The sequence below is a fragment of the Cyprinus carpio genome, unplaced genomic scaffold (assembly GCF_018340385.1).
Source record: "Cyprinus carpio isolate SPL01 unplaced genomic scaffold, ASM1834038v1 S000006759, whole genome shotgun sequence".
Taxonomy (NCBI): Eukaryota; Metazoa; Chordata; class Actinopteri; order Cypriniformes; family Cyprinidae; genus Cyprinus; species Cyprinus carpio.
Window position 1 is genome coordinate 878,865 of NW_024879356.1, and position 72,089 is coordinate 950,953.

The 72,089-nt window shown below is 35.9% G+C and overlaps 1 protein-coding gene across 1 annotated transcript; it reads left to right on the forward strand.

The window, feature by feature from the left end:
• Positions 1 to 7,275: 7,275 nt before the first annotated feature.
• On the forward strand, positions 7,276 to 55,779 carry LOC122144782 (mannosyl-oligosaccharide 1,2-alpha-mannosidase IA-like). The gene is made up of 7 exons (XM_042755940.1): positions 7,276 to 7,584; positions 14,367 to 14,447; positions 38,204 to 38,298; positions 51,839 to 51,965; positions 52,278 to 52,328; positions 52,407 to 52,500; positions 55,670 to 55,779. The coding sequence occupies exons 1-7, from the start codon at positions 7,507 to 7,509 to the stop codon at positions 55,777 to 55,779; spliced, it is 636 nt and encodes a 211-aa protein (XP_042611874.1). The 5' UTR covers positions 7,276 to 7,506.
• The last annotated feature ends 16,310 nt before the right edge of the window (positions 55,780 to 72,089 follow it).

A 72,089-nucleotide genomic window follows, 5' to 3' on the forward strand; every position in this document is an offset into this window, starting at 1 on the left:
GCCATGAAGGACAAAACAGATTACAATTCTGAAAACAAAATAACAAATTACAAACGCAAATGCAAATCTAAAAAATAAAATGACAATTCAGAAAACACAACAACAATTCAGAAAACATTAAAACAAGTCAGAAAACACAATGACAAATTTGAAAACAAAATAAGTCAGAAGAGGAAGAGGTAGGTATAGTTTGAGACCGCGCCATTGGTTTGGGATTACTCCAGCGCTGACTGGACGAGAAATCTGTCAATCAAAGTATACAGAAAGAACCAGCCAAAAACAGCAGAGTCCTGGTAGAAAGTTCAGAGATGGTTTTAAAGTAGCTTGGTTTAAATGTATTTTATGAATTGCGCTTACTATGGAATAAAACATACGGAGTGTCTATTTATACTTTGTCCAAATAACCTGCCTTATTAGCATTTTGGTAGTGGTGCTTTGTCAGCTCTGGTGGCGCAGGTGGTCAAGTGTGTGATCTTAGCTTTTTGATGCGATCGAGCCGGGTTCGATCCCATCTTTTGCCAAATTTTTTTTTTTTTCTCCCTTTTCAAATCTCGTACTAGCAATCAATTCTATTTACACTTAGTCAAAATCGCAGTATTTTTAGCAATGTGCTATTTACAATAAGTGCAAATTCCTATTTACACTGTTAAAATAGCAGGATTTTTCTGCTATGTATACTACTTGTTGCAAATAGTGGCAATTATCTGTTCTTCAGTATTGTAGTACATTATAAAACAGTATGAAATAATAATGTATTGAGTGTAAATCATAATTTTAATTCAAATTATTAAATGGATGTACAATAAAACCCTCCCTACACCTACCCTAACCCTACCCTATACTTTATTTTCCCCTTTTTGATTATTTCCTTCAATTTTATTGAAAATAAATGCCTTTACGATGTGATACAAGATTTGAAAAGGGAGAAAAAAAAAGTTCGGCAAAAGGTGGGATCGAACCCGGGTCGATAGCGTTAAAAAAAATCAAGGACACACACTTAATCACCTGCGCCACTGGAGCTGACAAAATACCAGTGCCAAAGTGCCAATAAGGCAGGTTATTTGGACAAAGTATAAATAGACACTGTATGTTTTATTCAATAAGCGCAATTTATATAATACATTTAAACGGAGCTATTTTAAGACCATCTCCAAACTTTCTACCAGGACTCTGCTGTTTTTCAACTGGTTCTTTCTGTATACGTTGATTGACCGATGTCTCGTCCAGTCAGCGCTGAGTAATCCCAAACCAATGGCGCTATCTCAAACTATACCTACCTCTTCCGGTTTGTCTGATTTGTCTTTGTGTTTTCTGACTAGTTATTTTGTTTTCTGAATTGTTCTTGTGTTTTCTGAATTGTTTTGTTTTTTAGATTTGCATTTGCGTTTGTAATTTCTTATTTTGTTTTCAGAATTGTAATCTGTTTTGCCCTCATGGCCACCGTAGCATAAAGAAGATCTGTAAAGTTGCAAAGACTAAAGTCTCAAATCCAAATAAATATTCTTTATCAAAGTTAAGACTCTGCCATGCCCCCTAAAATGGCTCGTTCTAACTCGCCACCAAATCTCTACGTCACTATGTGGAAATATTTGGGTAATGCCGCCCAAATGTTCACGTAAAGAAAGAAGGTGTGGTTTCAGTAACCGCAGTTAGTGTTGAAGCTGCCATGTCAGGGAGATGCTGTGTGTTTCTAGGCGTAAGCTTTATTTGGCCTTCTGAAACTAGATGCATTTAGGAAGCTTTAAGATTCAGTTGGCCAATCAGAGCAGCCTGCGCTTGTCAGAAGGAGGGAGTTTGTAGAAAACGACACGTTTGAGAAAGGCGGGGCATAGAGGACCTACAATAATGGACAGTATGTGAAAAATAATGTGTTTTTGAACATTAAAGCATGTCAACATATTCTGTTACACCAAAATACATAAAGTAATGATCTTGAAAAAAAAAAAAAGCTTCATATGACCCCTTTAAATACTAATTCAGTGCTGTTTGAGTTTTATGGAGTAGGTGTGTTATTAAATTAGCTTTAAACTTTCTTAGACTTTAGTTTGTATCCCATGTTTGATTGTTTGTAGACGTGCACCATGGGGTCAAAAGGTCATTTCTTTAAAAAAAAAAAATGTCCTGCCAGATAATGTTCTTTGAATCACTGTCCAGTATCTGTCAGCCCAGAATAAACATGCAGGATTGTACCACCTTGCAGATGCTGCCAATGTCAATTCCCTGCCAAATAGCTCTGGAGGTCAACTTTCATTTCGATAATACCGCTTCCAGGAGGTTCTCTCGTCGTAATGGCTTTCTTTCAGATCCCAAATGAGTGGCCATCTGTTATACAGGCCTTGCTGAGATGAGCTCCAGCATGTGATGTTACGGTCAAACATTAGTGCTCGTTTCTTGTTTGTTTCGGTTGTTTTCATCGATTAATCCATAACGTGCACTGAGATGGAAGATGGTTCAATAGTTGAAGGGGTACAACTGGTCATAAGATCGAGTCTTTGTATTTGATAGACAAGCAGGCTGGTATCTCATCACCTCTAACCTGAGGTCACAACATGCTCTCAGCAAGGGATTCATGACTCTGAATAGCTTTATCAGGTCATTAAGTGCTGGTTTGTAATTTACCAGTGTAATTGAAATAGATAAGATCTGTTTATAGTGTCTAAGAGTCTCTGTTAAACCTGTGCAGTGGGCATCTCAGAGGATAAGATTGTATAGTTCTGATTTGGGTCATCATTCAGAGGGTAAAACCAGTCATGTAGGGGGAAAGCTTTTGGGACGTGAATGTCTAACCGAGGGCTGTGTGTCAGAATGCTTCGTAGTGAAGTGATTTATGACCTTCTCACACTTCCTCACTGGGGATTGAGTCCTCGAGGGCCTGTGAAAAGACACAACAGTGCACAAATATGCTCTCCTTTCACCTTTTGATTTGCATCGTCTTCGTGTAGAACAGCTTTATTTGCTTACTGTTTGCATCTACTATCTGTGTATTGAGTGTTGTGTTTAAGGTTTATGAAAATGTTGGGCTTCAGCAGAATGCGAGCTGCAAAGACTGTGGTTACATGAATGTGGTCATAGCCATGCTGATTCTAAGAAATGTTCTTATGTATCAGAAATAAATGTTACCGAGCATTGTAATACAGTGAAATATGTATGTGTGATGTATGTATACACTATATAATTGTGTGTGTATATATATATATATATATATATATATATATATATATATATATATATATATATATATATATATATAATATATATATATATATATATATATATTCTTGTATACTTGTTTGTTTATATACACAGCTAAATAAAGGTAAATAAAATGCAGTACATATCAACAAAAAAAATCTATAACGTGCACAAAATAAAAAATCGAACAAATAAAAAAACTGAAATATAATAAATTGTATGTAATTTTTGTATTTTATGTAATTGTGTACTTTTTAAAATATGTATGTATAGACACTATATGTGTGTGTAAGTGTGTGTGTGTGTATATATATTAGGGCTGGGCGATAATTTGATAACAATAATTATTGTTCTATAATTTTCCTCGATAAAATGATATGAAGAGTTCGATATAATGTTTATGCACCAAAAGTAGAACGAAACGGAGTGACTCATTTGAATCGCGCCACACGGACCATTTATCCACTCAGATCAAAGTCCAAACTGCCGTGCGGTGCGAGCTCACTAGAGCAGATGCATTTTCTTGCTCAAGCAAGCACTAAACAGTGCTGTGAGATCCAGGTGTGAAGCGCTTGAATTCAGCAATAAACACAAATGACTGAAAACAGGGGAAACACTGTGTGTAACGAGACAGTCAGAAGGTTTTTCAATCTACACATCGCCATCATTTACCATGGATTTACTGTAGTAACACTCACTGCACCATAGTATTGTGGCAGAAATTTGGGATATTCACACTGAATTTTATTAAAGGAGTAATAGTATAATTGTAGTATATATTTGTGATTAAGATATAGCATGTGTGCATTTATACTGAATGTTTTTAGACTATTGTTTTTCATACAAATAGGCTACCTAAAAACCATATAGTTATATTTTTAACATGGTTTTGAGGTCCTATATGTGTATGTTTAACTTTGTTTATCATGATTTAAATGTATGTTACTATGGGAGACCAATGCTTAATTTAAAAATAAATAAATAAAAACTTGGTCCAAATAAATTTAACCCTATAAAACTGAGGTTGCTGCAATTTTTAGAGATCTTAACTAATTTTGATAATGAACAATTGGTTTAAATATGTTGAATATTTAATGATACTATTTTGATAATGAACAAAAACCTCTGCATCCTAACCAAGATACTATCAAATGTGCATTAACCTTGATTTGAAATAATATCACTCATTAAAACATGCTAAGAAACTAAGATTTTTATTTTCTATTTAGATATTTATTTTGTTATGGAAAATTAATGCTCTGGTTTCTACAACTCTCACTTTGGAGCAAAAATCTGGCTTTAAACTTGAAAGAAATAAAGAGTTGACATTTGTCATGATAATTATCAATATCGACTAATTATTCACTCGATAGCACTGATTTTTGACTGAGCAACCTTTATAAGGATTAATCTATATTTAATCTATACAGTGAAGACCATGCAGTGTTACTTTACATTTGATTATTACATTTCTATACCTGAAAAATTATTTAAGATCTACCTGAAAAATCTTAAAAGCACTTTGGGAAGTCGTGGTCTAATAGTTAGAGAGTTTGACTCCTAACCCTAAGGTTGTGGGTTCGAGCAAAGCACCGAACACCCAATTGCTCCCCGGGCGCCGCAGCATAAATGGCTGCCCACTGCTCCGGGTGTGTGTTCACGGTGTGTGTGCACTTTGGATGGGTTAAATGCAGAGCATGAATTCTGAGTATGGGTCACCATACTGGTTGCATTTGTGAGTTAATAAAAATGTAGATGGATGTTTAAAATAAGTATATAATAATATCAATATATCAATTGATATTCTCCTGTGTTGAATCGTATCGAAAAAGTATCGCAAATATCGTATCGCTGGGTATGAGAATCGTTATCGTATCCGTATCGTGACGAACCATCCGATTTAACACCCCTAATAAATACACACATTAAAATGCATTAAATATAATATAATATTGTTTTAACTTATTGCATTTAAAACGTTATAAAATTTTCTAACAAACCTCCTCAAGATATTTGAGTTCTGTTGTTATTTGCCAGTAAAAACTTTTACTCATGGCATTTCTAAAAGCCAGTCCGCTAGGACCTAATGAACATCTATGAAACCTGCACGTCAACCATATTAATAAGCTCATAGGCTTATTCTCTCGGTTCACCTTTGCTGCTTGAATTTGCCAAGCTCATGTCAATGTACTCCAGTATTGTAGGTTAGTATGACACTCTCATCTTTGTCCGTTTCCCTGGCTTTTACAAAGCATAGCCTACAGTAACCTATGATTTTGGTTTAGGGAGCAGGGTTGTAATGTAGAATAATGACTTTAGACCAAAGTAGTCAGAGTTGAAAAGGCCACGTCAAAACGTAAAACTTTTATGACGGGGCGATTTTGCAGCATGGAGACTGTTCTGTCTAAAGAGCAGTGTAGCTGCAGGAGGGAGTGTGCTTTGCACATTTTTATGATGATTTGTTTGATTTGCACATCCGGTTTCCTTTTCCTGTTTCTCTTAACACCTCATTGTATTCCTCTTTCACTCATGGAAATGAAGGGGCATTGCATGCTTGCATCTCCCACATGTTTTTCTCCTGACAGATTCTTGGAAGTGAGATCCGTGTTTTTTTTTAGAAGGATGTTATAAGGAAGAATATATATGAGATTTTTGTTTTTTTCGTTCAAAAACCTCTAACACTTGCAGTAACTTACTCTCTTGGGGATTTTCCATCACTTCATTGGCTCTCGCTAAGCGAAAGGCGTGTGAATGCTCTGCTGGAGGTGTTTGAGATGTTCCATGCAAATATTGCACACAGTAATTCTGTCATGTTGTGTCTTCAACATCAATAAACAAAGCCAGGACTGCTAAATGAGGTGCACAGCTGGTTGGCAGCTTTGCATTTCTTGAAGAGGGTCGCATGCAGTGCCAGACTTTAATTATTGAAGCACAAAAAGCAGTGTCACCGAACCTGCTGCGTTCATAATCAGTACAAATGCAAAAACTGCTAGCGAGCATCTTTCGTGTTGTTGAAGAGTTATGCCAGCTACCATATGCTATTGGTTTCTTCACCGAATTCGTTTCATAACATCATCACCTTAATTGGCTGTGTTAATTTTTCCTTTTGTCATGTTGTTGGAGAATCTTGCTGGGTAATGATGCCTAAAATGTTTGTGTGAATTGACCTGAAATAGGACAGATAGGTAGATATGATTGTTTTTCTTTGCATTTTGGGGACAAAATAAAATCTGCAGTTTTCAATTAAAAACAGAAGAAGAAAAAAAACAGATAAATTATTGCTGTCTCTCTCTTTTTTTTGTACTTAATAAAATGTATTTAAATTATATAAATCTAAAATAAATAATTATTAGTTATTTAAAACAAATTATTAAAATATTTTAATTAAATGGTAAAATATAATAATAATAATAAATAATAATCAAATTGTTCTAATTTTAATTTTTTTTTGTACATTTGTCAAATAAAATAATACAAAATGAAAATGCTATTTTGAAGTAATAATAATAATAATAATAATAATAATAATAATAATAATAATAATAGAAATAACAATCAAATAGTTTTAAATTTTTTTTTTGTAAATTAACAAAATAATAAACAATAAAAATACTATTATTGAAGAAATAATAACAATAATAATAGAAATATCAATCAAATTGTTTTAAATTCAAACTTTTTTGTAAATTAACAAAACAATAAAAATACTATTTTTGAAGAAATAATAATAATAATAATAATAATGTATTTTAATAATATTAATATTTTATTTGATAATAATATTATTATTATTATTATTACACATTGTATTAACAAGCTACATTTTATTGCACAAACATGTTTCATATTTGAGTTATCATTGTCCCAATGTTTAGTGAATCAGAATTTTTGTTCACAGTAAATAGATTCAGTATATAACTGATTCATATAGAACTAAAGAGCCCAGATCTTTGACAACACCAGAGAGTTATTGAACGTCTTCCTTTCTTTTATCCACTTTGTTGTTGTCTACTAAAATACTGAAGTAATCTGACAAGATCTGTTCATCTTAACCTTGGTTTCCCTTTGAGGGTGTTAACTCCCAAGGTTTGTATTTGTTGTAGCCATGGTTTGTTTGCTCTCTTCACAGGATTTCCCCTTAGGCAGGGCATTAGGGTCCATATCTCAAAGGCTCTGAGGTCTTTATCATAAAGCTATCGGTTTATTTCAGCTCTGATCCTAGAGGTAACCCCACAGGAAGCCTTCTCAAATGGTTTGTTGTCATATTTATCCACAGGTAGTCTCAAAGGAGCCACCATTGTGGATGCTCTGGACATGCTCTACATTATGGAGATGTATGATGAGTTTGAGGCTGCTACCGAGTGGGTGGAAAGTAACCTAGACTTTAACATGGTAAGACTCAAGCCTTTTATACTCCTTTTTGTTGAGCCGGTTGATTTTTATCCTTACAAATATTTCTTTGCTATAAATTTGACCCTCAATGATGGAACAGAATGACTTTTTTGATGAAGCTTTGAGAACTTGTCTATGTCGTCTTCAATGTTGACGTAATCAACCTTTGCACTTTTTGGGAGCTTTCAGCATCGCCGCTTGTAAATCATCCATAAGACTCTGACTCAGTGGCTGGTGCTAATATTTGAGGAGAGTTTCCACTATCTTGTCTCATGCTTTTTGCCATTTTTCAGCACTAAATTTTGATTCCAGACTCCATAAATTACAATACAGTCCAGATGTTTTTTTTTTTTTTTTTTTTTTTTTTTTTTTTTTTTTCAGTAATGAACCTGTTAACTTGACTTAAATGAGTCAAATTATGAGGAATCATTTTCCGTGTAACTTTCAGATTTCAGATGTTTGGAGGATCTTTGTGCAAATCTGACTTTTTTTTAAAATTTTATTTAATAAAATACAAAATAAAATATTATTATTGAAAGAAATGATAATAGAAATAGCAATCAAATTATTTTAAATTCAACTAATTTTTTGTAAATTTGTTATACTATTATTGAAGTAATGCTATTATTAATTAGTAATACTATTGCAATACTGTTTTATATATACTAAAAATACTATTATTGAAGAAATTGTTGTAGTAGTAGTAGTAGTAGTAGTAGTAATAATAATAGGTAATAGTAATAATTGAAATAGCAAACAAATTGTTTTAAATGCAACAAATTTTTTGTAAATTTGTTATACTATTATTGAAGTAATGCTATTATTAATTAGTAATACTATTGCAATACTGTTATCAGAGAAATAATAATAATAATAATAATAATAATAATAATAATAATAATAATAATGTTTGTTAACTCCACGAATGACAGTTCAGTCCAGATGTTGTTTTTTTTTTTTTTTTTTCAATAATGAATTAAATGAGTCATATTATGAGGAATCACTTAGTATAAAAGATAGCAGGAAACAAAAAGGCAGTCAATACATTTATAATATGATTTATAATATGATAAAATATTTATTTAAAATAAATTCTGTTCTTTGAACTTTATCCAAAAATGCTTAGTGTATAATTCCCACAAAAATATTAAGCAGCGCAACAGTTTTCAACATTGATAATGACAAACATTATTTGAGCAGCAAATTTAAAAATGTTTTATCAAAATAGAAAAAGTTATTTTTTACTTTTTAATAATATTTCACAATATTGAAGTTTATACTGTATTTTTGATTAAGAAAAATGCAGCTTTGGTGAGCAGAGACTTTCAAAAGCATTAAAAGATTCTTAAAGGAGCCATGTGTAATGTCTGGCAAAAAAATCAAGTCATACTCCACATTCCATACCAGATGGGGGCAGTATGCCTCAATAAAGTGAATTGGTCTACTCTAGAGTAACAAACGAGAAACGGCATAGTCTCTATGCTCCGCCCCTACCTCAACAACAACCCTAGAGCCATAGCCGAAGCCTAAAGGACGTTTTGCCTCCAGAGGAACGTTGGGTGATGTCAAGTGATTTTGAAACATGACATCTTCAAGCTACTCCCCTTCACCTTTACCAGTGAATATGTTCATATTACATTTTGAGTTGTATATAAACATTATTTGAATTAAATTAATTTGACAGACAGCATTCTGTCAACATCATTGGTCAACATCAGACAGCTGATGTTGACCAAGCTAGCGCCAACCAACGTAACCAGAGCTGCCAACTCTCAAGCATTCACCGTGAGACACACGCAATTGACTCTTTTCACACGCTTTCAAAAACTTGACCGCTCTGAATATAGTGAGTGAGTGCGCGCGCGGCCGGGGGCGCGCTCTCTCTCTCTCTCTCTCTCTCTCTCTCTCTCGGGTTCATTATCATCGAAGGCTTTTTATGTTTCTTAGGTAATGTTACATTTTAGCATCAGCTTGGTAGAGACGGGCTTTGGTAGATAACAGGTGAAAACCGGATCGGATCTGTGGGTAAGTTATAGCTAGGTAATTATCAAACGCAGCTACGGTTAGCCAGCGCTAACATTAGCACGTTTATCGAACAGCCTTCGATACATTTCTATGTTATAACTTCCCGAAAAAAATACGCAAACATATAAAACAAACTTCTAGCGAAATACTAACAGCATCTTACTTAACAATCCAAAAGAAATGTTGCAAGTTCGGAGTCGAAGCTCATTTCTTTCAAGTCCATCAGTTGTCTCCAGCGATGGAAAGCAGTGCCGATGTTTACTCTGTTTCGGCTCCTTTTCTTATCGGATTTGATTTGTGATTCCGAGCGCGGTTGCTTGACATCAGGTTCCAGTACGCCCACAAGCCGTGCGAGTTATTCGTGTATTACAGGTTGGCTGGTGGTTATGTTGCCTGCATACCGCCTCCCATGGCCGAAACTGGTATTACGACACCTGTCGGGCCGTGGCTAGTAATGCTAATGCTAATTAAGGTTGATATCTCTGCAGCACTATAACTTGACATTTTTTTAATGACATCATCGCCCTTATTTCTTCTCATTCTTTTGATGCGTGTAGGTCATTTTTTGGATATTTTTACCTCAATTTTTACACATGGCACCTTTAAACCACAAATTTTCAACAGTAGTATATTTATATTTGTAATATAATTTAGAAGTAGAACTCCACCTCTAGATTTTAGAGGTGGAATTATCTGGCTTTTATAAACGTCAATACCTCTTCAGTAATATGAGAAGTGCTGAACGGTTTCATCTTCAGAACTGCACCCAGTAGGGAAATAGAAGGACTGAGAGCAGCAAATGAAGGCAGAAATCTGATTAATCATGAAGAAAAGGAATCAATACTGCATGCAGATCACTCCAGAAATGACTAAACAAAGTTGATGAATGAATTAAAACGCAACATATGCAGAATAAACCAGACAAAAATAACGCTTTGTTTGATGTTCGATCGGTTCTCTGCGTCTTTATGGTGAGGTAATTTCATTAGATATTCTGCAGGGGTTTTCCGTTAGTTAAGCATCGAAGTCCTTCAGTACATCCTAGCGCCTCAATTCAAGGCAAGAGAGAAGACTGTATCTGGGTCCAATCCTTTAATGAAGAGTGTTAAACAACTTTTAATTGAAAGGCTTTTCTTTCTACCCTCAAGCAATTCCAACAAAGAAAGAGTCCACAAAAATCCCCTGTGAAGCAGTTATTAATATTCAGCTTGTCTCTGGAATACTGAGCAACCCATTTCTGATGCACAAAAGCCTCTTGTTTTAGCAGAATAATTGTAGCCATTCATGCGGCTTCATTTGACCTCCGCTATCATCTGGTTATCTTTGAGAAGCTAAAAGGTGTTTAGCTGTGTAAGTAAAGGCTATCTGTGAATCACGCTTTTATTATCATCGGTTTCAATGTTTTTTTCCAAAGCGGTTCAGTCTCTTTGGGAACTCATTGATTATTTTGGGAGATATGATTAATCTTTGTTTATCCTCAGTATTTTAGTAGTCCAGCGTTTTTGATTTATCGGGTCATTCCTGAACCCTCATTACCACATTGCGTTGTTTTACAAGTTCTGATCAGATTGCTTGACGGAGAAATCCGAGCCTGGAGCAGAACGGAGGAGGAGAGTCACTTCACTGTATCAACAGTCCTGATCTCTCATCTTTTATTTTATTCCTGTAAGATCCAGCATCATCGAAGGTCAGATTCACACACTGCTGTAAAAGACCGCTATGTTGCAGTGACCACAAATCCCAACTGAACTCGAACCCGAGTGAGATAACCTTTCAGACAGAGACACTATACCACTGCTGGATCGAAAAACCTCATCAAAAGCATAAAAATAGAAACCCCTTCCCTTTTTATGAGTCCTAACAATCAGAGACACGCCATTAGATACAGAACCCAAGCACAGTGTGCTTCATTGTGTCCATCTGTTTCCATTCTCTCTAGTGCAGACTCATCTGAAGTTTGCATTAGAGATATTCCGATAATAAAAAGTTATTTATTTAAGGCAAAGAGGCCTATTTTATTGCATGACTGCTATTTATAGTCTTAAGGCACCTGAACAGGCTTAGGTAAACTATATGTATGTATGTAAAAGGTGTTTTATTTATTTGGGATTTTGATTCATTTTAATTGCAAATTTACTTTGCATAAATGTAATGGAATTCTAAAAAGATAGTACTATTTCAATTATACTTATGGAATGTACTATTATTATTATTATTATTATTATTATTATTATTATTATTATTATTATTATTATTTCAGTAATAGTAATTTTATTTTACAAATATACAGAAATTAGTTGAATCTAAAACTATTATTATTGTATTGTGTATTATATCATTATTTGTTGCATCATTATGCATATTCTTGTATTATCATAGTTTATTTGCTTGTTTATATATTTATTTTCTATTCACCTGTAATAAATAATTTCTTCCTTACCATTTAACTAAACACAAAAATCTAAATCTGAATTAGTATTTGTCATAAGCAAAACAATTTTGGTTGACTGTATCTACAGTATGATTATATAGATGACAGTTTTAGTTGTCTGCTCCAGTCCTTCCAGTCTGTTGCAGATAAGTCCTTTTTTTTTTTTTTTTTTTTAAGCCACGCTGTTCTCTCCTAAGAGTTTTTCCTTTCCTCATCAATATCTGTGATTTAGTTCACTTTATTTTTTTCTTAGCATAGCTAAGGCTCAGCAGCTCTTTAATAATTGCAGAGTTTGTGGAGTCAGTGGAGGTTTTGCTTTGCTGCTTTTGCCTCTTCTATCTTCTGCTGATTCCCCATTGACTTTGTACATATTCCTGTGTGCAAGGAGACAATTTCACAAGACTCAGAAGTGAACTTTTGAAGTGTCTTGTGGAGGGTTTTGTCTGTATTTTTGCTCCACTTTTTTGTTTAACACATGTCAGTCCAATTGATGGCTGAGCAAAAGGATATTTTCAGGCTTTACCATTCACACCAGTGGTTCTGACCGGTTTAACCAAGGAGCATTCAATTAAGTTTTTTCCTAGTTTTTCTTCTCATTTTATTTTTAACTTGACATGCACAAGAAAGTATTTGTCATGGTCTTTTTTTGCCAGTTTCTGACAGATCCCTCTGTGAACCACAAAAGGCTTGAGTCATCATCTGGAAACATCTGGTGCACCGTTGTCACTGGAACAGTTTAAGCATTTGAGAGGAGGCTATCCATAACACACCCAATCACCCCAAGACATCAGCCATTTGTTTTGCACTGAACCGGATATTTACCAATGTGATGCAAGATATTTCTCTGCTGCACTACCTGTGCGCCGTTATGAAATTGTTTTAATGGTGCATGAAACCTATGCTAAGCAATAAGTGGGTCATTATTGTTTGGTTGCCCAGAGACAGTGCAGAAACACAAATATTTCACCTCATAAACCATCAGGCGAGTCTACAGACGTCTTGCTGTGGTCAGACTGTATAACGCTAAATGAGACTTGCGGTTTCATGCCACAGGTTGCACAGTGCCAGATTGGAGTATCTGAAATATAAATGCAATATAATGCAAACTCTCCTAACTACAATTGCTGCTCTAAGGTACTTAGTTGAGTTTAGGTTGTCCAAACACCTAGAATCTCTTTCTTTTTTCTAGTTTTAAATAATTTAAAACTGTGGTTCTGAAACTTTTTAGGCCTAATACCATTTTCTAATTTAATTAGCACTCTGCACCAACAAGAAAACATAAAAAAGAAAATTTTATCATTTTGTTGGAATGTACTTCTTTAAATGCCACTAGGCAATGTTTTTACTCAAATGGATGTTTAAAAAAAAGAAATCACCATGTTTTTTTTTTTTTGTCAGATTTCCGTTACTACATTACTACTATTTGTTTATTTTAAAATGCATTGATCTTGCCATAGATGCTGCTTTGTCAATTAAAAATAAATAAAGTAGAATAAAATATATAAAATTTACACTGTAAATATTGGCTGTGGATGATGAGTCTTAAATATATGAATCTATATTAAAATTGGAGTGAGACATGAGGTAGACAGAGAAATATGTGAGTATACAATTAAGATTTGTTAAAATAACTAATTAAATATATAATTTGTACGTTAATAATAATATAATTATTTTATTTTATATTTAAAGATTATATATTAAGAATATGCTATATTTAATATACTGTACAGGTAAAAATATTTTATTACTATTATAATTATTAATTTTTTTTGTTTGTTTGTTTGTTTATAATTCCTAAAAAGCACCAGTATAAAACTATGTATTTGAAATCATATTGTCAGATGTAATAGTGCTGTAAGTATTCTCAAGTTCAGATAAATATAAGATGAAAGTATAACATCAAAGAAGTTTTCTGTTGAAATATTAGATTTTGTTATTATTATTTGAAGATACTCCCAGTAGCATCCTCTCTTTATACCTCTGTTTCCTGTGAGTTATGTTTTTGTTCATGTGACATGTGCCATAGGATACGCCTTTCCCCAGCAGCCATGGTTTTCCAGATCCGCAGAAAATATCCGCACTCAGATTTCACCCTCCTATGAGATCTTGTTTGTATCTGTGCTCAATCCCCGCAGAGCTTTATCAGCTCGGTTGTATTGTTTTCTTTCTTTGTATTTGGTGTGTGCGTGCGAAGTGTGTTTGTAGTACTCACACATTTTCCCCTGCTATTGTTACAGTCTGCAGTTCAAGGTGAGCCAGTCGCAGTGTTTTTATGAGCTTAAATATTCACCTCTTTTTGTTTTCCTTTGTTTTATTTCCTCAGAATGCCGAAATCTCCGTCTTTGAAGTGAACATCCGTTTTGTTGGAGGCCTGCTGTCCGCCTATTATCTCTCAGGCAAAGAGGTATGTAAACCTGGGGTGTACAGATGTTTTTTCATGTTTTACCAGACTGAATATGTGCTTATGGCCAAAGCATATTATATGCAAGCAGGCTATAATTGACACGCTGCCTGAAGGAAGCTGGAAGCTTCGGTGCATTTAAAGACCGTGTCCTTGAATCTCTGTGTGAAACTGTTGGAAGTCAGTGACATTTATAGTTGGCAGGACACAATAGGCCTCTCAGGAGAGCCATAGGGGCCTCAAGTCTGTCTTATCCCGGTGGTCCGGCTGTTGAGCCAAGTCAAACAAACACACACACACACACACACACACACACACGTCATCCCACTTAGAGCTCGTTTTTAGATCCCGGCACATCCAGGAAGCTCTGTGCCCACTCTGCTAAATTGAAAGCCTTTTTGAAACCAAAAAAAGATGTTGGACTCTCAAGCGTGACCTGAAGCACACACACAAAGCCCATTTCCAAGGCTTCATTGAATCAGGCTAATGCAGAACTTTGCTCATATTTCCGATCTCCCCTCCTGTAAATTAGATTTTCCCAGCAGCATCTGGCAGAACGTGAAGGATCTGATTCAAATCAAGAGAGTGACGTTTTCCGCTGACACTCAGGGCTTTCTTGTTGTGTACTGCGGCAAATGTGCTCTTGGTGATAGTGTAAGTTTTCATTTTTGCGGTGCGGAACAGAGCGTTGTCCAGAGAGGGAACGGCTCACTGTGTGAGCTTCATCGAGCCTGTGCTTGTGTGGTTGTGTTGATGTAATGCAGACCCTTCAGCAGAACAGACATCTCTCATCTCCACTGTGACTCTACCTCCTGCTAGCACAGAATAGCTATAGTAGTGCTGCAGAAGAAAGATGAGTTCCTATGGGTAACGTGTTATTGTTCCTGGAGGAATGACTCAACAAGCTTCAGCTTGTACGATGTTAAACATTTGTTCTTGTATTTCATGTTTTATTAATGCTCTTGAATATAGGAGAATATATGAGTAAGATATATATTTTTCTGTCTTTCTTTCTTTGGTTGAAAATCTTTTATTCAGCAAAGATGCATTAAATTGATCAAAAGTGACTGTGAAGACATTTATTATGTTACATAAGAGTTCTGTTTTTTACTGATACTCTTCTTTAGAACCTTCTATTCACTAAAGAAGTTTGAAAAAAAAAGATAAATAAATAAAATGATGGTTTCCGCAAAAAATATTAAGCAGCACAAGTTTTCAATATTTATAATAAGTAATGTTTCTTAAGCACCAAATCAGCATATTAGAATGATTCCTGAAGGATCATGTGAAACAGAAGACTTTTTATATTATATATTAAATAATATATTTAAGAGCGACAAGAGCGGAATCCAAATCTTCAATAATTATCTTGCTTGATCTATCTGCTGCTTTTGACACGGTTAATCACCAGATCCTCCTGTCAACCCTACTGACAAAGGGCATCTCAGGAAACCGCACTCCAGTGGTTTGAGTCTTACCTATCAGATAGGTCCTTCAAAGTATCTTGGAGAGGTGAGGTGTCCAAGTCGCAACATCTAACTACTGGGGTGCCTCAGGGCTCAGTTCTTGGACCACTTCTCTTCTCTGTCTACATGGCATCATTAGGTTCTGTCATTCAGAAACATGGCTTTTCATACCATTGCTATGCTGATGACACTCAACTCTACCTCTCATTCCATCCTGATGATCCATCGGTGGCTGCTCGCATCTCAGCTTGTCTAACAGACATTTCTTGCTGGATGAAGGACCATCACCTTCAACTCAACCTTGCCAAGACATAACTGCTTGTGGTTCCAGCAAACCCATCGTTTCATCACAATTTCACCATCAAGTTAGGCACATCAACCATAAAACTTCTTCCAAACAGCCAGAAACCTTGGAGTTATGATTGATGATCAGCTAACTTTCTCAGACCACATTGCTAAAACTGTCCATTCCTGCAGATTTGCTTTATTCAACATTAAGAAGATCAGGCCCTTTCTTTCTGAACATGCTGCACAACAACTTGTTCAAGCTCTTGTTCTGTCCAGGCTAGACTATTGCAACGCTCTCTTGGCAGGTCTTTCAGCCAGTTCTATCAAGCCTTTACAATTAATCCAGAACGCGGAAGCAAGATTAATTTTTAATGAGCCGAAAAGAATACACGTCACACCTCTATTTATCAATTTGCACTGGCTACCAATAGCTGCTCGCATAAAATTCAAGGCATTGATGTTTGCATACAAAACCACCACTGGCTCTGCACCCCTTTACCTAAATTCATTACTTCAGACTTATGTGCCCTCTAGAAGCTTGCGTTCTGCAAGTGAACATCGCTTGATTGTGCCATCCCAAAGAAGCACAAAGTCACTTTTACGGACTTTTAAATTAAATGTTCCCTCCTGGTGGAATGACCTGCCCAACTCAATCCGAGCAGCTGAGTCCTTAGCCATCTTTAAGAATCGGCTTAAAACACATCTCTTCCATCTTTATTTGACCCTCTAACTATTTCACTCACTTTTTTATTTTTTTTATAAAAAATTATAATCTAACTACCTTTTTAATTTTTTTGTATTCTATTTTCTTTTTTTATTTATTATACAGTTATAAAAAAAGACCTCTAACACTAGCTTGCTCTATTCTTTTTCTATTCTATCTGTTTTCTTTTTATTTATTATATTATTTAAAAGCCCTTGCTATATATACTGTGTTTAAGCTAACTGAGACTTGTTATAGCACTTATATATCATTGCTCTTTTGTTGTTTTTGATTGCTTCCATTGTCCTCATTTGTAAGTCGCTTTGGATAAAAGCGTCTGCTAAATGACTAAATGTAATGTAATGTAATGTAATATTAAATAAGCATGCAGTAGTTCATATTGCTGAATAATTAAATGAATGGATTTGGGAAATTAATGGAAATTTTTTTAGGCTACGTTTAGAATTTCATTAAATTTGTATTAAAATAAATTTCATAATTTTTAAATTCCTTACTATTATAATAACAATAAATAATACATAATTACATGCGAGTGACCCTAAGACGAACCCTAATCCTAACCCTAACCATATAGTAAGTACATGTAATTAATTAATGTTACTTAGTACATAAATGTATAATTACACTGTAGCAAGGACACTTAAAATAAAGTTTAGCCAAAAATTTTATAACAAATGAATATGTCTAGAATAATGTATTTCACTAATGCTCTCACATAAAGCATTCATGCCTACTGAACGCCATACAAACCCTATAGCACAATCTCTACAGTTGACACATTATAGCATCATACCGCCCTGCCCAATCCAAAGCTTTTAATGAAACATGATGACCTCTATGTCATCCCACACTGAGATTCTATATGATGGGTGTGTGACGAAATGAAACACTGTCTGTTGAAGTGAATGGTTGGTTGTCAAACACCGTTTCAGATAACAGTGGAGGTCTCCGCTATCTCCCTTTTTGAGAATAGACTAACACTGATATAAATCTTTGAACACTACATTATTGTTCTCTCAGCAAGACGCAAGCTCGTTTCATCACCGTGTATTGACGGGGGAGGCACAACATGGTTGAATACAAAGTGGGCAGCACAGAGTCCAGGACTCAAGCACAGCACTGATGAAAGTCCTTCAGTGTAGTAATCTCACACACTCAGGATAATGAGACGCCCTCCTGTCTACCTTCATAATAATGTGTGCCCTGAACTGAGAAATGTTGATTACAGGAGATAGCCTTCAAGTAGCCGCTCACATTGTTAAACCACAGCGAGAGATCTCGGTAAATGTGTCTGGCTTTAAATTCTAACTGGGCTTTGAAAATGTAATCTTTTGGAGACCAAACCTATTATAGGATTCCTCGAACACTGCATGACTAAATCATCACTGGAGGATGGTGGCCATGTCATCTGCATAGAGAAGACATGTTTAGGTTTTCTTGGGAGGCTTCAGATCAATATAGTTTCTACTTCTGCCAGGCAATGTGGCCGTTTCTCATTACCCTTTCACATATGCACATGCATATAATATAAAGCGTCTGGATGTGTTGAGGTGGTGCTAAAATTGAAAAGAGGTGTGATTTCTTCTCTAGCTGCTGACGGCTCTGGCGCCTTGGCTAGCACTCAAAGCAGGACCGGGCTCTTTGATGAATCTTTCATCGTCTTGAGAGACAGCCTTCATGCAAAATGCTGCACATGCTACTCAGCATAGGCAAAGCAGACAGCTGCAATCATAGACAGCTTCAGAAGCTGATGTTGTTTGCTGTGATTTAGTCCAGCGCTGGGTTTCCGCTCCTGAACGATGAGAGGATTAATCTCTGGCTGATTTATTCCTACATTATTTACGCCCGGACGGTTTTCCATCATTGACGTGAGCAGCCTGGGACAGAGCCACCTGTCAGAACACAGCACTTAACTCCTTAATGGATCACATATCGATTTCCATCTTTTTTTTTTTTCTTGCTCTATAATTCATTTTACATAACCCCTAGCAAGTCCCATATGTTGTGTAGATTTTTCTATACCTTGACAGAGATCAATGGCTGCACAAATACTTAATTTCAGTCCAGCTTTATTATAGCTCATGCTTTTTGTCATGGATGATGTGAACATTTATGTCCTGACTGCTATGTATTTTTTTTTTTTTGTATACAATGTGCATATCTCACTAGATTTGCAATATAAATCATCTGTAAACCTTTGAAAACACAGGAGAATACATCAACCTATTTCTAAATATGCCATTTATTGTACATCATGATTTCAAAATAAAAGTTTCTGAGTTTTCATGTGTCCAAATATTAAAATTTAATTTCAAGCATTGTTTAATCACGTTGTAAAGTGAAACGTCACCAGGTCGTTGGCGTCCTCTGCAGGTCTTTGTTAATACATAATGTACTTAACTTGGTTATGTTCATATTTAAGTGTTGTTCAATAAAATCATGTAATTACTTGGTTTTTATATTTTATTTGAGCCAATTATTGCATTAGTTTATATATAAATAGTCATACTTAAGCCTGGTTTTCACTTTGGTTTTCTATTTGTTACACAAAAAATATCAGATTACTAAACTATCAAAATAATCAGTAGATTACTTGATTACCAAAATAGTCATTAGTTACAGCCCTAGATTAGTTAAAGTATTTCAAAATACAACTGCATTTTTTTACTTTTTGTAATTACAAGACATATTTTGTCATTTAAAATAGTATTAAAATATTGTCTTGTTCTAGTGAACCAAGTAACTGTATTTTGTCTCATCTTGTGAGCTAAGTGTATTGTCACACCCCTCGTGTCTGTAAGCTCATAATTTTCCAAGTGTATGATACAGCTTTCATTCTTCAGGTCAACCATATGTTCATGAAAAAAAAAATCAGTTTGAATAAGGAAAGCAATAACTTTGCCATAGTATCCTTTCAAATGTTAAAGTTGCCACAGTCATTGCATGCTTTGCATGTGTGTGTATTATTTATTATTATGTATTATTTTTAAGTTGCATACAACTGAATTTATCCCACTTTAGTGGTTTAACATACACAACACACTGTTCTGAGGGATAATAATGACACAAGCATAGGTGCTTTATTGGGTGCGTGTTTACACTAAAACCATGTGACTAAACCCTGCTACCTCATTTTAGTTGCCTAGCAAATCCCAAACAATGGCAATCTGATAAAAGCCGCTTAAGCAACATAATTACATGAACTGTGAAGCATTCGCTCGAGCTCCGCAGGCAGGGCAGAGCAGGATAAATGATGCCGTCAGTGCTAATGATCATAACATCTGTTTCATCATAACTGCTGCCCAGACCTTCCTTTAGTCTCAGTTTTTCTACAGTCGTCTCTATATATTCTTTTGGGAGAGATCTGGGATGGGAAACACGGGTATTCCTCAGTGTCTGGAAGACTCAAACATATCGCAGCTCATTAGCAGTCCGTGGGTCGATGGCTCGTTATTACCGTTATTTTTCTGGAATGATTAAAAATGCATTTGACTTGTTTACAGTAGGCAGAGGAAATTAATCATCCTCACTCGGTCCACAATCATATGTTTCTGTCAGGAGACATCTTTACTGTAAATACACACGGCATTCTTTTGTCATTCTCTAAACAATACTGAAACTGTCGCATGCATCTTTAATGGCGGAATGCTGCGCTGAGTGACACCGCTATTGTGTACCGTTCACATAATGCAAACGCCATTCCTCCCGACAACAAAGAGCTCTCTATGAGTTTTTAATGCGCCATTTTCAATTACACTAATTTGCCTATTTCTTGCTTTTAGATTGTTCTCACCACCATTTTTACCGTAATGGAAGTCATATGGCGATTAACATCACGCCTGTTGCCAGCTGTGCTGAGACACCGCAACAATTTAAATGCAACGAGCAGAGAAATGAAGCTTTAGAGAGCATCCCATAAAGCAGCATTACTTAGCCGCAAATGCATAATTTTTCTCTTGCTCTGAGGTAAATGAGTTGTTTTCCGCTCGTTCCCGCAAATACCCCAGACGCTCGGCGCACCTGCTATTAGCAAGAGATCTTCCCTCCTCTGATAGAGCATGACAAGCAATTTCCTTTGTACAATATGGGGCCCTACAACACGGGGCCTCATGTTGGCTTACAAAACATCAAGTTTACTTTATTTCCAGCTTCCAGCCGGAATCAGTCGGCGTAAACTGCGACACAGTTACTTTGCATATTTTAGGCCAGGAATAAACACTGCGAAAAATCTCTGAAGCCGTTCGTTTCAAACTTCCAAGCTTGTGAAGTCTTCAGATGGCAGCACGTGGCCCCAAAATGCCTCTCGCATTAACCTTAGAAACCTTTTAACAGGGTACATTAGATGTAGAAGTGCAAAAAGCTCCAGCTGTCACTTATTTATCTCTCGGTTTCAGCACTTCCGTCTCAGCTGTAGCTCCACTAGATATCTCACCGCCCCGTCATGCACCGCTTTTCTTTTTAGTACATCCAGATGGAATAAGACGTAGTTTAAAGTAAAATACTAGTCTCAAATGTTCTTTGTACTTTCTGGAAGCCGTACATGCACCCAACTTGCACCTAGATTTGATTGACATGGAGGATAAATGGTTTATTGTGTTGTGTTGAGATTCACAAGCCTGTTTTTCCAGTCATGTGTATTCAGGGACAGCTTTCATACCATTTTGACCTGCACCCTCCAGCATGGCAAGAATTCACTCAGGTGGAGGTGATTTACAAATGTCATTTGTAATATGCTGACATGTTCAACAGACTTGCACACAAAAGAAATTCATAACTTTATTTTATTTTAAAGTATTGATGTATTACTTTTTGTTTTGTTTTGGCATCTTTGACTTTTGTTTATTTATTTGTTTAGGTTGTATTAGGTCTTTTGTGAGAATTTCAGACAGGCAGGTCCAATAGTGTTTTTATTTATTAATTTGTTCACACCTTCATAATAGACCTTACACATTCCTGTCTGTTCGTCACAGCTTCCTCTGGTGTGTCAGCACTGCTTATATCTTCAGCGCCGCACTCCCTGCATCTTCATATCCCGTCACACGGCATCAGCGTGTGTATGTTGATTTGTAATTGTGGCAGAAGAGTGTGAATTGTTAAGGAGAGCAGAGCACCACTTGAGACTTGAGGTTTAATCAGGTAATGACCAGGTACGTCGGAGTGTTTCACCCACATAATGGCCTGTTTGTGTTGTTAATGTTGTGAGCTTGGTTGAGCAGTTAATCAGTGTTATAGCAGATGCTGATGTTCTTTAGCATACCCAGCCAATTAAATTTATTTTTTTGTACGTTTGCACGGATGACTCACAGCTCCCTCTTCTCTCATGGCCTTCTTGTTCCCAGTGGACCAGCTTTCCCTACTATTAAAAGCAAGGCCAATTTATCTCCTGTCCCTTGAGTTACTTCCTTCAAATTCAACTCTGTGTTTTCACATTTCAGAAATGTAAAACGGCAACCATACATAAAGAATATGACGGTTCTTTCAACATACAGAGTGCTGTGAAAACATATTAGACCCCAAGAATGGTCTATTTTTTATGAATTATGCAGTTCAGAAGAGGCTTGGCAGAAAGAGAGAAGAAAGCAAGAGAAGAAAGAGCAGGCAGAGGTCTCAGGAGGAAGCTGCTCTCAGGCTTTGTGTTTCAATCCGTCTTTGGTACATTTGCAGGGCTATCAGCACTGAGAGACGAGCTCTAGAACACAGGATGAAGAAAAGCCTTCACTGGCCTCCCTGGACTTCATCAAATTGCAGTCTCATCGTGTTTCCATAGGCTACAGTATGTCAGCCATGGGAATTCCTAATTAGGTTTCCTGTCATTGTTAATTAGCATTTATTTGGAATAGTTTTTTTTTTTCCTTCTTGAATTTTAACTAGCTAGCCTAATATCGAAGCTATGCAGATTGATTTGTTACACCATTGGCATAATTTTTCATCCACAGATTTCAAAACAACAATCCACAGCTGTTTCAATGCCTAAGTTAGAGAATTCAGCGCTTATATTATGACTAATTAGGGAGCGTTTAGAAAATGTGCCAAAAACACTACCATTCAAAAATTTGAGCTCAGTATTTTTTTTTTTTTTCAGACTAATACTTTTTTCAGACAGAATGCATTAAATTGATCAAAAGTGAAAGTAAAGACATTGATGTTGTTATGTTACAAAAGTACAAATATAACAATAAAAAAATTTCTTGAGCACCAAATCAGCATATTAAAATCAATATTGATTTTTAAATCCCAAAATAGATCTTTTAGTCTACACAGTTTCTATTTTTCCGTGAATAAAACATTATTAGACCTTATATATAGCATGCCAACTCCCGGCCAACTTTTTGTTTTTTGCTTTTAACAAGAAACAATTTATTATCTTTCAAATTTTATCAAGTTTTATCATGGAATTCAATCAATAAATGACATTTTGATGCTGGCATGACACTGTATAGGTGCCTCAATTAAAAAAGCAGCGTGAAACCAAGTGTGGCCTGTAAATTGATTATATTTTCATAAACCTGTTAGTGATGGCTTAATTATTTAATGTTTAATTAAATCTGTCATGGAACCAACTTATGACATCTGCTGTGTAAATGATTGTATTTCAACAACTGGAAGATAATTTTTTTTTTTCATAATTACCTTTAGAAGTTACTGTAAAAGCTGTCTTATGTGCAATTTACATTTTATATAGCCTATGTATACACAGAGCTCCAGACTGTGACCAAATATTCACAATATTCACATTTTGCAACCTTTTTTTTTGATTGTGAGATTTTAATATATTTATATTTATATTTTTTGAATTGGTGATTTTGTTAATTTTGTTTATGGTGAGTTTATGTTTTTTATGAGAAACATCAAATAACAAACGAAACTGAAAAAGAACGGGTTGAATGTTGACCACTTTCATTTCCATATAACTATAAACTATGATAAAAGTTCCTCAGCATGCATTGATTAATCGCATGTTGTAGTGCACAAAAAAAAAAAAAAAAAAATGAATACAAAAAAATAAAAATTGCGACCAAACCGTGTGCTCTTGTGACCAATTTAGAAAGTTAGTAGCAAAAGAGAATGAGTCTGGAGCCCTGTATACACATTATATACATTTTATAATTATATCTATTTTTTTTTTAATAGTCTATGTGGTTAATTGTAACCTTAAATAAAAAGTAATAGCTAATAGTAATAGTAAAAAAGCTCCTGTATAATTTATAGCATTAGCCGAGATAGGTTTTTAAAAAAATCTTTAAATAAATTATAATACAATTAAACACAGCTGACGAAGAAAACTGTTAACATAATATTTCACATTATTACTGTTTTTACTGTATTTTTTTAAACAAATAAATGCAGCTTAGGAGAGCAGAAAAGATTGCTTTCAAAACCATGAAAAGACAGAAATAGGCTGAAAGTCGAAGTGCTGTTAGGAAACCTTCCGTAGCGGAGATCTCAATTTAGACAAGACCTGTTGTTCTGATGTTCAAATCACACCCAGACAATTCAGGGCTGATTAGGCTGTTAATGTAAAATCTGCTAAATGTAAGCTTGCCACAGGGAAAAGCATTTCATATTACTCCGTAATCACAGGAAAACTTTATTGACTGATACTACAGGAAGAAAAACGCCGCAGCTCTCTAAATAACTATGAGAAACATCATGAACGCTGCGTGTGTCTGGGTCTGAAAACCAAAAATCCATTATCATGACAAATGGAGCTAGTTTCGATGAGGGCAAATGAAGGCCCGCTTCATCTGGATGCTCTAATTATTCCAAGCGGTTTATATGAAATTACAGTCCTTCGTTTACCCTTTCCACAAATGGCTTGTCCGTCAAGCCGTTCGACCTGAGTCTTCACGTTGATAAGGGCAAAATTTGCATTCACAAATCTGCTCTCACATCTGGCCCCTTCAGTTTTTGTACGAGAAACGGCCCGGCTTAGACTAGTAAACAACTTATTCCCATTGAGTCAGAACTTCAGGTTTATTTAGTTATAGCTTTTAGTGGTGATATTTCTAATTTTCTCTACTCTTCTATTTTCTCAGTGCTCCATGTGACGTATTGTTGCGTAACGTATTTTATCTCTACCGGTGGCAGCTATGGGGTTTAAGGTCAGGCCCAGCTGCTGAGACGGATGGTTGGAGGAATCAGACTCATTTCAGCCCTCACAGCCAAGCTGGACGGAGCTCAAACAAGCTTTACTAAGCTGCGATTTCACACTGTATCGCCAACAACACAAACGCAATCAGAAATAAGTGGCCACTTGCTGCTTTTATTGAATTCTTTTCCATCATTTTGTTGGTTTTCAGGATGTTTTGTTCTCCGACTCTTCCAACCTGTTGCCGTCCGAGTTGCTTGCAAATGCGCGGCTCTGCAGGTGGCCGTCTGAGGAGGTTGTAAGGTGAAGAGGTTTGCATTCAGAGCATTTGGCCTGACTCTCCTCACTCAGCAGGTGTCTGATTGGACATGAGCCGGCGCTCACTGAGGCGGAGAAGTGGACCGTTCGCAGTCGGCCAAATCTCTAATTCGAACATGCCGAATCCGGTCCTCCTGCTTTATTATTTTTATCTGCCTCTTATCGAATTTTAGTCATGATTTACTGCTTAGATTTGCCCCCTCAGGCTTGGGACTGATGTCAGCGTGTTTGTTTTGGCGAGGGCGACTAAAATGTATTCCAGAGTTTCATCAGAGCACCTCCTAGACGTGTTCAACAAGGCAAGTCTTAACAGCCATCTGTATCCGACCATTACTGTCATGCCTCACCATGTCAACTCTTCATCTCTCAATAACAAAACCTAATATTTACGTCAAAAATTCAGCCTACGAAGGTGCTAAACACTTCCAGCTCCGCTTCCTGTCTCCATTCAGGCGTTGTCTGCTGCTTTAGCACCGGCCATTTAGTCCTGAACTCACATAATTGGATTAGCGAGCCTAGGCCATTTAGAAGCCACTAGCATAATCTCCAGTGTTAATAGGCCGTGGTATTTTCAGATGCACCATGCATGATTACTGTTGCAGTCTGTTTGTTACAAGCACTTAAAGCCCAAACCTCGGTCTGTCTGTGGAATTTTCCACATTACTTTGCATTCCTTCCGTTTGCCGGAAGGCAACTCCCTGTGTTTGTGTCTCACTCGACTTTTCGCACCATGGGATACCCTGACGGGGCGAAAATTGGTTTATGCGAAAGTGGTCACACATTGGTGGAAGTTTTGAAAGGATTATCACAGCTTGATCAGGTTTAAGAACAGATCTTCATAGGTTTGTTGGCAGATCCTGTAGCTCGGGTACCACTAGGGAGTCTTGACACCTTTGCAGGCTGCAGACTTCAGACTGTGTATTTTGATCATTTATGTAATTCTTTATTTTAACGTTAACTTTTGTTTATTCCAGGCCCATTCTTCCCATCAGCATTTGCATTATTTTTTGTTTGTTACTGTTCATTGACTGTTGTAGTTTTAGACGCATGTCACCTGAGCAAATAAATGACACTCCAGCCATCGAGTCACAGCTCAGATTTCTTGTTTTGGGGTTTGTTTACACAGTTCAGCAGCAGCGTAAAAGCATGGTTCTTTATTTTTTATGAGTGCACTCTGTAAAAAATTTATAGCCTGAATGCACTGTAAGTCGCTTTGGATGAAAGTGTCTGCTAAATGCATAAATTTAATTTAATTTAGTTTTAATTTAATTTTAAAGTTTTAATTTTGAAACGAATTTATATTTTTATTCAGCAAGGATGCAATAAATTGATTGAAAGTCACAGTAAAGACACAATAATAATGGTACAACAGATTTCTGTTTTAAATAAGTGTATTCTTTGGAACTTTCTATCTCTATAAAATATTAAGCAGCAACTGTTTTTGACATTGATGATGAGAAATTTCAGCACCAAATCAACATACTGGATTGATTTCTGAAGGTTCAATAGCTTGAGTTTAAATATAACCTTTAATATAATTCTGTTTTAAAGTATAATTTATTCCTGTGATGACAGCTGAATTTTCAGCATCCTTTACTTGAGTCTTAAGTGTTTGTTTATTTATTGTTTCTTGTATACATCATTAAAAATATTTATTTTCAATATTTTTTTGTTCAACATTAGAAATGTATTTACTGTCAATATTGATCAATTTAATGCATTCTTGCTGAATAAAATTATTAATATTTTTTCAAAATATTTTTGTGACTAAACTTTTGTTGTACATTTCCCTTTAGTTCCTAATTTCATGTTTACCTTTTATTAAAAACCTCATAAAAACAAAACAAATTCTGGTTGCTTTTTATATGTCAGTTAGGGGAGATTGAGATTGTCTACTTTTCTTAACCAGAAAAGGTTGCAGATTGGACAGGCTCTGTGGGACTGTGCTGAACCATGGGGGAAATCCTGTGGAAAAGTTTCACGCTCTTGTTTTGCAGTGAAATGACTTACTGTATTGTTTGTCAGGTTCATGTATTTATGTATTTGAGAGTGGCTCAAAGGCCTGTATGTTTTAGTGCACAAAAAATAATGTGCTGCTTTACACCTTACAATAAAATCTTGATGTATTATTATTATTTATTTATTTTCAGGAAGTGGCTGAACTTGAAGTGTATCCACTAGGGCACGGCAACACAAAGGCAGCCTGCATGATATTTCATCGGCTGATATGTTTGATAGAATCACTCTGCTCCAGCTCCCTCATTTCCTTTGGCTGATGTGGGTTCTTTAAAGGTTAAAGTCTCCACTGAAACACGCTCTTCTGTCCATTGTCTGCCTCTCCAAAAAGGTCACCAACTTGCATCATCAGATTTAGCATGGCTCCCGAGTTCATTTTGAATGCAACGTAGTCTATTATATGTCAAGAAATCAGAGAGCATTTCAATTTGGGAATTTTTTTTTTTTTTTGGTGTGTGTGTGGTTGTTTTTCTTCTCTGTGTAGGTTCATTATATTTATTCATAGTCCAGAGTTGTTTTGCTCAGCCACATATATATATATATGCATCACGTAAATTACAGTGGTATATATGTGAAATGTGAGAATGATAACTTACAGAGCAGAAATCCTGATGTATATACGAGCTTGTTCCATTTCATCAGCCTGCTTTGGCAAAGACGTGGCGTCACAACAGACGCTTGTGAAACACAGCAAAACAAATCCTTTTTTTTTTAAGCTATAACTGGAGTTTAATGGTCTCTGTAGTGTGAAATCAAGCAAAGCCCACTCATCTTTCTATAGTTTTGTGTTCAATAGCTGCATGCAAGAAACACACAAACAGCATGACCGGTGTTGTATGATTCAAAAACAAATGACTCTTTTGAGCCAGTCAAACAGAGTCTGGAGCTCCAGTTATCTGTTTCAGTCAAACCTTCTTCCACACACTTATCTTGTCCAGACAGAAGAAATATAGAGAGGAAAAGGAAAATGTTATCGTTGATGTCGTTTCACGGAGTGTTTTGACGGCTGTGCGTAAAGCAGTCCTTCCTTTCTTCTTGTCTCCTCCTATCTGATCTTGGTGCTTTCGGACCACTTTATCGTCTTGTGAGAGTGATCCAAGTGTGCCTTTTGTGAAAGCCTTTGGTTGAAGGTCAGCAAATGAAGTACTTAATGGTATCTTTTGCTCTGTTGTGATTGTGTGCTTTATCTTTAACAGGTAATACTTGATACAGGTGTGTTTATGGTAAGCTACCATTCAAAAGTTTGGGGTCGCCAAGATATCTTATTCTCACCAAGGCTACATTTATTTGATCAAAAATACAGTAAAACAGTAATATTAATGCGATTTGAAATTTTTCTATTGTAATATATTTTAAACTGTAACTTATTCCTGGGATGGCAAAGCTGAATCATTCTAATATGCTGATTTGATACTCAAGAAAATTTATTATCAATGTTGAAAACAGTCATGCTACTTAATAGTTTTTTTCTTGAATCTTTGATGAATAGAAAGTTCAAATGAACAGCATTTATTTGAAACCAATATAACTTTATATATGTCTTTACTGACACATTTGATCAACTTAATGCATCCTTGCTGAATAAAATTATAAATGATAAAATAATATTATTTTTTTACTTTCAAACGGAAGTGCATATGACTTTATTTATATATTTTGACCACAATAAGGTTGTCCCAATACCCGAGTTTTAGATGCCGAAACACATACGTGCATTTTTATAATTCGTGATATCACAAATATGCTTTTGTACACACAAATGTTAGATATTAGCAATTCAAAAAAAATAAACTGGTAAGTAGCTTTTAAGTATTGCACAATTAAGTAAATAACTTTTACAAGTAATCAAATTTTCTCAAGTTATTTATTTATGTAAACAGTAAGGAGAAATGGAGGGAAAATAAATTTCTAAGCAATAAAATAAGAACTTGTTTGGCTGCATCTAAAAATGCAGTTCCTCCGTCTAGATCTAATTGGCTTTGTTTACAGGAACGGATTGTAAAATCAAGTGTTTGTAAGCAGTCATCTTGTAGTCAGACCAGTATTGTTTTCGTATGGACTCTGTGTCAAGGTACTGCACTTGACAACCTCATTCTTTAGTTTGGCAGTGGTCTGTAAAATCACACCAGCGCTTCCTGTTCTTCCTTTGATATGGCGAGGAATGACGTTCAGGGTCAGCGTGGGACCACGTTCTCACTAGTTCTGCTTTATCAGTGAGCACAGGTGTGTCCCTGTGGCCTATTTCATCACAATGCTGAAAGCCTGTTCTCCATCTATCTCTCGTCTCTGTCATCTCATGCCATCCATCTCGTCTTTTCAACCAGCCCCTCATTTTCATCTGAATGGCTGCGGTATGACTACACTGTTTATCATTTCCAGACATGCCCTTGACAACTAAATGTCGGTGCCGATCATCACAGAATTGTGTTTTCTGGCACATTTTAGCTTACTGGTATTGTTAAGATTGTATTTTTTTATTTATTTTTGCAAGTAGAATTTCCCGCCTCTTCTTCTTTTGATATGATGTGTCACAATGTCAAGGCCGATTCAGTGTGTCTGAACACAGAGACTTCAGTGTCTTATTGAAAAGAGCTGCAACAGGATCCTCCGCTGATAAATTCTGCTTCCATTCCGCCTGGCCGCCTATTCATGCCTGTTGTATTATAAGCACAATGGCCCCATGTTACCGTATATCTGTCCTATTAAAAAGATGCCTGCTCAGCCTTTGAGGAATCAATTATTCCTCAGCTGTCTGTCACACCGCTGTACATGTCTGGCAGACAAACTCTGCCATTTATGCAGAATTAATTAATTACGGAGAAACGCACCAGCCAGCAGAAGCACAATTATGTCGGCAGATCTCTGTTTCGTTCTTTACTGCACTGAATACGTTGGAAAAATTTTGTGCCTGTTTTACATTATGCTAAATTAAAGAAACAATGTAAATGCAACAGCTGCTTTCAGACGTACTGCTTTAATACTGTGTAACGCAACTGCAGTCATGTTGGGAAAATAAAGTGAGGACTAGATTGCGATAACTTTTGCGATTGTCATGAAAGCTATACTACTTTTTTCAATTAAAGAAACTGATACTTTTATTTCACAAGGATGCATTTAAAATAAATTTAATGCCAATGAGGACATTTTAATATGTTAAGCAACGCATCTGTTTTCATGGGGGAATAAAATGTAATAACCAGCATTATAAATGTCTTTACTGTACTTTTTTCTCATGGTCTAATTTGCAGACATTTTCTTTCCGTATAGATAATCAGATCACATTATGTTAGATAATCAAGCTTTCCAAAAATGTTGAGCTTGTACATAAATGTTTCAACTACTTACGAAACAATTACAAAGAAATGTCAAGAAACATGTTGAACTAAACATGAAATTTTGAAGTAGAAAAAAGTAAAATAGTATTTTCGAGTTAAATGTATTCTAACAAACTTTGTTTGTAACTTCAAAAACAAAAAAAGGTTTTTACAGTGTGCATTTAGTCCTCTACACGGCAATAAATTCAACTTACCTTACCTTACCTTACCTTACCTTACCTTACCTTACCTTACCTTACCTTACCTTACCTTACCTTACCTTACCTTACCTTACCTTAAAATTAGTTCATTGAAATTTGAGTCAATTCAAAGACAGATTGGTTCAAATCAACAGAAACTCAAATTATGTTGAAACAACATGAATTATCTAAGCTGATTCGATAAAATGAAAAAATTTTGTGATAAATCATGTTTTTTTTTTTTTGTGTAAACTCTAAAATCAGCTGGTATTGTGCTAAGACAAATACACACTGCATCGTGTGGTATGAGAAACAGACTTTATACTCGTGGAAGCAGTTAGGTGTCTGGATTGTATGTCTACACACAACCAGATGTGAGCAGGCTCCGTTATTACAGCATGTCTTGTATTGTGGCCAAAGGGAAGCCGGCGCAGAGCAGCCGTTGACTGGAGCTCTGGGTGTAATTTACTGACTGCGTTTTATATGAGAGATCGCTCTCTCGCACTCAGGTTTCCCAATCCAACCTTGGGGAAATATCACAGGTTTCATTATTCATTTAGCACAGTCCTCTTCTCTCTGTACATATCTTGAATACATCATTTTTTACAGTGTTTTCCCTAAAGATACAAAAGATCTTGTGTGAAGAGAGAGGAGTTCCTTTCCATCATGCTCATAACGGCCGCTCTCAGAGTACACTGTTTTGATTAAACAGTTTTCCACAAGGTTTTGTTGCCTTTTTTACGAAATTGCCAAGCATTTCTAATTTGGAACAATTACAAATGCTGATGAATTGACTTGTGGTTGACAGTAGGGCTGTCATAAAGGTTGTTCATAAAAGCCGAAATATGCCCAGATGTTGGCTTTTAAAGTAGTTGAAGCATTTTTAATTACTCACACTGGTGTCTCGCATCCCTCCGCAATTAGGTGCGTTCGACTTGAAGTGGCCCTGTGCAGAATGATCAGTGTATGACATCATCCACAAGAGTGATTCAAAAACATAAGGATACATCTGCTCTCTTATCACTCTTGCGGTACTTGATGTCATACACTGATCATTCTGCGTGGCTGCACTTCAGACCGAACGTGCCTAATGTATGCTACCGCAACAAAGCACGTATGCAACAAATGATGGCAGAAAAGTGTCAGTATGTTCTAATCGGTTATTTTTTTATTACTGTACCATTACCGAATCATCCATATATATATAATATGTGTGTATATCTATATGTATATGTATATACTATATAGATAATAACAAGAATAGCGGCAACAACAACAAATATTCTACATACATTTTTGAGAACATAAAATTAATTTAAACAAATATATATATGATAATATAAATGTTTTTTAAATGTTTTAAAAGTATTTGTTTAAATTAATTTTATGTTCTCAAAAATGTATGTAGAATATTTGTTGTTGTTGCCGTTATTGTTGTTATTATCTATATAGTTGTTGGCTAATGCTCAAAATGTTCAAATATCAGACAATTTATAAATTTTGACCTGGCTAAAATACTAGTCAGTTACAAGAACGGACATACCTCATCTGTTTCTCATTAGCAGTATGACTCAAGACTAAACTTGAACTTGTAAGAGCATAAGTAGAAGCCTTGATGTCTCTCTTAAATGACACAGCATCTTTTGCCTGCACCGGGTTCAAGCTGTTCAAGCTGATGGTCGCTAATGTTCTAAAAATGACAGTGCCACAAGTTCCTGTGGGGTTAATAGTGTCCTTCACGTTGTCTCTAAACACTCTTTTCTCTGGTCATAGTTTCCGCTCATCTGTCTTGCTCTTGCATATACGCTGTTGGATCTAAAGGCTGAGCCTCGTGGGCTAGAGCTGTCCCACCCTGCTGACTTAAGATAAATATGCTGAAGTGTTCAGAGAAATTGCTTTCAGGTGCTGCTTTCAGAAGTGTCTCCTGCATGATCTACTGTACCAGACCCTAAGTGATGTCAAATGATGCTTTCTGCTGTATCAGAGGTGACAGCTATTTAGCACAGTACAGTGTTCAGCACCTTTTTTGCATCTGCTTGGATTCTTAGTCTGGTTTCAATTAATTAAGAGGTTTTAATTATTAACAGGTGACTATTCTGTCTCTCTACATGCTCTTAGACCAGAAAGATATCAAGTGTAGTTTTTCACTTCAGGCCTTGGTGAAAATCAATATTTCATGCCATGCAGTACAAGTTTGCAGAGGAGAAGAAGTCTTTATTCACTCATTGAATTCTTTCAGCTTAGTTTTATGCTTATGCTGTAAGAGAGAGAGAGAGAGAGTGTGTGTGTGTGTGTGTGTGTGTGTGTGTGTGTGTGTGTGTGTGTGTGTGTGTGTGTGTGTGTGTGTGTGTGTGTGTGTGTGTGTGTGTGTGTGTAGAACTGCAGTATCATTCCCATATTTAACCAAAAAAAAGTCAAAATGTATTTTGCAATTATCAAAATGTATTTTGCAATTTTAATGTTGGCCATTAGTTCATATAGGTAAAACTAAGTATGAGCAATTATAGTGATGCTTGCTTTGGTAAAAATTAGATTTGTGTGGGTGTTCGGTAATGCGATATATCGCGGTAATGAATATGTACGATATTGTTATGGTGGGCACTTCCAAATACCGAGAATAATATATATATTACAAATTATTCGGAATTTTAAATGCATTTTAAGAATACTTTAAGAATACTTTTCCCATCAACTGGTCAAAATGCACAACACCGTTGTATGCTGCTTTAAAGATGCGTGTGAGCTCTGATGTAAACAAGCACACACGAGAAGCACATGGAGGAACACGTGAGAGATGCGCTGAATGAAAGCACATTCACTCTCTGACAGCAGATGGCGCTTAACTGCAGAAAATGCAGCCCTTACCCTGGAAACCCCATAAATAAAAACAGCTGCTACTTTCTAAACATTTAAATAATATAAAATAATATTTATATATTTCCATAATTTTTTTTCCATTTTAATCTGGACTACAACATGTCCTAGATATTGTTTGAAAGTGTTTTGATTCTTTATTGTTCATTCACACTTTACATTAGGGCTTCATTAGTTACAAACTGCCAATGAAAAAATTCTTCTGAACATTCTTTAATCTTAGGTATTCCAATTTTTAATAACACATTGTTAAAATCGAAAGTTGCAACTTTGTTATTTAATGAGCTAACATGAGCTAAGACTTGTATTTTTTAACAAAGATTAGTAACTTCTGTAGCAAATGTAGCTATTGCTCGTTGTGAATGTTAATGCATTAACTAAGGTTAACTAATGAGGTCTTATTGTAAAGTGATACCTATGGGTCTTTAAAGTTCTTTTGCACTTTAATCGGTGTAAAATTTTTAACTTTAAATATATTTTTTGTATTGCTTTATTGTAATTTAAATGTTCAGTTATTTTTGTTATAAGAAAAAAGTTATTTAACCTGTTATACTGTATTATGACCACTTTTTTTAAAACTTAATTTCAATACCGTGATAATACCGCATACCGTGACAAAACATTATCAATTAATCGCAACAGGAAAATTTGATACCGGCATATCCCTAGTTTACACCACTTTTGTTTGTTATGATGGTAATAAAAATTCACGGCGTGTTTAAAAATGCATTAAAAGCACCTTTAATTTTGGTAAAAGGAGTTCATCTGGGGCTACGGCTTCTGGGATTTTCATTTGGTAATGTTGACCTTGTTTTGTCTGCCTGATTTACCTTGGACTGATCTGATAATAGATTCTCCCTCAAGCAAATTAAACTTTTAGATTTAAATCTGGGTTTCCAGAAGTATCTGTGAAAAATTCACTCTGTTTAATGAAATATCGAAGCATCACTTTCATTTTGTAATAATAAAGGTCACTGGAACGGTACACTTGTCTCAGACCAACAATGCGGTCCACTTTGTTTGTGCAGAGCTAAAGTTAATGATAGAATTCATTTGCATTCTTTAACAAACCTTCATTGGTGTGACCAGATTTGAAGTTGAAATTAAGTCTAATTTACATGCATCTCCTTTGCTGATAGTTTAGCTGTATTTTCATGTCTCCATACTACACTTTCTGTGCTCCCTCTGCATGAGCTTTGGTCCTCACGGTGGAGTAAATGTCAACCTTTGTCAAAGCTGTCTTGAGCTTTAGGGCTTTGCTTTCATAGCTTTTTCTTGAACCTTTCTGTCCCACTCGTCTCCATACCCGGATCTTACTGATCTCTGGGTGAGCGTAGCAGGTTTTGGAGGGCTTTGAAAGGGTCAGGTGGCTCACTGCAGCTGTGTCCATTCGCTGTAGTCCTAACAGTTATCCAGGTAAAAGCTCATGAGGTTCTCAAGTCACCATCCACTGACAAGGCAATTTATCTCTTTTAGTGGACGTCTAGCACTCGACCAGCAGTCGCTTTTTGTATTGAACACGCTCATACACACTTGCACTTACACCTTAAAGTGGCACATGACACTTGAGCAACCTTCAAGTTACAGAGTCTGCTTGACCTCCTTTTGCTTCTCTCTCCAGCGTTACTTTTCACACTTAATAATAAAATATTATTATTAGTAGTAGTAGTAGTAGTATATAAAATAACAAGTTTTATAGTCTGACATTATACTTATCTCTTATTTTATTAATGATAATTTATAGTTATTGCTAAACTGTTATGGTAAATAGTTTTACATGGGTGAGCATAACTTGATTATGCTTAATTTTTTTAATTTGTCAAAAATATACCTTGTTGTCTTTATTATTATTGTTGAAAAAATGCATGTGAAAGCTAATCCAAAGCTGCTATTATTACTATTATCATTTTATTTATTCAGCTAAATATATAAATATTAAACAGAATTTATTTTTTTATTATTTTTAGATGTAAAGTAGGATAATAAATGTGACCCTCAACCACAAAACCAGAATAAATTTAAATTTTTTTGTTTTGAGATTTATACATCACCTGAAAGCTGATTATTTATGATTGTAGGATAAAACAATATTTGGCCGAGATACAACTATTTGAAAATCTGGAATCTGAGGGTGCAGAAAAAAACGGCTTTAAAGTTGCTCAAATTAAGTTCTTAGCAATGCATATTACTAATCAAAAGTTACGTTTTGACATTTAGTGTAGGAAATTTACTACTAAATATCTTCATGGAACATGTTCTTTACTTTAATATCCTAATAATTTTGGCATAAAATAAAAATCTATAATTTTGACTCATACAATGTATTTGACCCATACAAATCTACCCGTGCTACTTAAGACTGGTTTTGTTCTCCACGGTCACAAATAACAGCACGAAGGTATAATGCTATGTATGTTTCTCGTTTCTTTTCTTTTTTTATAATAATTATTAGTTATTGCTAAAAAGCATCATGGTATAGAGTTTTGCATGGGAGAGCACAATCTTAATTTAATGCTCAATTTTGTAATTTGTCAAATTAACCTAATCAGACAGTACAAACTCTCTACTCCACTGATAAAATTAAAGTCAACCACATAAACATCTGCAGCATGCTGTGGTCATCAGTTCTCATTTATATTAAAGCCTGACTGTTTTTGATCTATTGAACATTGTTCATGACCTTATTTGAAAATGTCTAGCAGGGCTGATCTGTTTTGTTTTGTTTACTCTGAGGCGCAGGGGTTTTATTACAGGCATTGATCAAAGTGATGGCATTTTATCAGGTTGTGGTAATGTTTGTGTGATCGTATTTTCCATAATCCCCCCACAGGGTCAAATGTTCTTTTTTAAACCTGCCTACATGCAGTGCTGAAACGTGGCGAATGCTGGCGGGCATCCAACCAGACAACCTGCTAAGTGAATTCACATGGACGAGATAGTGGCTCACCTTGTGTTTGAAGAGCAAGGGCGAGCGCACAGACTTCATCTAGGCCATTGAGGCGCTGGGGAAAACTCTACAGAGTGATGTGCGTTTTAATGTGTTGACCTCATCATTGATGTGCATGCAGAATGACATACTTGAAGGAAAAGACGTCCTTGTTTATAGCCGTACAGCAGGAATTATGATCATTAGTGTGTTTAGATGATACTGGCTCTTTGCTGGATGCATCATGTCTCTTATTTCCCACGATTTAAACCCAGTTGTATGATTGTTGTTTTACTGCTTTTATTCCTTCGTAAATTTTGACAAGTTATTGCATTGCAGTTTGATTTCTGCCGGTGCCGTCTGCTTCTCTGGTGTTTAGAAAGGCTCTCACAGCAGCGATCTGGCCGTGTGCTCAGGGGACCTTTGCTTTGTGGGCTTTCTGACTCACAGGATGAATTACAAGAGGGATGAGTAAATCTGGCACTCTGACACAGATCTGCTCACCTCCTTCGCCAAAGTAACCCGTTCAAAGATGAAGAAGAGCTAAACCCAGCACAACAAATATTGTATATCTTCAATATTTGTTTAATTGGGACATAATGTAGAAAGCTGTCCATTTAAATATTAAAGACTAAAAGGTGAATGGGAAGTGTTTCCAAAATTTTGTATATACTGTACTATAATATAGCCTACACAAAGAATATCGGCCGATGTATCAGCCTTTTTTTTTTACTCTCTAGTATGCTCTAGTATGTATGTATAGGTATGTGGATGGATGGATGTATGTGTGTGTGTGTGTATATATATATATATATGTGTATATGTATATGTATATATGTGTGTGTGTGTGTGTGTGTGTGTGTGCATCTAAAAAGCAGCATGTATATGAAAAACATCATTTTTTGTAACATTATGAATGTTGTGTTACTTTTGATCAATTTAATGCATCCATGCTGAATAAAAGTATTAAATTCTTTCATAAACAATATTACTGCCCCAAAACTTTTGAGTGGTGGTGATAACAATGTATTTATTTTTATTTCAATAATTAAACACAAGTGTTGAACATGGCCCCTTAATGTATCACTTAAATAAAAATTCTGTTTTTTGAATAAAAGAGCTAAAGCCAGATTAGTCCGCTTCGGCTCAGTGCGATGTCATCTCAGCAGCCAGCAGATATGCAGCATATTTGCTGGTTGAGGGATTCGTAGCGCGGCTCCCTGATGGTTTGAAATGTCAGAGGAGTGGAATGAAGGGCCAGGTAGCAGACAGAAGATGACAGGCAGGCAGCAGGTTTACAGCGGGTTGCGTGCCCTCGTCTTATCTGCTGTTATCAGCCGTCTCCCGGATCCTGACCTCAGCAGAATATCAATGCCTCTCTTTCTGTCAGTCGACTCTGTGTATCATGCAAATATGACTTATAAAATAAATATGGTGAGTTTATGGGAATGCAGGGGCAGCCAGAGGTTACACGGCTCTGCCACTGCTGTGTACGGATGAGGTTAGACTAACCTCTGTGTGTCTCTGTCTTTCTTTTACTTCAGGTGTTCAGGAGAAAAGCTGTTGAACTAGGAGAGAAGCTTTTGCCGGCTTTTAAGACCCCGACTGGCATCCCTTGGGCTCTTCTCAACCTAAAGAGGTCAGTGACGCACAAACAAACACATTTCCGCATGAACTCCTTTCTTCAGCCAAGCAGGTCAGATCTCTCTACTGCATGTCTTATTGACTCGCAAGCGCTGTATCTGAATCCTCAAACCCAGCAGTGGCTCTCTGTCACCTGTGCACCCGGCACTCTGAGATATGATAATAATGAACAAACAGTTTGGTGGGATTATTTTGTTGCAGAAGCCATTTTCTGCAGCTCGATTCTTTGACTGCTTAAATGCTACTTGCTTTATTGTTATTTATACTGTTATACATTTATTTATATTTTTTGGTAATTTGACATTTCAGCTACCTTAGTCTCAGAAATATCGGGATTTTCAATTGCAACCATCGCTTTCTATTTTAAAATTGCTGTAAATTTACTCACCCTCAGGCCATCCAAGATGTAGGTGAAATTTATTTTCTTCAGTATAACAGTTTAGCAGAAACTGTAGTCCCTGGTGATTTATAAAATTCAAGTCAGTGGCTATTATCACTTAAGAGCATATAATAAAAGCATATACAGGCCGGACATATTTAAGAGCTGTGGCTAGGGCTGCATCGATTATGGGCAAAAATCATAAATCACAATTATTTTGGTCAATATTGTAATCACGATTATTCTAACTGGTCTCATGGCAAAAACATACCTGGGTGCACTTTTTCAAAAGACGTGAAACACATACCAATAAGTACATATCACTGCAGGTTTCCCGCAAAAATATGAACACTAAAACTAGACACAATTTATTCCTTTTTAACACAACTTTGCGTAGTTTCGATTAATAAAGCGTAGTTTTCGCACAATTACTTGAAGAGTATTATGTTATGACTTCAAAAACAATTTTAAAATTTGAAAACTGATGCTTTTTGAATGTTAGCATCGCACATATCCAGCTTCATATATCTATGGGTTTTCAAAGACGGTAGGTTTGTTCAGTAGCTCATGGAGTACACAGAGATGTACTTGAGAGGTGAGGAGCTTCGGTTTGAATCTGCTTAACTGTGGTTTCGACAAATCAGTTCAATTCTGCATATAATGAAGTTCAAATGGCACGGTTGCATCAACAAATGCATTTTATATCAGTGTTTGCATTTGTTAGCAAACACTATCCGGGTAGGTTTATGGGTTGGGGTTTGGTGTAGGGCTCATATTTCCAACACGATAGAGCATTAAATTTAGTTAGATAATCACTAAAAGTTAGGATATAAAGAGCACTAGTTTTGAGTGATTTGACTGTGTATACAGCATGTGACGGTCAGTGTCAATGAGTAAAGATTTTTTCTATGTTTATACTGCATCGTGGTAGATGCAGTAAGTCAAGATGTGGATTTTAAGTTGTTTGCAGCTGCCACATTAATATACGTGTGTCATATATTCAATAGATGTGCATCAGGTTGTGTGTATTTTGGCTGTTTTCTAGTGGCTTCGCTTCAAAACATAACTCATGGCAGTAAGAATAGAGTTTGGGCTGTCTGTTTTATAATGTTAGTTACAGAACATTAATCCCTGACATGAAATAATAGTCAGAAAAATCTTTTTTTTATTTTTTATTGAACCTTTAGAAAATCTTGAAAAAAATCTAATGTATCAAATATCATATTTGGTATGTCAGGGTTATGTTTCATATAGAATGATAAATGAGGGGGGGAAAAAAAAACCTTTTACAGGGCCCAAAGTAAATATGCAATTTTTGATATTGATATTTTATATTGTATATAGTAAAATGAAAATTTTGATACATTGTGGTGTACGTCAATGAGATGTTTATAATAATATATCAAATTACTGACATAAAATGCTTATAAATATCCAATGTCACTATATTTCTCATTAATATGTCTAAGTAAGATCGAATTTAAATGCTTAGTTATGATCAAAATTCTGTAGTTTCATATAATGCATTGCAATACAATAATGATAATATATTTATATTATTATTTATATAGAAAATAAATTTAAAGAAATAAATGTCCCTCAAAATTTATTATATTGGATATATTTTAACATGATTTTCTAAAAAATGATGTACAGATAATCAATTAACTTAAGTCCAGTAAATGTTCATCTTGACATATTACTATACATTTACTTTATAAAAAAAACTAAAAAATATTTTACAGCAAATCCACACCATGTACCATGACCTGAAGGTATTATAAAATAATGAGAAAAATTTGTGCACAACATGTTTTTCAGCAAGTATTAATCATGCTGATAATTTCGAGGTCTTAGAAATGTACGTATCAAATATCATACAGTAGGGTTTGTGCTAATGCCATACTTATCTCTCATTATAAATCTTAAATCTTTTCAATTGCAACCATCGCTTTCCGTTTAAAAATAGAAAATAATCAAGTAACATCAAATAGATTTCATTTGTGGAGTATTTGATTCACTCTGTTATCCAAAGTTGTTACTTTACAGCACAATATTGGGATAATAGACCATGACCATGATCTAAATTACATGTAGATTATGTGGTCACACAGCCCACTCGTGTTTCATACACTTCTAACAGAGTCAGAGATCCCAGATGTCCTGGTCAGTGATGGATGTCTGGCCACCCCAATTTCTTCAGTCGTAGGCAAATCAGGAAATCAGTGCAGAGATCCCATGAAAGACAAGCTGTCAGAGGATTTGATTGGATGAGTTATCCCTCGACTGACAGAATAGACAACACTTGTCTTTTTGCAGTCGAGAACAATGCCCAGAAGGAGTGGGCGGCACATGGCAGAGAGCAGAAACACACTTCAGTGTTTATCAAAGCTTTTCATATTAGCTTGAGTGTCCGAGGTGTGTTTCCTTGTTTAAACCGCAGTAGAACTGGAGTGAAGTGCTCTGATAAAGGACTCTAAATGGAGCGGGCCGAGCCTTTTATAACAAGGAGCGGCTAATAACACAGCTACAGGACAAATGGTCTTCACTTCCTGTCAGTAAATATAGCGTTTCACCATGATCTGCACTTAGCACGAGTGCTCCTATCACCTCTAGTGGAGGCGCTTTCCTCCCTCCATGTGGGTCACCTACATCGTTAATTCTATCCACATCGTTAATGCATGTTTGCTTCCACGCTATTGTTCGCTTTGGCTCGAGGCACCTGTGGTGCCGCCATCGTACGTCTGTAATTCATGGCACAGAACCTTCTTAGCCTGAATGTGGTTCTGTAAGTGTATTCACTTAGTGGGCAGGCCATCTTCATGAAACGTGCACTGTTGAAGGCATTTCGAAAAAGGACAATGTGTATTATTTCGTAAAAGGATTCTCTGGTTCTTATGGGCTTTTACATGGCTCGTATAGACAAAGCGGTGGAGATACACAGGAAATCATCAGGGAGAGTGAAAGGGGATGTGGGAGGAAACTAAACTCAATTTGAAGGTAATATTAAACTCAAACCTGTGTGCTAGATCTGATGAATTCACATGCATATCCCTTTGTATTTATCCCCTTAATTTAGAAAATATTTTCTTAAGTACACATAATAAATATAAAGTTTATTAAATATAAATATAAATTGTGTTAAATATAATGAATATAAAACATTAAATGTATATATAGAGAGATGAAGAGAGATATAACGCATATTATTTCTTCTTTTATATTGCATTCATTTTTGTTACATTTATAAATGAATGATAAATATTTATATTTTAATTTTGTATGATAGAAATATATGTAAGATAGTGTTTTTTTTTATTTATATAGAAGTTTCCATTTAATTATAACCATGTTATATGCATATTTTTGCATAGTTTTATAATCATGTTTGTACATGTTAATTGTCAGTTTTATATATATTATATATATATATATATTGTATATATAGTATGTATATATATATATATATATGTGTAAGTTATATATTAAATATTTTTATATACTATTTATACTTTTTTTCATTTTAAATGTAGCTAAATCTTTCCATTTTAATGTAATTACATTTAATTATGACAATTTTATGCTTTTTTTTAACAATTTTTTACATTTTTTACAGGTTTACAATTTCCATACTCTGTTTATGTTAGTAATTATATTCACAAATGATTAAATTGTCATTTATATTTTTATCATAAATAATAGAAATATATGTGAGTTTGTTTCTATTTAATCATTTTATTTATATTTATTTATTTATTTATTTATTTATTTATATATCACTTGTTCTCAGTTTCCATACTGATTTTTTTATGCAAATATTCCTAAAATAAAAAAAAAAAAAAAAAACACACACACAGAAATTCACAAATACAAAAATACAAAATTTCATAACATTCTGGACCCCAAACATTTACATGAGCTGTTTTGTTTTATACTACTATTTTTTTTTTAAAGCACACTTTGTGTTTGTGAGTGTTCAGTCGCCAGTATGGAAATGGTTAAAACTGACATTCTAGCATCTAGTCACTAATGATAACCCAATCCTAGATAATTGCCAAACCTCAGCCATAAAGAGGTGAAACATCGGGTAGCTGGGGCTCTTAAAACTCTCAGTGCCGAGCTGTTGTTTGTACTGAGGGGTCCTCGGTGGTGCCATCATCCTTGATTTAGCCTTGTGTTCTTGCAGGGGATGAAAGCTCTGGAGAGGAGAGCATAATCATATTCAGTGTCTGATGAGAGCATGAATCACAGCCATCTTCAGTTTCTGTGGTATGAATTCATATTCTCTTCTGAATCTGTTTAATTGTGCAGATCTAGAGAGGACGTCATCGAAGGCAGTTAAAATGCATGGGCAGCAGTTATGAAAACCCACTTATTAGATCAAAAAGATGGCAAACAGTTCGTAAATCCTAAATGAAAAACACTATGTTTGGACAGACGACAGTGTGAGTATTGACCCACTTGCAGTAGGCAACCAGCCTTAAGCCAAAAAGAAATTTGAATTTGTATTATTTATTATGCCTTCTTGTCTGCTGTGAGTCCCCAGTGTTCAGGCAGAAAGAAAAGGGTAAAGGCAATAACAGACAGAAGAGACCTAATTTTACAGACAACCTTGACCCAGATTTGGCTGGAGCAAGACTGAGGGGTCTCTGTGGGATGACTTTCCCTTCACACGTCGACTCCTGCAAGGAGCACATGTTTGTTTTTAACAGCAGTCTTGCTGCATGAGCATAACATTCACACAGTGTGAAACAGTCATAGTGTGTGGTCTCTAATTGTGGCATAAAAATCCCAATTTTAACCATTAAGTGCTGCTTAGAAATGCACAAAGCATTTGTTCGATAAACCTGCAAGACGACACGACTCCCGGCATGTTTGAAATTAAATCAGCAGTAAATGTGTCGTCACATGCTTCTGGTTCTTGATGCAGCTGTTTGCTTTTGTTCCATTTTTTTCTGCTTTTGAAGGATGGTTTACGATTGTTTCAATTGTTTAATGCTTGATTACTGCTTTTTTAAACACTTGCAGTTCAGTGTCGTGAAAAGATACATTTATGAACCAATCATTCCATGGTATTTGGAAGTGGAATTGAAAACATTGTTGTTTGTTGAAAGAGGAAGAATGGAAAGAAGAAGATTAATGGTAGGATTAATGGCCAGGTATTGAACATTTTCTCATCTCGAAGCACCACGTTCTATGTCTCTTTTTAGTTGATGGTCTGGCTGAATGTATTTGAAAAAGATTGACATTTCTTGGAGCTGCATTCACAAAACATTTTTAATGACAACAATTTCCCCAAGTACTATTTTCTTCTTATCTTCTAACTTAAGAAAAAAAAAATTCTGGAACAGAATGCTTCCTTCCTTCCTTAGTAAAAAATAGTCCTAATTTGTCCTAATAAATTTAGTTTTTTTTTTTTTTCCTTAAGAAGATGTTCATGAATCCTGCACCAAGACTCCAAGGATTGGACAATTTGATGGCATATGTTGCATTAAGATCTTCCCTCCGACTTCCTGCCAAGGACCTGGAGCTCTTTAAAACTCCTGAATTGTGTCAAACACTCGAGCCATCTTCCAGTTACCTGCCCTCTTATGCTTCCTCCTGCAGTCCTGAATTCCTGCAAATTCCACATTTGCTCCTTGTTAACTATTTCAAGAGGGAAAAGTTTCCCTTCATGCATAAAACATAAGTCCTTCGTTACATTTTTCCCACGTTCCCCTTGGTTAAAGTCAAGCAAGCAGGAAGACTTTTCTCTTTTTACTTACTTTTCCCTCCATCTCTAAGTGACTTCATACAGACACATTCGGTGGTATGAAGAGGAAGTTTGTCTGCACTGCCACATCGTCATCTTTTACCCTGTCTGTCGTCAGCACATCTCGGAGTCTCGCGTGTATGTGTGACTGTTAACCTCTGTTGCTGAAGAGTTTTTCAGTGTCCTCTGTTCAGTGAAATATGTTTCATGGTCATTTTTCCAAAAGCTTATCTCTCTTCTGCACTCTATCCTGTTTTTTTTTTTTTGAAAGCTTAAAAGGAGATTAAAGGATTACCAAAGCAAATTTACCGTGCTACCTGTCTGACATCACTTTAATTCTGTTTAACCTCCTTCGCTTTAAATAAACAAGAGTCCTGCATTGCTGCTTTGGCAAGAGAAGAGCGAAGTCTGTTAATAAAAGCTGGCTATTGTCCATGCTTTTATGCTTTTTTAACTTATAAGCATCTAATTCTAGAAATATTACCCTTTTTTTTAACATAACCAATACGTACTCATGTCAAAAGAGGTGGATTGAGTGGTACAAAATGGGTGGGGTGGTAAAATTAAAAAAGGTATATGATATATGGCACACACATAGTTGACAGATGTCATTCCTTTCTGGTACAGTGTCTGTAGGTGATGGAAGAAAGTTTCAGCAGATTATTTGCAGTTTTATGCAACACGATTTAAAATGGGGAAATTACCAATGGCAAGATTTTTTTTTTTTTATTCTTTTTGCTTACCTTGCCAACATTTTCACTGCATACCCCCATTACAATTTTTTTTTTTTTACTTTTATTATTTAAATATGTATTCTCTCTAAATATGTACTTCACCCTCATGTTTTTTCGAAAAACAGTGTGTGACTCCAATTGTGCAGTAAACACACAAGAAGATAATTTAAGTAGTTGTTTTATCCATAAAATAAAATAAGCATATTGGTTTTTACAAGAATTTTTATACAAACCTTTTTTTTTTATTTTATTAATTGTCCTCATAAATTTCATTAGTTTTTTCTTAAATGGATAGTTCACCACAAAAATAGAAATTCTGTCATTAATTTCTACACCCTCATGTCGTTCAAAACCCGTAAGACCTTCGTTCATATTTTAGTTTTTTTTGCACACAAAAATTTGTTTTGTAGGTTCATAAAAACTACAGTTGCAACCACTCAGAATCAGAATCAGAAAGAGCTTTTATTGGCCAAGTATGCTTGGCGCATCCTACAAGGAATTCTGTTTAGTGACATAAGCTTCCCAGTACACAGAGACAACAACATACAGACCAAAAAAAAAAAAAAAAAATTACCATTTGCTAATAAATAAGTGTAATAAGCAAATGTGCTATAAATGATAATGGAATAGGATTGAGTAAGATGCAGAGATGTACTTGGATGGAGACGGTAACAAATAAATAATAAGGATATTGCAAATTTTCTGTATTGCATAAGTGGGGAAACATTAACTGTTCATTGAGGTAGCCCTTTTCCTCACTCACTGATGTTGCATTGGCTATTTTGTCACCTGGTTCTTGGTACACCTTTCTTGACCGTGATCAGGGTAGTACCCCTTGCTGTCTATGGAGGGTCCAGAAAGCTCTCGATTTTCATCAAAAATATCTTAATTGGTATTCTAATGAAGGTCTTACAGGTTTTGGAAACGCCATTAGGGTGAGTAATTAATGACAATTTTTCCAATTTTTTTTTTGGTTGGACTATCCCTTTAAGATCTTCATGAATTCTGCCCCTAGACTCCAAGAATTGGAAATTATGTTAAGCTTTTAAAATATGTTATTTTAAAGTTATTTATAAAATATAAGTAGTCATTTGTGTTTTCTTTACAAAGACAAAATTTGCAATATAAAGCTGGTCTATCTTTGTTGATTATTGAGGCCAATGGTGAGTTTAATATATTTGTTATATCAGCTATTTGTTAGTCAGCCCACAATAAAATGCTCTGAGAAGCTTCATCTCTTAATTCATCTCGTTTAAAGATTCACCGTCAACAGTCATCGATGAGGCTATTTCTTGACTAGTATTCACCTCTGTATAATAATAAATAAATTTCAAGGCAATAGCTGTCGGACTATTCAATATCACCGTATGTTGAGAGCCAATTTTTCCCGGTATTTATGCAGAATCCATCAGGTTCATAGTTGAAAGATATGGTGAAAGAGATTAAAGGAAAGAGTTCTATTACAGGTTATTAAGGGTGGCACTCACTTTCAGAGGTGTGCAATGTTCACCCAGCGCATGATTGAAACGCATTCAGATGGGTTTCTTCCCGATTTAGACTGGTAATCAATCACCCAGAAGACCTAGCAACCACATAGAAAACAAAATTACAAATCTAGTTCCCTCAGTGACATCACATGTGTATTTAATACATGCGCGCAGTGAGTTCACGCCAATGGCATAAAGCATGCCATGCTTGAATAAGAAAACACTCACGAAAGTTATGGAGTGTGAATCAACACTAATTTTCTATTGAGGTGGGTAAATGCGCCTTTTCACATAATGTATTCATTTCATAAAAAGGCAAGACAGTAACTGCACATGACGGCTGCCACATCGCTGAGATGTTCAGTACTTGGTTGAGAACGTAAGCTTCATAACAGCGCTTTGGAATAGGACCCATGCTGTGTGCTTTTCTGCCCATAATTTTCCTCTCTAGATAATTGATGTACCTCTAAATGGTATTTTACAATTGTTCACATTTATTTTCCGTTTACTCATCTACATTACAGGTTATAATTATGTAGGGAGGGGGGTTTACATAACAGGCTTATTTATGCCTGATGGATGCTTTTGATGGTGATTGATGAGGACGTTTTTTTGTGGTCGTGCCAAAAAAAAAAAAGAACAACGGAAGGTGAAGGCGACGAGGTCAGCTAATAATGAGACATTACTCTTCCTTCTCCCTCCTCTGAGAGCCCACGGCTCCGTTTGCTCCATTTTTAGGACTCTCCTCTCGCCCCAGATGAAGTAAAATCGATAACAGAAATGACGGAAAAATTGTTCTACGGTTTAATTGAGCTTTAACATTAAGCAGATGTCATGGAGTGTAAAGAATGGTATATAAAACGTTTTTTTTTTGGCTAATCTCTGTTTTATTATGATGACTAACGGTCGAGTCACCAACCGTGCCCTGGGTGCTTAAACTCTAGCTGTGGTAAATCAATTCAGAAAGAAGACTTGGGCTGTTAGGAATATGTGTGTGATGCGATAGACTAATTTCAGAGGCATTTTTGCTGTTTGATTATTGCTGGAGCAGTCGTAAACGGTTATGATGTGACTCTGCTGCTTTTATTTGTCTGGCAGACGTTAATGAAAGTTAAACAACAAGCACACATCATTTCATTCTGTAGGATCAATATCTGTTGTTGTGGGGTACGACAGCTTTATAGATCTCTGTAATATAGAGCATGCATGCAGTATGTGCCTCTGGCCTACATAAATGAAATGTTAGGTGGGTGGACGAGAGAGATGGGAGAGAATGTCATTGTGAGACTCTGGTCTGATGTCAAACATAAAGGCTACAGTTCTGTATCGCAGCCTGAGGATACATGAGCTTCGGTTCATTTTTGGGTGGAGTTCGTATTTCACTCCAGCAATAGTCTATTTTAATTTTTCAGGTGGCTAATGGTATTTTCTGTCAGAAGTGCTCGGTGAACAGATAATAATGTGTTATGACTATCCCTTACTGCTCACTTATTAATGTGTGCGAGGGACACTAAGGTCTACATACGGAAGACAGCCTAAGTAGCGAAGTAGATTTTAGTAGCGGTGCCAACCCTAACACCTACAAAAATAAGGCAAAAAAAAATAATGTATGTAAATTTTTTTGTTGTTGATCATATTTATGATTGTATAGGGTATATAGTATATATATATATATAGGTAGTATATGTTAGGATATGTGATATATCATATTATTGTGTGTACTATATATATATAGATATAGTATCGATAATATAAGATAGAAATATATATGTGTGTATATATATATATGTATATATGATGTATTTAATGATAATGTAGGTATATATAGCAGTATATATATATATATATATATATCCGAATAGTATATAGTATCGATATATGTAATAGTAGAGTGTGGTGATGTATGTAATGTGTGTATTTATCTATCACAGAATATATATATATATAATTATATATATATATATATATATATATAGTATATATATATTATATCGTCTATATATATGATATATATGTTATATATAATAAATATATAGAGTATTCTAGATTCGAGCTATTATTATTAACTAGATTGCTCTTTTGTAATTTTTTGTGTGATTCATTTAGGAATGGAAACAATGGGTGTACATCCATGGTTGTGATCCATAATATATTATTTTCGGAAATGTAATTTAGGCATTTACTTCAGATATTTACTTAATATTATCATTTAAAAGCAATCTATATATACACGGTTATTATGTTCTTATATAAAAGTGTGTGTGTTTGTGAGGATGACAGTGCTGCAGCAAACTAAATTTGTGATTCTTTTTTTTTCCCCCCATACCAAAATTATTATTGCTCCAACTGTTCCCCCCCCCTCTTGATTTCTTCTGTCAGCCTTTTTTTGAAAGTTTTGAATATATAAAACAAATGCAAAACGCTGTGGACATTGTTTGCTTTAAAGGGGGATTTCGGGTGCCCATTTTTCACAAGTTGTTTTTTTTAGTGTCATCAGATTTTTTAGGGTCTTTATGAAATGTCTGTAGCACACTGGTTAAAATCCTCAGTGGTTGTGTAAAACTAACAACACCCTTTTTACCTTGTCAAAAAAAGCTCTGTGCACAGCAAGCCATTTTGGGTGCATGTATCTTTAAATGCTAATGAGCTCTGATTACCCTGCCCCTCTCTTCCATGGAAGAGAAAGGCGATTTAAAAAAAAAACGTCTGTAGGTGCAGCAGGAGTTACAAACAGTGGGTACCTATTCTTCTTTGAGTTTAAAACTTTTTACAGAACCTGCTTTGAATTGTCCCTTGTTCAGAAAGCAGTCTGGAGTGAAATGATGATTTGCGGAGACTTGAATGCAACTTGGGTGTACTCGGTGGCTCATTACCATCAAAAACAAAACTAATGCACTGTGTCCTCAGTGGCTCTCAATGAAGACTCTTATGTTCACTTTTACATCCAGCTACAAAACATCTGCATTGCTTACGAGACATTGTTATCACTACAGTTCGTCAGTGTTCATGGGCGGGCCTTAAGCAGTATGATGTCATATTTTTTGCGAGATTAAAAAAAAACTGTTATGGAACTGTAATAGGGAAGCATTGTGTTAAATATATTCTTGACCGCTGAATATTATAAACAGGAGTTGTCTATCACTATACATATGAAATATCATGAGAAGCAAACACATTCTGTAGTGTGTGAATCTCAGGAAAGAGTCTTTATTGTTCTTTTTGTTGTTTGACCTGCATCTCTTTTCCCTTCGTTTTCCTTAAATTTGTGTTTACATGCTTTAATCAGCTGTGTACTGAAAAACAAATTGGTTTGGCACAGCTCAGGGCTCTACACTAACACTGCTTGGGAGCGCTCGTGCCCTTAGGGGCTCAGTCCAGATTTCGTTTTGTTTTTTTTTTTTTTTTTTTTGAGACTTTAATAATAATGTGTTGACAATACACATATTCACAAGTTAATGCTGAAAACTGAAGTAGTACAGCAAAAAATTCAGAAACATAAGATTAATGTGGGATAGAGAACATACAGACACTTTCAAAAATTAACTTTCCTCAGATCTGAGTGAGGAACATTTGATGAAGAAAAATATATTGAATATCTTTAGAATAACTGGTTTTTAGACAGTAAAAAAAAAAAAAAAATTTACAAGAAATACAATTTCTGTCCTTTTACTTCACGTATGTTATTTAGTTAACATTTATTTAATTATTTTAAATTGTATTTACTTTTATTTGTTAGCACTTGTAAACTTGTAAAATTTTGGTTCTACATCATTTTTTTTAACATCTTTAACAAAACATTGTATATTGCATAACAGGTCACTGTTTCGTAAATCGCTATTAATCAAACTTTTTTTCAACATGCTTTAATGATTGGTCTGTTAAGTGTTATATATGTAATACTTTTTTTTTTTTAGAATTAAATTATTGAACCGTCACATTAGTATATGTGGTGTAATTAAAGTATCAGCTAAACACAAACACTGTAGACAAAGCAAAATAGTGGATATCCCTAAACCAGTGCATTGGGCTCTTTGTTAACTTTTGAAAGGCAGCCATTCGCAGTGTAATTAGAATGTAAGGTGTTTACATTCTGATAGTATTAATATGTTAGCAAGATTTGGTCAGGTGTCAGATGTCAAGAATGCATTTTCACATTCACACACACCAGTTTTCCACACACAAATACTTACGCTGTAGAGCCCTGCAGCGTGTGCAGTGCACAGAGGTCTGTAGTGCCAGAGGCAGATCAGCGCCGTGTAAAAAATGATGACATTGGTAAACACACTCCAGAGGTGTTTTGCACGCCTTTCCTGCTGAGGCCTTTACCTCATTTTTAGTTATTAAGAATTCACTACCAGAGGCTAGAAAATATCCTCTTGGAGTCAAAACAATTGTTCATTAATTATACACGACGTGCATGGACTACTTTGCCATCCAGTTGCATCACACATAGAAAAACATTCACATAAAACGCCTCCAAATTAAACCGTTAAGAGTACTTTAGCAGTACTCAGTTCCTTCTGGCCAGAGCTATTGTGTGTAATTTACTGTCTTAATGACATAAATATCTTACACGCTCTGTTGTGTAGAATTAGGCTTTAAAAATAAAGTGGAGAGTGCCGTTCTTTTAAAGCTGTTATCTTCGTGTCATTACTCGGCAGTAATTTATCTTTGTAATTGGTGCAGACACAGAGGGCCCGCACTGAGCGGATCTGCTGTTGCGGTAGTAACAGCTGGTCAGGAGCTGTAGCTTACTGGTGGCTTCCATTACCAGGCCAGAGTTAAGTTTGTCAACTTTTAGTTGGAACCGTGCCAGTGAAAGTCAATAAAGGCGGCTCTAATCACAGGAAGAAAACACCGGCAGCTCTGTAAAATAAGGCCATGAAATCAACCTGGCAACCATGATAGATAGTTATTAATGATGTTTGAGTACTGATAAGAACTTTGAAAAGTAATTTATTCTTGAACCTCTGTGTGTGTGTATATAGATATGTTGTTAATATTAAGAATATTCTGTTTCATTCTGAAATACGTCAAATTACATAAGTTGCTGGTTCAAAATGGCCAATTTTAACTGGTTGAAGGTTTTCAGAGCAACACAAAATGTATATACACACAGCTCATGAATTGCTGAGTTACTGAATTAAACTCAATCTCTCCCTTCTTTCCTCTTCCCCATGCAGTGGGATCGGCAGAAACTGGCCATGGGCGTCAGGAGGAAGCAGTATTCTCGCCGAATACGGGGACGCTGCATTTTGGAGTTCATGCATCTCAGCGAGCTTTCCGGGAGACCAGATTTTGCCGAGAAAGGTGAGCAGTAGTTCAGGCGTTACACCTCTGCAGTGTATTAAACACCACATTGAACTAAAAGTGAATTTGGAGGAGTGGCCATCAACTGTTCGAGGAGCTGACCAACAGTGACCCAGGATGACCTCTGCTCGTAACCGTTATATTGATGCTCGTTTCACTGCAATTATCAGATCTGATTCTCTCCAAATGAATCCGCTGACCTGACCTGCAATATAGACACAGACAAATGACACTATTACAAGCTCTGAATGAGGCTGTACAAAACTGTGAAAGTGACCTAGTCTGTAGATTTATGAGTCCTGTCCCCTGTAGGAAGACATCGGTCGGATCAAAAAGCTGTTTACTGACATTCTGCTCCATAGCGTACTGTATTGGATGAGCTTAGTGATGGCTTAATAATTTGACGTGATGATATAAGAGATACGTGCTCTGCCGTTGCAGGTAATGAACATCAGAAAGGTGCTGAATCGACTGGACAAACCTCAAGGGTTGTACCCGAATTACCTGAACCCTAACAGTGGACAGTGGGGCCAGCGTAAGTCCACAAACATACACACACATACTGAAGAACTTCAGGAGAATTCATAGAAATGTAATATTCTAAAGAAGTTTACCCAGAAATGTCATTATTAAAATGAGCGTCTTTATCCACAAGTTCAGTGCTCTCTCTGAGTGGAATTAATGTGCAAGTGTTTTTCTTAGAGATCTGATTTGTACACAAAACACTCTTGTGGTGACTGTTTTTGTCACTGGTATTTGTAAATATAAATATATGTGTGTGTGTGTGTGTATTATATCAATATATGTAATTTATTTATATATATATATAATATATATATATATGTATAAAATACCTGAGGGCAAAGCAGAACATAGTTTTCTTGCAACGGAGTTTCTTTCAAAACTTTAAAACTTTGGCAAAACCAGCGACAATTTATTCCTATAGGAGCCTGGGAACTTTTAACCATGACTTTGCTCACCAGCAGACTGATAGAAACTTTGTGTCTTCATTTGTGTTGCCGATTAGAGCCAGCCTTTGACATTTTTGGGTGTGATCTGGAGCAGACGGTCTGTGGGCGTACCGTATGAGACTGAGGCTATGAAAACCGCTGGCAAAAACCCTGACACTGTCAATAAATGTCGACTTTCTTCATTTTGCTTTCGGGATTAATTATGCAACACAGGCAGAAATATACACACTCTTTTCCTTACATTCATCCTCTAGATGACACACACATCAGTAGTTTGGGATGTTTTCTGCTGGTCCCGCAGCATCTGAGGCCTTCTCTGCCGCATTAGCTAACTTTTCGTGCCATCCTCGCTCCGAGGGTTTTATATTGGCGGCTTAGCGTGGGAGCCAGCAGCACTGTTTCAACTTCATGGTCAGCGATGACGCAAACGTTTGACGGATGATGAAGAGCGGAGAGAACGAGAACAAAGATTCTGCAGTGTGTGTAGTCGGGATAAACGCACACGCAAACGCATGAATTCTGATGGAACGGAGCGAAAAAAGAGGGAGGCTTTTGAGCTGTCAGAATGTAGCAATCCGAAAAAACCAGTTTTCTTTTTTGTGCATCAGACCAAGTCCTTTTTTTTCCGCTTTGACAAAAGTCGTGTTGTTTAGATGATCGTAAACAAAAAATGATCTGAGATGGCAGCAGAGGCCGCAAGGAAAGATGGGATAATAACGTACGGACTGCACTTTAAAAAACCGCTGTCTGTCAGTCTTTTTGCTTCACACAAGTAGCCCAGAACAGTCCTGAAGGGCTTTCCATATGGGTCAGTTGTCCTGTTTGGGTTTGAGCAGCTAGTAGCTCAAGGGGTTGACCTTAATGAAACAACAACATGAATCAACCATCCTACATATTCACAGTCTACCCTCCATTTTACCCTTCCTCGCATTTCTTCTGCTTGTCATTTCTCATCTATACATACATCAAAACTTAGTTTACATTGTCAGAAATTTCTCGTTTCAAAGCAGGAACACATCATACTTTCCGGTTTACCCTCATATGTTGCGACTTTTTTTTTTTTTTTAATTTACAATTAATTTATTCATTTATGTAGTTTATTTGATGTTGCAGCTAAATAAAACTAACATCACATAGTAGTTTTATTTAAATGTAATTAATGAAATTGCTAAAATTTAATTTTAATTACAAATTTAAAAAAAAAATTTTTTTATAGTAATTATTTGTAACAACAAAAATTATTAAAGCGATCGAATTCAAAATACATTTTTCATAAACAACTTTTAATGTAATGATAGGAATTATTCACGTAGAACTTTTATGTTTAATGAATGTCAATTCACTCAAGACCTCCTTTTTTTTCCAAACCTGTATGACTTTCTTAGGCGGAATAAAAAAAAAGTTTGGTTTCTTTTGTGTGTGTGTCTGTGATCGTGCATGTGGACCATACAATAGAAGTCAGAGTGGTGTTCAGTGTTTTGATTTGACAAAAACAAGTTTAGCCATCCTTCAAAATCTATCTTATTAGAGTTTCCACAAAAAAAAAAAAAAATGTCCAAAAATACATGTTTGGGAATATACATAATACAATTTTAAGTAAATAATAGCAGCCGGAAGTATTGCCAGCCCAAAAATGAAAATAAATAAAATAAAATTAAAATATTTATTTTACCATAATGTTATACACAGAAAGAAAGTGTGATGGGTGTGCACAGCCAAAAGCAAAATCAATTATTTGCAGTATTACATACAAAGAGTCAATACAAGGACACGGAATAGACCAAAACTTTGCGTGGGGTGTTGCGTATGTAAATTGAGTGATGCGATTGCAACGAAGTGTAAGGTAGTTTCACCTCAATCGCCTGTCTTTTGCGAAAGGTTGAAAAAGTTTAACTTGAGCGGGAAATTAGCATGATGCAGTGTTCACGCAAGCCAATTGGTTGAAGAGCTTATTGACGCGCATCCGGTTTGTATCAGAAAAAAAGAGGGAGGAGAGCAAGTGCAATGTTTCTATACACGCGAGTGATGCGAAAAAACATAACGACACCGCCGAGGGAGTAAGTGCGCTGTAGTATCGGCGATTTGAAATAGTTCGCTTTGCTTTTGGTGTGCCAAACACCATTAGGCAGAATATTTTAAGCTGATCTTTTCCTTATGAAAAAATAGTTAGTGATTTTGATTGTCAAGATCCAGAATGGACAAAAATGTCTCACAGAAATAGTCTATATTAAAAGTTTTCTGAAGCCACAGTTGCTCTCGTGTGGTCGCATTGCATTTGTGAGCCTCACACCACGGTGAAAAGTCGTGTTCATATTTATTTGAGTAGACAAAGAAAAATATGTTCCTGAGTTGGGCTGTAATTTAGTCATTTTGAATTTCGCTTTGGTGGGATTACTGTGTGTGACTCATGGCACAGCAGGTTTCGCGTTGGCACTTGTGTATATAGACAAGGCTGCGACCAAAGCTCAGATAGTATGACAAATGCCATGTATCAATGCCACCATTACCGCCACTCTCTGAACAATTTTTTTGGCTTCCCCTCCTGACCCTTCCCCCCTTTTTTCTGCCCCATGCCCCTCCTACCGCCTCAGAGGTTCCTGGTTGTACATCGGTCCGCCCTGTCCTCACGGCTGTGTGCTATCCAGCCCCTACTCTCGCGCCCAGACGTATGGTCCCTTACACAATTTTTCCCACAGGGCTCTGTTGTGTAACAAGCTCAGCCTGGTCTCTCAGGTTTTGCTCAGGATAGCACTGGCCAAGAGCTGAACAGGCAAACGACTCCTGTTTTCCTGCTGTCAGGCTTTTACCAACAGAAAAACCGCACAGGTCCTCTGCCAAAATGAAAGCCCTTAACTTACCAACAAGGTAGTGACATGAAATTTGGAGTTTACTGGGTGTTGTTTATAACGTGTGTGAACTGTTATTCATGAAAAGTGGGAAAAAGTCAGTCTGATGTGCTTAAGAAGTTAAATAAGGTGGTACCAGCCACAAGGAGTGACTCCAAAGTCTGGCACCGAGGGCAAATCACAGTCTTGCCATGAGTTGATCAAAGATTGTTCCTCTGGTAGAGAGTCGTAAAGGTTTTTTTTTATTTTTATTTATTTTTTGTGAGCCCTTAATCGAACTGAGCTTCTGGTGTCGTGCTACTGCAAATAAATGAGAACGACAAAGACACTCTGACTGTTTATACAAGGGATAAAGCAACTGCCAAAAAAAAAAAAAAAACAAAAAAACCAAAAAAGTGGCTATAGTTTTTTGTTGTCACTTTGGTTGCAGCGTGGCCTCTCCGTTGTCCTTGTATGTAACATTCTCGTTGATAGGGCACTGTTATTTAAAATTTACAACTACCATTGGAAAGGGGGTAAGTGGTCAGTATTTTGTTCTTCTGCGCAGGCGGACACATGAAAGTTGAAGCATATAAAGCCTTTTATATTGCTACACATAAATAAATGTTTTTTTTTTTTTTTTTTTTGTTTTTTGTTTCAAATATAAATAGTGGTCATTATTCAAATCAAAAAATTGAAATTATTTGTGAAAGGGGTCATGTGACAAGTGACACTCAAACTGACTGGGCAGTATATAGGATGCTGAAGAAAAAAAAAAATCAAGCGTTGCACCCATCCATAGGAATAAAATAACATTATAAACAAACTGTAATACAATAGAAAAACCAGATTTTTTAAACTTTCGAAAAATATGTCATGTAATAAATTTATAGGTTTTTACTGCATTTTGATTATATTAATCCGCCCATGGTGAGTATAAGAGACTTGACTCTTAATCTTATACTGATCTCCACACTTTTATATGTACACTTTAATTGATAACCATAAGTATCGAAAACATGCTGTGTCGATAAATAAAAATTAATCTAAACCACTTAAAAAAGGAAAACAAAGTCGAGGAAAAAATGTAAACGGACAAAAAAAAAAAAAAAAAAAAAAACGCCGAGAAAAAACAAAAAGAACCAGAAAAAAAAAAAAACGGAAAAATATGGTAAACAACTTAAAATGGAAGACAAAAAAAAAAAAAATGGAATTAGTGAAAAAAAAAGAGAAAGCAAACAATCAAAAAGAATTTTGGGAAAAAAAAAAAATTAAACTGAGTTCCATAGGCACTACATATTAATTCACGGGAGGTTTCATTTAAAATTCATTAAGTCCTTGTTTCATTTTAATTCGATGAAAAGAGATTAGAATATAGCAAATACTGTCGAATACATGAGTGATTTAAAAGGAACAAGACCTTTTAACAGCATGATTCAACCTGTATGTTCGTTTAATTTTAGTCAAGTATACCTAGAAATTAAATAAAACTATCCTTGATGCATCCAATTAGAATGAGATGGTGCCATTCTGGGATTTTACAGCGGGAATTAATAGGTGAGAAGTGTCTTTGAATATTAAGTGTTGATGCTATATTGTGAAGCTGAAGACCATTTATTAACGATGAAACATTACAAAAACTGACGGCGTTTTTAAATGTTGTACGAACTATTACGGCATTTGTACGAAAAAGAACCTTTTTACTTTGACTACATGGTGCTTGTAGGGAAACGAGAAAAGGCTGTCTGAACAGCATTTACGACCTGGATATAAATACCACGGCTGATGTAGCACCTGTAGCTGTAATTGTTGGTTAATGCATTGCTTTAAAACCATATGAAAATCAAAGAGGAGCCGGCTATTAGACAGGTCAATTTATATTCATTGGCCCCAGGTGCACATTGTGGCCCCAATGAGCTTGCAGAACTTTTGCGATCTCACCCAGCGGAAAGATTAACAACAAATTGCCAATGCCAGGAAATTTAGAAAATTTAGCAAAATGGTAAGCAATAAAAGTCCCCTCTTGACATATTGACATTAAGACTTGTTAAAACTAAAGCCCTGGGGAATGCTTGTGTTTCAATTTCGGTGCATTTTCTCTGAAGAGTAGCAATAAGTACAGTGTCTATTTATTATTACTTAAAAACTTATTATACAGGTATGTCGAAACATGACACTCTGATTCCCCTCTTGAAACGTATCGTATACACAAAACAAAACAGTGCTTAATGATGGTAATAAATATACCATGCCGCATTGAATCATCAATCAGAAAATCACAACAACCGAGTACTGCCGTCCTCAGCTCCACAAAATTCTAATCTCTCCAACACACAGTGGGACCACGGTGGACAGCACCCAGGACAGCACTGAACACACTGCCCCCACATTCACAAGCCACCTGGAAAACACACACACCCGGTTCAATCTTCCTCCATTACACGCACAGTACCTAACCCCCCAGCAAGGATTATACTAGATAAAAGCCATACCACTAGCAAATAGATCAGATATAAAATGAATGCGTGTATAATGCGGATGATTAGTGCTTAAAGCTCATGTACAGTAGTAACCTCAATCTTGTTTTAAATCTCAATTTAACGTTTATATGTGACCAATTACGTTTAGAAAAACAATGTACTACATTGCACTTTCTGTATGAACGAGTTGTTTCTATTCTTGTATTCATTCAGAAGCTGTCATTTAAGTCTATTTTTGTAATACAATATCTTTGTGGTGACGTTGCTGTAAGTAAGGTTCTTCTGATTATTACTGCTGCTTCTCTGTGAAATGGAAAGCACTACAGGTTCGTTTTTTGATATTTGCACAATTCAATTCCAGCATTTGTTAAACGAAACTGTAAAAAATCGATGAGATTGAGATGCGTCCTTGCGTCAAATTCTTCTCGTTAATGATGTGAGTGTGCCTAGTGTGGGTGGTGTTTTGTGTGTGTGTGTGTGTGTGTATCTATATGTGTGGTATAATGTGGATTGTGTGTTGTGCTGTAATGAATAGTGATGGTGTGTTGAGGTGTGTGTGGGTGTGGTGTGTATATCTGTATAAACAAGAACTATTGTCGAAACCACTGAATATTGTGCAATGTCTAGCAGCGCACATGAAATGTAGGAAGAGTTTTTCAAAACACTCTGCCGTTTTACGCTCACGTTTGTTGCCGATCCACGTATCGGTTGGAGGCTGTAGGGACAGTTTCTACGAAGAGTTACCTGCTGAAGGCCTCCCTGGCTCAGTCAGACAAAAACCTGCAAGAGGAGGGAACGAACGACTTGTTACTACGATGCCCTGCCACGCCGAGGGTAACAGTCCAATGTTACAGAGCGGAGGAAAAGGCCCAGAGAAAATGTAACAACTCTTCTGGCCATTTGATCACACGCGGGACTAGACAAAGAGCAAGGCCATCTATGAACCTCCTTGTGTTTTTGGGAGAGAGACACATGACAGACTAAAGTGCGGAAAACTTGTAGTCTGCACCGAATTACGTGAGGCGATAACACGATTAATATAAAAGTGTACCAGATAGGAATTCAAGCACCATAAACAATCTCGAGTAGAGAGACCAGAGGGTTGAATTGAGAAAAGTGGGATGAGAAAAATTGGGTCCCTTTCCGTGCATGAATGTTGATTCTAAATTTGATTTGTAAACATCTCGACGCGAATGTTGGATTGACATGCCAAGAAGTGCGGAATTTAACTGAATTGAAGTTCCTTCGAAGATTGACATAATTACGATCCAATAAAACACATTACATCATATTTTTAATGAAATATGTGTAGCCTCGCTTTTTTAGGTTGGGACAGTTATTATATAAAACTGAGCAAACCAGTATATTTCAAAAACAATGTAGTACACAAAATTAATCAAGTAATTTAATTTGTTCACACATAATTTTCAGATAACTAAAATAAATGTAACAAAAATTTTACAATCTGGGGAATACCATTAAAAGTTTGTCGTTTTAAAGAGTAGTAAAGTAAGACAGTCTAGAAGATTACCATAAAATCCAAGCTATGAATTAAATATAAGGCAAAAAATTTCGTAGTACTATATAGCTAATATCTCTACTATATATTATATCATTAAAAACATTGAGTGTGGCTAGCATCTTTTTTAATGTTTCTATATATAGTATATATATATCTAGATTGTGTACATATATCTATAGATATTTATCTATTCTATGCTGTTAAAACTCTTAAGTTTGTTATTATCTTCATTTATTCAAACTTTAAATTTAAAATGAAAGTACTACATGGGAACCCGGTTTGCCAATTCAGTTCTCACGGTTTGTTAATGTCTTCTTTTAGTTCACCTAATATGGTCACCATGATACGAAAATGAATTAAGAAGAATTACAATTTTATAACCTCACAACTTGATTTAATACATTCACAAAATTTTAAAAATTTAAACATACTTGTCCCAGACTAAAGTGCTTGATTTACTAGAAATTAATGGACGTGGGTGTGTCTGTATGGGGGTAAATGACTGTTTTTCGCTAACTAAAGACGTCAAGATATATGATCCCAATTTTCCAAATGGATGAATATTGAAAGGTGTTTGCACAAATTTCTGAGTATCTGTAGTCTTCAGGCTTGAGCCAGAAATTTGTCCATCCTGTGGGTCTTTAAAGGTTGTAAAAAAAAAAATCGTGAGTTGGAATTCCTTTGACATAGTGTCCAACTTTAGAAAAGTTAAGTTTAATGTGGAGTTTGTTGTAACAAGTATCGTCTGTGGAAGTTGTGTTTGTTATCGTGGCGTGTGTGTTTGGAGGTTATGTGTGTAAGTGTTACATATTAGGAAGGTGTAAGCTGCCACTAGGCTGTTAGTTATGCTGGAGCCGCCCTCAAGCCCGTTTGAGAGCTTTGGACAGCTGATGCAGACTGATTGTTACGACCACGAACTCAATCCTACCACTTTCATTAGGGAGGGCCCATCCTCAACCTGTCTTAAGCTAGGATGTTGTCACTCGGTTGACCCGTCTTTCCTGGGTGCCTCCCCAGAGTTGACTCAGAAACTACACAACACACACTTTGGGAACTCCAGGCCGATCATCCAGGACAAAGAAAAGTGCACAATTATGTCGGATCACTTTCCCAGACGAAAGGCTTACAGCACAGCCGTTTGTCCACCATTTCGACCCCACGGAATCATTACCAGAATACCAGAAAAAAGTCCTTTATCAGGCCGTTTAAAACTTATGCTATCGTACAGCGTGCGCAATCATATATATTTCATCCAAACACTCCTCAGCTGTGGTATGCGATAATTAGGCCCGTGGGAAAAAAAAGGACATTAGGCAATGACGGTATGAGTACTGGTATAGGCAACAGATTGGGAGTTCCAGTTTGTTAGAGCAATGCTAAAATACGCAAAGTTGTCATTTTTGTTGGCAACAAGTTGTTGGAGGAAGGACAAACAGTGTTGGGCTGCCTTTCTGAGCTACAAACTGGCATTCAGGCAGTTGGTCTCTTATTTGACTTTCCTATATATTTCTAGTTATGGTAAGCTTGGAAAAAGTCTACCGATACTCATTAATGTCATCTGTTTTTTTTTTTTATTTATTTATTTTTATTTTTTGTTATATTATTTAAACCATTTAAAAATATTCAATATATTATTTAAATTATTTATATATAAATGTTTTACTATTTATATACTGCTGTAGTATTTATGACTATATTTTCAACACAAATGATTTTAATAGCTTTAGTTTAAAAATAAACAGCACTGATTTCAATCATTTTTACTTTCATTACTTTTTAGTTATACAAATTCTTTTTATGCAGAATATTTGAGGTGATCCTGGACTTTAAGGCTTAGTTTTGACGAAAATACCTTCCATTAGTGATTTATGTTTCCCTGTTCTGCGGCAGGAGAGTAGTTTTTCAGTAGCTGTGGTTTCATGCATCCCTCCACACTCTTTTTCATTTGGTTAATAAAATAATTAGAACTCAAATCAATATTTTATGTCCATTGATATGTACATTGGCACAGGAGTAATACACAGGATAATGAACAGTCTGTCACGATCACCGTATAAACTCTTCAGAGTGATACAAGATCCAGAATCGAATGCTTGAATCAGAGAGTACATTCTAAGAGGAGATGTTTGATTATTTACTCATCTTACTCTGTAATACAATTAGACAAAACAAGCATCTATGCTGCTACATGTTGCATACATCAGTGCATTATTATGTTCAGTCAAGATACTGAAAAAGAAATGCTATGCTCTTGCTGTAACTACTTTTAGTTTCCCCAAAACACCGGTGCCATATTTATGATGAAATAGAAGAACAAAGAGAGTGAAGTAAAAAAAAAAAGCATCAAGCACTTGACTTTGGTCTCCAGTTTTCCATTTAAATGCACAGAGGCTTTTTTTTCCCAGACAGATAAGAATCTCATTTCCCATGTGTGCGATGTCTTCACAGCTAAAATAACACACATACACTGACACACCAGCTGTGACCTGATCCTACTTGCTATGAGTCATCACACTACTTGGGCCTTGAAACTGTGCAGATGAATGCTTTTGAGAGAATGAACTCACTCAAGTCTAGCAATGTTCCTTTGTGTTAGGCAAACAAACACCAAAAATGACAAAAAAAAACCAGGACAAAAGGTCCTTTATAACAACAACCACCCAAGAAATGAATAACCCAAGAAAGAGACGAAATTGACCATTAAAAGACCATTTTTTTTTAAAGTAGTGAACTAACTCGGTTTTATCTCTGTTCTGTGTGCAGGACGGAAGTAAATTGAGAAGATTTAGATCCGTAAGGTCAAGATGGAAGAGGTTGAAAGTTATATCGCTCTGACTATCGGAAAAAGGCGGACTTCTATAGCGTGTGACGAATAAGATGGGGTCACACTTTAGGCGTGCCTTCGCCATGATGACTAAGTACGGGGTCACCAGATGGAACTGGCAGGGCTGAGAAGATCGCATGACCCCGCAAGTGTCACGCGTCGTACGCATCACACGACAACCATGTGCGCTATGAGCAGAAAACCGCTTTGAAAATTTTGCCAACCGAAAAAAACAATGGTGAAAACTAGTCAGCAATAAATAAGACAATGTGTGTATATGTAAACATAAATGTATAGACATCTATCTGAAAAAATACACATACAGTATAAGGAGGTATATACAAGCAAATATATATATAAACATATAAGACATAATACATATACATATATCCATATACCTAGTAATACTATACATTAGATATATAGAGTATATAGAATATATAGAATATATTATAAATTTTATTTAAAACATTTATTTATAAGATGTAGTGATGTTTTTTTTACTTTAATATGAATCTAGTTATTTTTGATAAAGTATTTCACTTGTAAATTATGTACAGATTTTGTTTTTTTTGTCTGTTTTTTTTTTTAAATTGCTGCTGTAAAAAATATAGGATTAGGCATTAAGAAGAAGAAGAATTTGAAAATGCTAAAGCACTTAAAGGTAAAAGAGAAAAATGATTGCAGATCTATAAGTAATTAAAGTAGGATTTTTTGGTTTTGGGTGGGTTTTCTGTAAGATGAAAACACAATACATGTTCGTAACTTTCAGTAATAATTTGACTTTAATTAGTTTATTCTGTGATAGTTGACAGGTACATACATTTTTATCTTTTGTCCAGACATTAAACATGCCTGTGGAGTATGTGTAATGTTGTTTTTAACACATCTGTGCTAGGTTTACTAGACAAGTTAGTTTTTTTGCGCTGACTCCGGTTCCGTAACACAAGTATGACTATAAATCCAGATCCTTTAGGTGAGAATTATAAAGTGAGGTTCGCAACCCGAAAGTGCCCTGAAACTCTTCTGTCTATCATAGTCCCATGGCCATTTGTAGAGACTCACTTTAAATCACTGTGTTAAGTTAACCCTGAAAAATGAACTACAACCCCACCCAAACAAGCACACTCAAATCCCTTGTTAAAAACACCACACAATACACAGTCATTCACCGGGCATGGTTTATTAATGCTTATGTATTTTTAGCGCACCACAAGATTATCAAAGGTCAAGATTACATGTCACAGCGATAATCCCACCACATCCAAAAAGTGTTCTTTTCATCGCAGAACAAAATGTAATACCAAAAATCCATTGTCAACATGAACATTAAGCGATGACATTTGACAGCATGTGTGATTATCAGGTATGAAGCTGGGTCCCGAAGGCAGTCCCGTTTCGACCGGCGGTTTGGTAAGAAAGAATCGAAACACGGACAAAAAGAGAAAGATAATCTCATCCTAGGGCGGCCAGAGAGTCAACGAGAACAATACAGGTACATGGGGAAGAGGTTCACCCACGACCCACCAATACAGACAGTGGGGCGCTGGGAGGCGGGTGCAGGTGAGACACCTGTCGCATCACTCATTACGTAACGGCACCAGTTTTGTGACTTGGAAAAATGTAAACACGTTGCCACCTTACCCCGTGATGGTTGGCCAGACCTGTGAGTAACAGCAATGCTTTGATCCATGCCCTCTACACGCTCGCAATGCAATTCAGGCCATGCAAGGATTTAGAGACATGGAAGAACGGCCAGGATCTCACAGACGTTGTAATTGTATAAATAATGACTTCAGAGTGCCACTGTCGATGTGGATTAATGCCCTAATCACGGCGAATACAGATACATAAACACATCCTCCCTAACTCCCTCGCCTAAGAACTAACACCATCCCACGACCATGCAATTCCTCTCTCAGAAAAAATGAAAATGTGCTGGCTGAACACTCAAATCAATGATAAGCTTGAAATTCTATGCTTCAAAAAATACGTATATCAAATCTTCATTATCTAAAAAGGTTATCCATTTTACACACTCTTTTCAAATAAAAATAAAATAACAACTATGTCATAATGTCTGTGGTGCTCATATGTAGGGTCTTTGGCTATTCAAACAAATTCCTAACCTTAAATTGATCGCACACAGGGTTTGGCTGTCTTCCAGTCATGAGACTCCTATGAGGTGATCTGTTCATATTCAGTTTCTGTGTGTTTGGACTTATACATCTTTCCGTACCATTAAAAAAAAAAAGCTAGAAATCGTAAAGGGCAAGGAGAGAGCCCGACAGACATCGTCTAGAGTATAGAACTAATGCCTAAAGGACGAATAGAATGCTGGGGGAACCAGAGCGCTTACCCTAAATCAAACATAAGCTAGGAAAACAAAAACCCAACATAGACACACTTAATATGGACTATAGGAGACAATTACATGATTGTTTTGGAAGGCTAAAACTCTACGGAGAACAATCTGAGGCGGCACACCTAGATGATTAGTGGGATGGCGGGTTGGGTTGTTTCATGTTTTTTAGAGACCTTGGTCTCCAGTAAAGACATTGCCCTTCGGGGTCCGTATCTGAAAACATGAAAACGCAGTTCTACATGCCCACCGTGCTAGACTGTGTTTAAACTGATACACTGGAAACGGACAGGTAAGAATTTGCAATCTCTGAATATCAGGGTCTGGAGGTAGTACCTGCAGGGTGTGGTGGAAGGGGGTTACCGTGGAGTGAGAGACTTTCTCGCTAACATCCCAACCTGATGATCCCCCACCATGGATGATGTGCAGCAGAGCTTTCTACCTGGCCGAAAACACCACCGAAACACTCAGTGGAGATAACAGAGCACACAAACACAAAAATATTCCTTCCGTAATGATACGTACATAGTTATATTATGAATAGTATTATTATATTTTATTTCTTTTTTATATGTTTTTTTGAGTATAGTAATATTCATTTTTGGGGGTAATGGGACAAAGATATGTATATAAGATATGTAAGAGATTAATAATTGCCGGTATCAAGTTATTTACATACTATCACGGATCGGCCACAACTCAATAGGATTAGATCAAAATTTCCTTAAGTTTCTTATTTATTTATTTTAAAATTTCCAACGTTTTTAATATACCATCCAATCAATCAAGCATATTTTTACTAGACTGTAATACTTCACTTTCCCTTGAGGAACTTTTTATTCGTTGCTATTTAAAAAAAAAACAAAAAAATCATAATAAATCAAGTAAAACTGAAAGGGTTGTTTTTAGAAAAATGCATCTTAAACATCTTTTAGTTTATTTTTGAAAATACCTACACAAAACCTGGCTTGCCATAAATATAGCCATTGAAAGGTGCATGGTGTTCCTGGCATTAAAACTCATTTCTCCCAAGATTACCTCTCTGAAAGAAGAAAGAAAAAAGAAAGAAAAAGAAAAGAAGAGAAAGAATTTAAAGAATAACCAAGAGAAAAGGAAAGAAAAAAGAGAAAGAAGAAGAACTCTAAAAAGCTAAGAAAGAGAAGAAAAGAAAGAGAAAGAAAAAAAGAAAAGGAAAAGAAAGAAAGAAAGAAAGGGAAAGAAAGGAGAGAAGGAAGAAAGAACAGGGCGAGAGAAAGAAAAAGGAAAGGGAGAAAGAACGAAAGAAAAAGAGAAAGAAGAAAAAACAGAAAGAAAGAGAGAAAGAAGATTTAAAAAGAAAGAAGAAAGAAAGAAGTAAGAAAAGAGAAAGAAAGAAAGACTACTGTGTTATGTTACTATGGCAATTGTAATGGTAATCAGAATCAGAATCAGAAAGAGCTTTATTGCCAAGTATGCTTACGCATACAAGGAATTTGTTTTAGTGACATAAGCTTCCAGTACACAGAGACAACAACAACAAAAAACAAAAAAACAAATTGCAAATAAATAAATTGTATGAACAGTTGTGCTATAGATGACAATGGATTAGAATAGAGTAATATGCAGAGATGTACTTGGATGGAGGGGTAACAAATAAATATAAGAATATTGCACATTTTTGCATAAGTGGGGAACATGTAATGTGTGTTAAATGAATGCTGATTCACATAAAATAGTTCTATTATTGTAATTTGTAAAATTGTATTGTATTAATGAGAGTCATCAGTCAGAATAATGAGGGGGGAAAGTATGAGAATTTGGGAAACTGTGCTTAATTGTCATAAAAATAATGTTACAATGCAAGACGACATATGATTAATGGTCTTCATTTTCTTCATGCAAAATGTTATGAAGGCTATGTCTTTTGATTTTGGGGTGGGTTAAAATAAGCTTGTAAACTCATCTTTATATCGCCGAGCACTGAGATCAAGTCAGACTGGAGCTTCTGAGTTTCACAAACCTCTTGCCCTTTGGTTTGCAATATATAGGCATGTTAAGAGACTGAGACTAACTTGTGATTCTGCAATGACTGACTAAAGGAGAGGAAAGCTCTTCACTCAGAATGCATGAATTGAGCCATTTCTCTGTCAAAGCGAGAATCATCAAGGTGAAATGACTGAGACACAAGACTGACAGCTGGAACTCATCAAGTCAATTACTTTATCAGGGCCCAAAATGAAGAGCTGCAGAGTCAGCGAGGTCGCTATGCTCTTCTGTATCCCGTATCCCAGCTCTCCAGTCCTCCCATTTGATTGCATTCTAAGAGGAAATCACCTGTTCGAGTCTCATCCTGCCACGCCAGACAGAGGCTCTCCATTTCTCCTGCCTTTAGTACTCTGGAGGAGCACTTGCCCTTTGGCCAGGAGGAGTGCAGTGCACACAATTGAGCACAGAAAAGACTTAGCAATTCTTTAAGAGAGAGAGAAAGAGAGAGAGCGAGAGAGAGAGCGCGTGCATCCAGAAACCCCTGCTTTCAACTTTTGCCACTCTGGTTGTTTCTCATTCTGTTGTTGCTTCTGGCTTGCGTTTACTGCTTTTGCACAGTAAGTGCGTATTAAGTAATGATTCTTCTTTAGAGCCAGACTGTCTGGCGAGCTGAGGGATCAGAGTTTCCTGTTCATGGAAATGCTCTCAATGTGTTTGTGGGCATGACTGTGAGCATGTGACTTTAACAAGCCCACGACATCTGCTCTGCTCCACATGCTGAGCCACCACAAAAGACAAAAAAAATGGAATTTGATTATCATTTACTCTCCATCATGCCTTTCAAACCTGTATGACTTTCTTCCGTGGAAAAAGAAGGTATTTCAAAGAATCTCAGCTTTTTTTTTTCATGCAAAGAGACAAAACAAATTGGCTGAAAAATAGTGGTAAAACCAATATATCAGCTGATATTTTTTATTTTTTTTTACTTTTTTTTTTTTTAATTATCATTGTAAATTTGACAGAACTTTTAAATAAAGTTAGTAAAGGGTATATGAAAAAGTATTATAGCATATTGTTAGTAACAGAATGGCAAACACTAAATACCTTCACATGTACCGTCTACATTCAGCTAATGCGCATTTCATTTAAACAAGTCTTTGAATATTTAATAAACGTTTAATTTCACTGTTCTGTGTTTAACGATCAGTCTGTGTGAATAAACAGACAGACATGGACTATAATAGAGTTACAGAATCAAGTAGTTGCCATCTGAATAAATATATTTTTTAATTTTTTTCAAGTTGAATTTTTTTTCCTTATTAATCCTTTTCAAATTTTATGATTTAGTAAATATTATGTGCAATAATTTCATTTAATTTGAATCAGTTAATCAATCGTTTATTTATAAAGCACATTAAAAAAACTGTTAAAAGCACACCAATGTGCTGTACAAAAATAGAAATGCATTAAATACATAAGTAATGTAATATAGGTATTAAAAAGAACATCATAAAAATATATCCATGCATGTTTAAGGCTGTAAAGCATATCATATGTGCTCGTATATTAAGTAGGTCTTAGGATGTAAAGTGTTATGCATTTTCTAACTTTATCTTTAAAATAAATAGTGTGATATCATTTATATATCATCTTTATATCGGCCAGCTCTCTAATACATCATCTGCCATCAAAAAATATATTGGTTGACCACTAGATAAAACCCAATGATTAATTTTGTCCTGTTTTGGTAATCTTTTCTTCCTTTTTGATTGCATATTTTGTGGCTTTGCATAGTAAAACCATGACACCTCCATTCAACTATATCCATCATTAAATATGGCCCAAAATAAAATATAAAAGTGGTTATCAGCCTGATGGTTGTTGGGTCCATTTCACTTGCAGATGCAGTATGACCTCTTGGGACCTCTGTCATTTTTATTTGCCATTCACCTTCCAGTTTCTTTCTAACCCAGAATTGAAGGTCTAAAGATCATACTTTCTGCAGAAAGAGGCCAGGTGTGATTTAGGACTGGGTTATCCAGTGGACACGCATGATTTAGCTTTAACTCTGGAGGCCTGAGGTCAACAGCTTATATTTTCAGAGGGGCAGCGGAGAAGAGGACCTTTCATCGGCGAATCTCCAGCCAATGCATGTCTGTTCAGAGAGGAAACCGAAAGGGAGGGAGGGTTAGAAACCGTATTATCAAGGTCACAACTTCATCAGGAAACAGGCGTCAGCAACGCCGTCTCCAGCTAAAGTTTATAGACTGTAATTTTTACGAGTGTCATCCAGCCTTCCAAATAAAGATGTGCCTTCTAACCTGTGGGGATTTTTCCCCTCCTTGGCTGCAGGTTTTGAATTATGGTCTTTGCTTGTAAAAACAGTGTCCTTAAGCTATGGCTGTCGGCTACAAGTTGCTGCTCTCAGCCAAAGCAAGCAAAATGTTTAGACCTTGTGTAGTTTGTAATCTTCATCCCTTATTTTACGTTGTTGATATTGTCTTGGCAGTCTTTTGCTTGGCAGAGACAGTTTTACTTCATCAGCACTTGGGAGATGTTCATGTTTTGTCAATGAAGTAAACATTCCGATTTTAAGAGGTAGATTTATTTATGTGGTTTGGCATTTATTGAGATAATTAGTGGTGTTTGTGTTAGTACTGTTGTGCATACTAAGTATTAAACTTTGGCCTGAAACAAGCAAACAGTGCATACAGGTATTACTAGCATATTGGCTATTTATTAGTACTTCTGAAGCACATATTCTGCATGACCATATACTACATCCCTAATCCTACTCAATACCTAAACTTAACAACTAACTTACTAAGCAGTTATTACGAGTTTTAGGGAAAAGTCATAGTTAATAGTTAGCGAGAATTGGACCTTAAAATAAAGTGTGACTGTGTTTCTTGTCTTGCACAGCATTTCTACTGTGGTTTTGTTTGGAACTATTTTCGTTTGCAAAATTGATCAAAACAGACAATATTGCATCTAAAAATTAACAATTAACTTTTTGTTCATTCAGCTTTTGTATAAAATCGGTATCGCAGTCTGAATCGTGCAGATATTTGATAAGAAAAGCACTCTTGCTCATGTGACATTGCTAAACTAAAAACCCATAAAACTACACTGATTTGGTTGAACCCTGACCATTCATATTGTGAAAAGAAATAAAAATCTGTACTTAAGAGTCTAGTGATAATTATTTGCCTCATAACCTTGATGTTTATGCTTCTAGTTTATGTACATAATCTTGTTTTCCAGATCTCTTACAGGCAATCTCACTGTGATTAACTATATTATAAAATGCTCTTGAAACATTTTTTTTTTTTTTTTTTCAGGTATCTGTATCTTTTGTTCTCTGACGATGACCATTTGCCCTTCGAACACTGGGTGTTCAACACGGAGGCCCATCCTCTTCCCGTCATTAAGAAACAGAATGTAGAAATAGCAAACCATCTCAAGTAATCTTCATCCAACCCCAAAGCGCCACTGAGACGTCATTTTCTGGACCTGCTTTAACAGTGGACAAAAGCTATGGACACAAAGGCCCAGTGGCTGGAGAGTTCCTGTCCTCCAGGAATTTGCTGGGGCTTCATGTGTTTCTCCACAGCCGTCTCTCCTCTTCCGTCTCTTCTCGGGATTCTGCATGCTGCCCCTGTTCCCTTTCTCTGTCCTTGACACTATGGACACATCTCTGAGCCTCAGAGACACAGAAGGACCATATTTCCTCTGTGAGGAGACCAGACCAGATCATTTTCCATCATACTTGCCCTCTCACACACATTATAAAGCCATAGGTAATTCAAATTGCATCAACGTCCTTGTGTTTTTTGCATCATGTGCGTTTACAGGAGCGAAGATAACAGATATCCACTGAACTTCGCCGTATCTTGCTGTCTGTTTCTTTCGGGATGAGGTTTTGGTTTGGTATTTTGAGGCTCTATTCAACAGCAAGATAGTAAAAACCAAGACAACTAGTGCCTTTTAGTCTTACTGATCATTTTAGTCAAGTTTTAATAGCAACACTCTATTTATTTTCGCTGTGACCGAAGGTATCTTCCTACTGGCCTGCAGCCCTCTTACCCTCTTGATGGATGTAGGAATCAGTTGTTTATCGTTCATTCCTCTATATTTGTGAGCTTACTTTGTTTCATAAAATGTGTACAAAATGTATTTTGATTGTTTACTTAATCAATGGAGGCAGAGACTTTTTATCCTAGACATGTAAAATAGAGTACTTTGTGTTAATTTATTACTCAAGACATAGGGTTTTTGTCTTTTTTCAGTGTGGAGGGCAGGGAAACTATGGAGCCCCTAAAGGAGACATGAAAATAGGAAAAAAAAAAATGATGAGAGGGAAAAATTACATTTCAATGCTTTTGCATTCCCTTGCAAAACTAATGCTTTTTCCCAAGAAGCTTTGTGTTCACTCACAAACACACTGAAATTTAATTGTTTTTTTATATAACTTCTGAATTTTTGTGAGTGAACACAATTTTTTGTTGTTGTTTTTTTGCAAAAGTTTAGCGAGGACGCACAAAAGTGTCACGAGTAAATGCAAAAGTTCCTCTGTGGAATGCAAAAGTTTTTGTGAGTGAACGCAAAAGTTTCGCAAGCAAGCAACATTTCTTGGGAATGCAAAGGACAATTCTGAGTGAAGGCAAAATTTTGCAAGGTGGCGCAACAGTTTCTTTGTGGAACGCAAAAGTTTTTGTGAGTGAACACCACAAAAATTTCACAAATGATAGCAAAAGTTTCTCTGTGGAACCCATAAGTTAATGCAAAAGTTTTTGTGAGCGAACTCAAAAGTTTGTGAGCAAGCAACGTTTCTTGGAAATTCAAAAAAAAAAAACTGTTACAAGGTGCCGCAAACAGTCGCAACAGTGGAACGCAAAAGTTTTACGAGGACAAACTAAAGTCTTATGAGTGGATGCAAAAGTTCCTCTGTGGAATGCAGAAGTTTTTGTGAGCGAAAGCAAAAGTTTCTCTGCGGAATGCAGGTTTGCGATCAAACACAAAAAATTCACAAGTGAATGCAAACGTTTTGTCTGTGGAATGAAAAAGTTTTTGTGGGTGAATGCAAAATTTTGCAAACAGGCGCAAAGTTACTTTCACAGGCGAACATGAAACACATTTTTCTGGGGGAATACAAAGTTTTGTGAAAAAAAAAAA

What these genes read in the sequence shown, in the direction of transcription:
- LOC122144782 (XM_042755940.1), top strand. Translation starts at nt 7,507, where the DNA reads ATGCTCTACATTATGGAGATGTATGATGAGTTTGAGGCTGCTACCGAG. An exon ending in CTGACATTCTGCTCCATAGC is followed by an intron (nt 52,329 to 52,406) that starts GTACTGTATTGG and finishes CTGCCGTTGCAG; the next exon opens with GTAATGAACATCAGAAAGGT. An exon ending in CAGTGGACAGTGGGGCCAGC is followed by an intron (nt 52,501 to 55,669) that starts GTAAGTCCACAA and finishes CTGGTCTCTCAG; the next exon opens with GTTTTGCTCAGGATAGCACT.